Raw genomic sequence first — 72,089 nt, forward strand, 5'->3', positions numbered from 1 at the left:
TTAGTTTTGGATGCTTTGGACAAAATTTAAGGTCAATATTTGAAGAAAGGAAGGATTTTCATGGCTCAAGAAGGGAGACGGAGATAAATGACATAGATTCATTTATCTCCGTATCTCTCTATGTCAATTATTCAAGGATATGTATAAAAAATTTACCACAAAACTTTGTATCACTATCACAAAAAGTCTTAATAATTGTATATTCGCTTCGTGTAAGTTACTCTCTCAGATAAATAGGGCTTTTAAGAAGTCTCTTTCCTTGTCGATACGTTTAGCTGTGTGAACTTCACATTTGCATGCTGAGAGAGAGAAGAGAATATTAAGGTAATGTATACACATTTCTCACCCTCTTCTTTTTAATCGTTAATCTTTGGGATATGGTTGCCTCAAATCTTATCTGAGGCATGAAACGATAAGAAGATAATGTATAAGGCAGTAAAGTGGGCTGAGCAGCAGCAGTAGCAGCAGTAAGCCATGGTATGGCCATTCCCACTTGTCGATCTCATTCAAGGCTAATGCAAATAAGAAGATTATAAGATTCCCATAAAGTGGAGGGGTGATCCAAGATGCTCCCTTTATACCCTCCTCCTTTTGTGTTCTAAATTTGCTGAAGCTGCCACAGCCATCTTCATAGAAACCTGAATTGACTTCATACAAATTCATCTTTATAATTTATAGTTTAGTTTGTTTTCGTAGGGCATCGCTTTACGAAAATAAGCTTGACAAATATTTTGAGTTACAAAAGTATAAGTTGAGTGGCTACTACAATTAGGTCTCATTTCGTATAATAGTATAAAGGATTGAACGTACGGGAGAATAATTTTTTACTGTGAGAGGATTAGAAGGGGGTTGGACATGAAAAAACTTCTCCCTTCAAACCATTTCATGAGAATTGGAATGAATAAGTTTTCTTCTCGAAAAGTTCATCTCTTACTTCTAAGTTGGCAATTCTTTCTTCAACATATCTTAAAAATAGTGGTTTATAACAATCGAGGTCTCACAAAACACCCTAAACCCTTTTTTATACAAACGGGAAATGTTGCCCAACTGAATACACTAAAAATTCTCTCTAGCATGATCACCATGAAGTTTTCAATGCTTTTTTGGGCGGCTATCGTTTGCGGTGTCAACGTAATTTTTGCTCAGCATCATCCGTAATTTTTTCTCTTTTCTCCTCATTCACTATTCCATTTTAAAAAACAAAAATAATGTATACATGATTGTCTAGTTAAAAAGCGGAAAAAGTACAATAACAAGGTGAAATAAATAGGTGAAATTTGAAGAAACAAATCCTTTCGAGTATTGAGGTTGCACCCGTTAACAAGAGAAAGAAACCTACGTTTCAGATAAAGAGCATTCAGAACTTATTTAGAACCGCTTCTTAAAATTGCACTTCCACATGATGGGAATCAAGCAGCATCGCATGGTCACCATGTGACACACACAAAATATAGAAAAAGTACAACTAAATATAGATTCCAAGAAACTGATTAATTACACACATAAACAGAAATCTCCTGGGTCGTGCAAGGAAAAAATATTACCAGCAGACCGAAATAGAGAAATCATTACATATTACAGACTCATAATCCTAAGGACTAATATGAGTGAGCAAATCCTCTGCCAATATCAAAAATTCATTGCAGAAGCTGCACCCAACTCGACCTATAACGCTAAAACTCAAACTAAACACAAATATTACAGCATCACCACGGCTTTAGATAGCAGACCAATCAATCTCCACTGAAGGGTACTTCTCCAATCCAAAATTCTCAGCCTCGTCCCACTGAGAATCCGAGAAATCTAAGAAGGTAATGTCGGATTCCGGCGAAGATGACTCATCAGACCGAGAAGGCGAATATGACGACGAAGAAAAGGCCTCCGATTCGCTTTTCAATTCACTTTTGAATGAATCATCCATCTTAGCCTCTAAAGGAGCTGATACCACTGGCTTTGTCTCTGCCACAGGACAGGGCTCCCCTGTATTCCCCTGTTTCGTCGAATTAGCACCCAAGCTCTGGCATATTGCCTGGAGCTTCGCATCGACAGAGGAATGCAGGGGCTTGTAGTGGCCAAAGTCGCCGCAGACAAGGGCTCCCTGGTGCCTGAGATGGGGGAAATTGAGGCGAGCAAAGTCTCCCCTAAGCTTAAAAGCAGCTTTATCATAAGCCAAAGCAGCTTCTTCAGCGGTGTCAAATGTACCAAGCCAAAGCCGGGTTCGGTTCCTGGGAAGTCTAATCTCAGCAACCCATTTGCCCCAATGCCTCTGCCTCACTCCTCTGTAGAGCTTTGTGGGTTTGGAGGGAGTGCCAGCTTGCTTCATTGGAACTGCTTTTGGACGAAGCAGCTTAAGGGTGTGAGCAGGTGAGGAAGCAAAAGCAGAAATCTGTTGTTTTTGCTGGTGTTGTTGGAGGATCATTTGGGATTGGATTTGAAGAATTTGAGATGGGGTAAGTTGGTTAAGCCCTATAGCACCTGCTTGTGAAATCATAGGTGCTGAGCAGAAGTCAGGGTACAAGTTGAAGTTTTGGTTGTTCTGAGGAGGGTAAGTGTAAGAAGTGGAAGGGGATGTTGAAGAAGCACTTTTCATATAAGGCATAAGTGCTTTCATGAGCTGATCTTCCCTCGAGGGATCTGATAGATCTGATGTCATTGTGCTGCTGCTGTAAAGATCTATGGATGTTGCCATTTAGATCTAGTCACAAATGAAAAAAAATTCGGAAAACCCCAACTTGTTTCTTATCAAAATCACAGAACAGGCAGATTAATTCTACAAATCAACAAGGAAAAAAAAAAACAGAAAAACATATACAAGGTTGTTTAAAGAAATAAAGGCTTAAATAAACAGCCTCTGAGGGAACAAAACAAAAAAAGGAAGAAAAAAGCTTAGAACTTTATAAGCTAAAAACAACGAGAAAATCCTGGATCTCTAATCTGAATTACCTGCTTTCAGAAATACCCTTCTGGGTTTGCTCTCTCTCTCTCTCTCTCTCTCTGTGGTATTTGGCTCTCTTGTATTTCGTTGTTGAGCTGCTCTCTGTCTTATATAAGCCTCAAAGCCAACGAGTTTCTCTCTCTAAAGCCTCTGGTTTGCTTTCTCTAACCACGTTTTTCTTCCTTAATTAATCATTTCTGCCTCGTCAACTTCAAAGATGCCTTTGTTTGACACGAGAGTCCAATCATAATATGACACGTTTACATCGGTTATATTTAGTGGATCTGCACGTGTTTGCTTCGTATTTGTTACATTAAGTTGACTGCTATGTAAGCTCCCATCAGGCAATATTTCTATTTTACTGCGCTTTGTTGTTGAATCTGAACGACTTGCCGTTTCATTGCCACCTCCATGGGATTGAGCAGTGTTGGTGCTGGGCTACTGTCACATTTGGTGCTCTACACCATTAGAACGAACTATTGATGGACATTTATATCAAGGAATTTGATATCCGGATTTAACTTCGCTGCTGAAGAATTCAGCAACAGTTGCTGCTTATATCCAATTCCGACTAGATACGTGTTCAAGTTTTGATTAAAAAATCAAAACTTAGACCTTTGTCCAGTTGGAATTGGGTGTAAACAGTAGCTGCTGCTAAATTTGCAGCAGCCAAGTTCAGATCTTCATAACCTTACTCCGTTTCGCATATTTATTTTAGGTCAATTACACATAAGACAATTAACCCAAACTAGCAAAACTTTCAGAAAATCAATTGATTGTTTGGTGTACAATTTATTATACTGTCGTCTTATCAACCAAACTCTACTAGCGCTCTGAGAGATTTCTCTTTTAAACTTTAAATTCATTTTTCAAACAAATAACTTCCAACATGACATATTCAAGGTGATGACATGTTCCCATCAGCTCCACCTTAGGGTTTATATACCCCGTATATATATATATATATATATATATATATATATATATATATATATATATATATATATATATATATATATTAATTAGGATTATTCATGATTAATAACATGTGGATAAGCTTTTAAGTTGGTGCGGAGAAAATGAGACTAGTGATATAGCTCAGTTGTTTGCATTTGGCTTCATGGTTGATTAGGTTTGGATTGAATTGGACTGGATTGGACTATATAATTGGATTGGATGAAGGGCGCAATCAATAATTATGTAAGGGGTGACGACAGTTTGAGAGGGACAAGATATCACCAATTGCGGCGCAGGGTTCATGCATATGATGATATATTACAAGGAAAGAAAGGGATAGATGGATATGCGTGTGGAGTGGAATTTGGATTCTTGGAGTTGCCCAAAGGCCAATTTGGCTTCATCACGCAAAGCAATGAGCCATTCCAAGTTGGAATTTCCAACCTGCCCCTCTACTTCCATTCACCATTCAGCGTCCAAATGTAGGGGCATTTCACATTACATTGATGATAAATTAATTAATCGTTTTTTTTTTTTTTTGACAGTCCTAATACTACATGAGGCAACGTTTTTTTGCCTCTTAGAGGTAGCTTGGGGTTGTTGTGCTGTGAAAAAAAAATGTTATTTTTAGAAGCAGGGGTAGAGCTGCTTCTGCTTTCTGCTATTTTTTACCCATGATTTTAACAAAAATCACTTTTTTTTTTCATTTGCCAAACACAATTTTAACCCTAACTTTTTTTAAAAACTACTTTTAAAATCATTTCAGCAATGCTAAATCAGCCCTTAATCAAATGGTACGCCAAATTAGAAATTAGTGGCTTTAAAAAAAACATTAGTAGGAGCTCGAACCCGAGTTGAAGTTTCAGACGTTTGTAGCTCCATGCATTTATTGGTAGATAATAACCCTACATCTAGCAAGTGTATACATAATCTTGGCTCTCATAATAAGTACTAATCACATTGTCACATGAGACTTATGAGAGGATGAAAAGAAATGATATTACAATCGAGTAGAGATAAGTTTTTGTTGACAGCCGAGCAAAATTTGACTGCATTATTTAGGATAATTGTGTAATATATTGTGTACTAAACGTAACTGTAGTTAAGTTAAGCTTAATATGTCAACAAACAAATATCAAAAAAATGAGTACGGTGATTTTCACGTACTATTTTTATCACACATTTTTTTTATTTTTAATTGTTAAATTGAATAAATAAAATAAAAACGGCATACATAATTAAACAAAGCTGTATTAAGAGTTAAAATGTTGTGCGAGATTATAGTAAGATAAAAGAGTTGACTATATCATTTTCCTATGTATACTGTGACAGCGTCAAAGTGAAGTCCATCGCTTCTACAACACGTAATCTTTCTGAAAGAAAGATTACGTGTTGTAGAAGCGATGGACTCAGAAAGATTACGTGTTGTAGAAGCGATGGACTTCACTTTGACGCTGTCACACATCGTTTCATACGTGGACTTCACTTTGAAGCTAAAGATTACGTGTTGTAGAAGCGATGGACTTCACTTTGACGCTGTCACACATCGTTTCATACGTGGACTTCACTTTGAAGCTACACTCACAAATTCACTTCTAGTTTGTATTGGAATTTGGAAGTCCTCCAACATTTGCTTCCATCCCCAAACAACAAAAACTTAACCACAAGGTTCAAATAAAAATAAAATAAAAAACCCCATAATCACAACTCTCCAGACAAGAAATATAGAACCTTATTTTTCAAGTTAATACTATAATTTTGTGATACTTGTCTTTCAAAAATGCTATACTTACTACTTATTTTTACTATCTCTCTAATAGAGATGGGACCAACAGATACTGGCGGATCCTACCTTTATTAGAGAGATGGTACAACTAAGTGATAAGTATAACATTACTCCTTGTCTTTTCTTGTATGTAAGAAGTTTCAAGTTCAAATGGAGGTGAAACGATATTTGAAAGACGGCATTATAGCACTTCTGAAATAGAGATGTGACCCACTCGGATTAGTATGTCAATACCCGAATTTGGTACAATGTGAAGTATCAAACTGTGATTTTCCTAGGTTCACGCATTAAAGTATGAAATGAAAGGTGCATGAGCCATGTACAATGTAGTAGTACCAGGTGTATTAATCTGTACATTCATATTTGTAGACAAATCTAACTTCGTTTACTTTTGTATTGTTTGTATGTATGCTAACGTTTTTAGACAATCGTACCATTTTTTAAATTGGAACTTTAACGAAAAGTTTTCGGTACTGTTCATTTTAACGAAAAACCACATTTTTATACTAAAAAGTCAATCCTAATACTATTCACTTTACCCTTTATTTTGTCCTTTATCGTTAAAACTCAAAGTTTTCAAACATTTTTCATTACTTTTCATTTTTTTAATTTCTATCAAAATTGTTGGGTAGGGTTCCAGAGTTTGGCAGCGCTCACGTCTCATGTGTGTCTTGGACTTCGGGGGTGATGTGTTTTCCCTTAATTTGGTCGTGTCTTAGCATGCATCATTCGTCTTTCTCGACGGGCTTGTGTGTTTGTAAGATGTTTGTTTGGTATAGGGGATGGGGTCTATGCATGGCAGGGAGACGGTGCTTGAAAATTTTATGAGGCAATTTTATTGAAAATGAGATTTTGGATGCGGTTAATTTTTAGCCACCGCGGTATTTTGAGATCACGCCTTATTTGGTGGGTTTACTAGAATAGGCATTAGTGAGATAACGGTTTTAGTAAATGATGCAGAGAAGGATAGTGATATTGATTCATAAGAATCTTTTCAGTTTTTTTCTTCAAATCTCTAACCTTTAATATTAATAGGGTGAAGTACTAATTTAGTTCCTGAACTATCATCTTATTAAAAATTAGGTCCCTGAATTATTTTTTTGATAAAATAAGACCTAAATTCATTAAAATTGCTAATTTCATCCCTACCATTATATTCAAAACTATTTTATCCAATTTTTCGTCAACTTAAGCCACTGAACACACTTTAAAGTGTAATACCGTTATTTTTCGCCTATAAGCCCATAACATTTCATATAGGTTGTGAATTTAACGTCTAATTTACCCTCCGAAGTTAACTTACACAATTTCTTTTGAAAAACTACCAATTTACCCTTCAAAGTTAACTCCATACACTATTTCTTTATGAAAAACTACCAATCTACTCTCCAATGTGTATCACATGCAAGTAACATGACTTAAATTGACGGAAAATTGAATATAGTAGCTTCGAATATAATATTAGGGATGTAACTGGTAGATTTTTATAATAAAATGACTGATTTTTCTGGAAAAAAATAGTTTAGGTACCTAATTTTCATTGAGGTGATAAATTAAGGACCTAGTTTACCCATATTAATATATTAATGTATTTTGATATTAGTTATTTTCTTTTTGAACTTCAAATTGGTTTTGTAGTTGTCTATATTTATCATATTTTAAATAAAATACATGATTTGTAAGCTTGAAAATATTAAAACATAAAAAATTCAAAATTAATAGAGAAAATCATGTTTTGCCGTAAAAACAATATGTACATATAAAAATAAGAAACATATTGTATACATACACACATATACATACATACATATATATATATACATACATACATATATATATATATATAATCATATTGTTGGGGACTTTTAGGTCGAGATGAACTTGGGTTTTGAGAACGTCCTCTCATCTCCCATGGTTCAAATTCGTACCAAGTCCTAGAATATCTCAAAAGAGTTAGCTTATCTTAGAAAATACCCCGGTAAGATCAACAACTCAAAGATAGCATGATTGATCAGGATAATGACTCACTCAAGTGAAACGTGATGTGAAAGCTAGAAGATTACTGGTTAACATGAGAGAGAAAAAGGGTTTGCATGGTTGCATGGCATTCTTGGTTGGATGATTTGGGCTTCCCTAAGGGCAATCACAAGGCTTCTAATGGCCGGGATTTTTAGTGGAAGGTTGTGGGTAATACTAAGGTTGTATGGATGATGATTCTTGAGGCTTAAAGGATGTTTCTGGGCTAATGGGGTCTTCTGGATATGTTTCCTAGGTGGTGCTTCTTGGTTATGTCTCTCTATTCCTCCTCCCTTTTGATTAATCACTTCTCTCCCTTTTTTGTAAGTGAAAGGTTCTTCTTTAAGCTTCAAAGGGATCTCCTTTTGTGGCTTGGTCTTCTATTTCCTTTCTCCCTAGCTCTCCTACTATTTCTCTTTGGGTGTAAGGTAGCTGCACTATAGAAACCTACATTATGCTTCTTCCCGAGGTGGAACTTTCCCAGGCCAGCCTTCCGCAGGAGCTACTTCAGGTAGCGCGCCTCATGGCTTTCGCGTGTTGGTTATCTGTGCAAGCTAGGAAGGGAAAGTCAGCATTAAATGTCTGACTTGTTGGGTTTAGAGTGCATTTAATGTTGGAATCTAGTTTAGTTCTAAATAAGAGGGTTGGCTTGCTAGGGAAAAAGGCAAACTAAACTAGTTCTCTCTCAATGCTTGCCTGCGTGAAATGCAAAGGGTATGGGCTTAGATCCTTAGGCTCCCACGCAGCCCAAAATCTTTCATAACCTCGATTTGACATAGGCCTAGCAACCTTCCATAACCATCCACACCACAATAATAATAATAATAATAATAATAATAATAATAATAATAGACATTATGCTTAAAACATGATAAATTTCTTCAAATAAATTTTACATGGACACATTCTCAACTCAAACAAAAAAGAATGTACCTTACAAAGTAGGGTTTCTTAAATAGTAATTCATGGCTACACACTCGATATAGGTACCCTATAATGTACCACTATCATTAGTAATATATATGAGTATATAAGCATGAGATAGTAATTCATGGCTACTGTCACATCCCAGTTCCGGCTCCGTCGTAACACGATATTATTCGCTTTGGGCCCTGGCCACGTCCTCACAATTTTTGTTTCTAGGAACTCAGACAAGAACTTCCCAGTGGATCACCCATCCTGGAAATGCTCTCGCCCGAACACGCTTAACTTCGGAGTTCCAATGGAATTCAAAGCCAATGAGTCCCCAAAATACCTCGTGCTATATGGAGGTGGGCATGTACATATAAGACATATCATCCCCTTTCCGTTGGTCGATGTGGAATGTTACAGCTACAAACTTGATATATGTAACATGAGCAATAAAATAGGGAACGAATAATCTTTTGTAAAAGAAATTGAAATGAGATAATCTTGTTAATTAGCTAGGAATAAGTCGTTCAAAATATTTAATTTAAATTAAAAAAAAATCCCATTAACAATTTTCCAACAGCCAAGGCTATAAAATTGGGAATGAATAAATACTATTTTTAAATACCAAATAAAAATTGATGACATGTAAAATATTTGTCATAAAAATATGAAGTGAAAAAAGTCAAGACACTTTGATCAAAAACTATTTTCTCCTCTAAAAATTAAGAGAGCCTTACTTATAGAGACAAAAATATATATCATATTTCACACAACTCCACAACATTTAAAACATTTCAATGAGGGACAAAAAACCCACCAAGGCTATAAAATAGGGAATGAATAAATACTATTTTTAAATACCAAATAAAAATTGCTGACATGTAAAATATTTATCATAAAAATATGAAGTGAAAAAAGTCAAGACACTTTGATCATAAACTAATTTCTCCTCAAAAAATTAAGAGAGCCTTACTTATAGAGATAAAAATATATATCCATATTTCACACAACTCCACAACATTTAAATTTCAAGGAGGGACAAAAAACCCAATAACATAAACCCAAGCCCAACCCAATAAGAAACGGACCGACTAAATTATGGCCCGTGCGCCTCTCTATAACCATTAATAAACGGACACATTATCCACTACACAACAAAAAATCATAAAAACGAACCGGTTTCCCTTATTCATTACCGCGAACTAACGGTTTCATCTTCCCCAAACCTATCATTTCAAACGCTATCATGCAAAAAAATACTTTTCGTAGGAAAAAAAAAAACCTAAAATCTCCATAGATTCTGACTGTTTCAAGCTGGATTTTCAGTAAGTGAAATACACGTTCAGCCGGATTTCCAGAAGATCAGTGTTTCAAAGGTTTTTCTACCACTCAAAATCGTTCTTTTTACATGATTATATTTCAAACTCTGTAAAAAACGAATGCATTATCAAAGTTTTGGATGCATTATCAGGTGTTTTTGCACTTGTTTTTGCAAAAGACACTTTCGGAAAGTTGTCAAAATCACATGCATTATTAAGTGTTTTTGGCACTTGATTTTACAAAAAATTTAGTGTTCCAGTTCAAGAAAACATAATTTCAGTGTTTTAGATGTTTCAGTTTCGCTTTTTTAGTTTATATGTATATTGATTCTTCAACAACTTTTGGAAAAAAAATTAATATGCTTCTAAATTTTTTGAGTAAAACATTAACCGTCTAGCTTGACGTTGTACTTTGTATTGATGTTGCACTTTGTATTGACGCTGCACTTTGTAAATTAATTATGGTTCTACTTTCTATTTGTAAATTGGTTCTACACATAAATATGTTGTAGAAAAAGAAAAAAGGAATATGCATCAAGCTTGTTTTTAAAATAATTATGTATCTACATTGCGCGTTAACAACCAATTATGCATCTACCTTGTTCGCTAATTAATACTACATATAACTTGTGCGTTAAGTGATTCTGCATCTAGCTTGTGTGCTAAGCATCTGCCCTTTGCATCTAGTTTGTCATTTATACGACTTCATATTATTTGATTATTTATTATATTCATTATCATTTCACTTTTTTTATCAAGATGTCGCCAAAAGTAAAACATTTTGCAACAAAAAAGAAATCACCTCAAAAATCTCATGTCGTAAGGCGTCGGGCGACACATGATAACTATGTTCAAATAAGATTGAATCACATGGCCTTTGCAGAACTATTACAAGAGCTCAAGCCAAAACTTGATGAAAAACCAAAAGTCTTGGCATACATATATAAGTCACATTTTGGCAAACTTGTGAAAGCTTACTTAAAAGGTGAATTACAAATGAAGAAATCAGACTGAGATGTTATACATGTAGCGAACTGGTATGACACTAAAAAAGGGATGTTCAAATTCAAAAATGGATATTGCAAAGTAAATGATGATGATGTCCGACGCATATTTGGGATACCAAACCAAGGCAGAAAAGCCTTTTAGGGCTGGTTTGGTATTGCTGTGCTTTGAAAAAAAGCTGCTGTGAGAATAAGCGGCTGTGCTGTGAGAATAAGCGGCTGTGAAATAAAGCCAGTAGAGTGTTTGGTAAACTTTTTTGTGAAAGTGCTTTTGGAAAAAAAATCAGGATGATACTGTATCTTTTCATTAAAGGAGCACTGTAGCTCCGTGTGCTTTGAAAAAACTGGCTTTTTTTCAAAGCAGCAAATAGCAGCTTCAGCTTTTCCTTTGATTTTCAGCTTATTCTCACAGCAGCTTCCAAAATAAGCCCTTTTTTTCAGTTTACCAAACACAAAAATGACCCTCAGCTTTTTTTCACAGTGGCTTTTTTTAAAATCACCTCAATCCCAAACGGGGCCTTAGTCAACAAGAGACTCGAGAATCCCAAAGCCAAAATAAAATAAATTTGTTGATAAATACTTCTCATAAATGACAAGAATCGGTAGAAGAGAAATTGCACAAGCAATTCAAGTTGCAATTGATACTAGGATAACAGAAGGGAATCAAGATGCAGCATGCCTTATAATTCTATATTTGCTCAACACAAATCTGCTTGGGAGCTCAGCAAGTAAACTTCCTTAGAGTTTGGCCAAGAATTGTACATCCATCAATAACATAAATCAATACAACTAGGCCAAGAAAACAGTAAGATGCTTGATGAAATCAATTGATAGAACACATAAGAGGATAATAGGCAAACAACCAACCGTCAATGGTGATGTTGTGCTTTTACTGGTAATCAAACAAAAACTAATAAAAAAAACTTATATAAGTAATGATGCTAAAAACTTATATAAGTAATGATGCACACAAAAAAAATATAAAAGCAATGTTGCATACTAATTCTTGTATAACTAAAATAATAAATAATAAAATTTGATTCATATTCTTGATTCTCTTATAACTAATGCTGCATGATTACTCTGCTATAAACTGAAGCTTTGTGATTATAATCCATAACTAATGCTGCATACTAAATCTTTGTATAAGTAATAATTCATACTAATTCTTGATTTTGAATACTATCAGGAGGAAGATGGTGGAGAACAAAATGAAAAAGAATATCACTTTGACACACTAGTTGATAGTCAGAGTATCTTTGACACCCAAATTCCAAATGAGCAAGTCTAGGATGACCAAAATGTTGTACAAGATACTGCCTATCAAACTATTGAAAATGAAGAAAGAAATGCGAACATCATAGACATGGACGCAACTGAAATTGATAGAGTAATCAGTAATGTGATTAATTTCCATATAGAATATGTAGTACAAAAAGAGGCTAAATTCAGTAATCAGTAATGTGATTAATTGATAGTGCATATAAAGTGGTAAGTCTAAATTCAGTATCGCTTATATTTTCAATGATTTCCTAGTACATTTTTCAAATCTACACTTAATTTGTATACAGATCAAAATGATTGAAGAATAGTACAACAACAAAGACAACTTATTCCATTTGCCATTGAATGAAATGGATAGTTCAACAAATGACTACATCCGAAGGAGCCTTACAAATGCAACTTTTGAGATTGATGAAGATAAACAATGTCTAATCCAGCTTGGCTCATAAGTATAATTGTGTATTTTGATTGTTTTAATTAAATTACTATTCTTGGTTACATATTTATAGTTAAACTAATTTTTGCAATGAATAAAATGCTTGTACACCAATCATTAGATTCCATATAATAATAATGCTACATACTGAATGAGTCTACTATAACTGATGTTGCATACTGAAGCTATATATTCTTCCATAACTCAAGTTGTATATTGTCTGCTTTAACTTATTTTACAGAGATGATTGTAGTGTTTTTGTGTTGTACTACATCTAAACAATAGCAAAAGACGGAAAAATGAAAAAATCCTTAACCAAGCGGGAAGTCAACTGTCTGCGCCATGATATTTCATCTCAGATAATACATTATAGATTGAGCTGGAGCTTGAAGTTTGAGGAGCAAAAATAAGCAGCTAAAGTAAAGGACAAACAAAAAACATCTTGAACCGAAAAAAAATGAACTTCTAACATTTCAGTTGTTATGAACTTTAATGTTTAAAATTACATTGTTAGAACTCACTTTTGCAAAAAAAAATTACATATGTTTTTCGAATGTTACATTTCTTTTGTAATCTATCCATTTCAAATGTTACATAGATTTTTTCAATCTGTTTATTCATTTTCTCCATGATAGAAAATTTTCAAAATTGGGAATAACAAACTTATTCCAATAACTCCTTGTTAGTTATAAAATAAAAAATAAAAAACATGAACTCAATTGCTAAAATTGATTATTCATAAATTGAGGGACCAAAAATTGCAAAATACAAAAATTGATGCTGCATACAAAACGTATAACATGATTTTGCATAAAATCAAAAACTTATTCTACACGAAAAATAACAAAAAACTAATCTGATAACAAACTCCCAAATACAAAAAATCCAAAACTCAAAAAATAAAAATAAAGCCTGACATGTCTGCTTGTTGTGGTGAGAAGTCTGATGACAATGACTTCATTTTACACCTCTTGTCTTATTGTTAGACCTGTAACGATAAATACGTGGTCTATCACCTTGTCTCCTTGTAAGAGAGGGCTTAACATGAGCATTTAATAGATCAAAAATGGACTTGTTCAAGTCAGAACCTGGAACAATAGGAAACTAATAGCTTAGTTTATAAGAATAAACTTTCCAGTAATCATTCACAAAATCCTCAATGTCACGATGATCATGCAGAATAACTTGCAAAGCATGAGCACAAGGAAATCATTTATGCTTCCATTGAACACACACTAGTGTTGATCCAACATAACAACAAAAGAGTTCTTATCCCCCCGAACCTCAAACACATCATCAAATGAGCTACTAACAATCCAATGACTACATTCTTGAACAAAACCTTTAAGATCATCTTCTTTTTTGGGACATAACAAAGAAAACCACTTTTTTGAAACACGGCTCATGTCAGACATCATGACAATCAACCTCCCCATAATCAATTCAATCAAATCAAGAATAGGTATGCGACGCTCTTTAGAAATCATTGCGTTAAACGATTTTGCAGTTGCATTACTCATTTCACCTCACTGATTTCCCCGAAAATGTATAATAGAATAATGCTCTTTTGGGAAGATCATCTAAAAATGAATTGAAAATATATCTGTCAACACTTCTCATTTTCTCAATATTCCTATCAAAATCTTCAACATTACATGCATATGCACAATTTTTGAAATACTAACACAACTGATTATTCAAAAACTTATTACCAACACATCGCCTCTCTAAATTTTCCCTCAAATGTATAATGCAGAAATCATGAAGTAGTAGAGAAGTACTTTCGAATAGCATTCAAAAGACCATGATGTTGGTCGATAATGAACGTGATCTTCTTTCTTTGGTAATTTAATATCTGAGCCAAATGTTCAACAAACCACATCCAATTATCTTCATTTTCTATGTCAACAATACAATAATACACAAGAAAAATCTCTGTATAGAAAAAAAAAATAATTATATTAAATGGTGCATAAAAAGAATAAATTGAGTCATTAATCAGTTTGTAAAAAACTGATGCTGCACAAATGCTAATCAAAAGTTCAAATTCTTAGATATATATTGGTGGGATGGGGGCCAACCCCCCACCCATAACTTGATTCATAAAACATTTACTGCTTCCCAATCCATTCCACATTAATAAACAAATGATGCAATTTAATAAACAAATCTATACAAAAAGAATAACTTGATTCTCCAAAATATATAAGCATTAAAATTCAAAACAATATCACAAATCTGTAATTTATAACAATTAAAAAATAACTTACTATTATTTGCATTTTTAGCACAATAACCAAGAAGAGTACCAATATATCTTCCTTTCAAAAATGTACCATCAAGGAACAACTTTGGTCTACACCATCGGAATCCTTTTACACAAGCTCCAAAAGATATGAATAACCTTTCAAACCAATTACTATCATTATCAAGTTCTAGTGCACAAAGGAATCCATCATTGGCATGCATAAACTCATCAACGTACCAAGGCAAATATCCAAAAGAGAGAGCCTCATCACCATTAACCTCATTATATGCAATCTCTTTGCCACACCAAGTTACATGGTATTTAATATCAAGGCCATAACTCTCCTTCATTTCTCTCATAAGGATGGATTCAAACGAACATTGACAACCAACAAAGAGGACAAAACAGAAGGGCCAAACCTTTTATTCTCCTTTTGACGAATACGTCCAGTGCAAGTATGAATATTATTTAATTTTTAATGATAAAACAACTACTAGGCTCTTGCAAAATCGCATGAACACTCCATTAACACCTCTCCGACATTTTCTTTGAGTAAACAGCAATAACACACTTGCAATCATTCTAATGATCGTGACATCAAAACCAACCTCAATAGAGTATTGTGTAAGTTTTCTACGAAATTCAACTACACCATCTTCATAACTTTGTCACTCATTTGTTGTATAATGATGAGGTCCATAAGAGCCATACTTACTCAAATATTAGTTCTCATCTCCAATACTGACAAACATAGAAACCTAAAAGTTAATTACCCACACAAATTTTTATAACTAATATGCAGATAAAGCGGCACAACTACTGCATAATTTTCATATACACACTTCAACACTTTAACAACATACATGATCTACACAAAAAAAAAACATAAAGTTAAACTGATGCTGCACTTAAATAATTAGATATATATATATATATATATATATATATATATGCGTTTTAAAATATAAATATAATAATCAATAAAAACTAATGCTGCACAAAATCTTTCAAAAATGATGAAACTCTTAGAATATTTTGCAAAAATTGATGTTACACAAATGACAATAAAAAAAATGTATAAAAACTGATGCTGCACAAATATCTGTAACACAGTGCTACACAAAATACCAAAAATGATTAAATAATCCATTAACTGGTTGCTAATCAATTGTCCTTTCAATAAACCAATGCCAAGCGATTCTTTGTGATTATATAAAACTGATGTTACACAAGTATTACGTTGAAAATTATTAAATATTTATGGAGGGTTCCCCCTCCCCACCCCCAAAACTTATGTCAATTGATTCTGTAAGATTCTATGAGTTGATGTTGTACAAATATTGCGTTGAAAAATATTAAATGTTTATGAGGGGATCTCCCCCCCTCCCCCCAAAACTTATTACAATTGATTTTGCACAATTCTATAAGCTGATGTTGCATCAATATTAATAACTGTCACCAAATACTAAACTAACTCATACTACATTCCAATTCTAACAAATATACACGATAACTATACTACAAAAAACAAAAGAAACTTCAATGAAAACAACAGTAGTACAACGAAAATTCACCTTCGCCAAACACTCTGTCAAATAAAAACTGAATCAAAATCTTCAAAACTAAAAAATTGTGCCTGCAAAAGACAAAAACAATAAAATAAAATAATAATCAATGCGATCTATAAAAAAATGAAAAATAAGAAACTTGTTTCAAAATCTAAACCAAAATAAATTCAAAAACACATAGTACTTCAAAAAAACTAAATCAGAACAGATAAAATTCAGAAAGAGAAACTTGAGAGGTATGCTTACCTTTGAAGAAAACTTGAATGATTCAAATAGAAATTATGGCAAGAGATAATTGAGGGAGATGACGAGAGATAAATCAGAACAGAAAAACTTTAGAAAGAAAGAAAAATAGCTGAGAAACCAAAATAAAATTTGAATGATTCAAATAGAAGAGAGTAAATTCCGTCAATCACCGCCGATCGTGTTTAACAGAAAAAAGAAGGGCAAATACATAACTTCATTTCTTACTGAAAAACAAGACATAATGTCATCTTACGCACATTTAAAAAATGTCTTTCTTTGAAATGTTCAAAAATTGTGGTCTCAATATATAATTAAGTATTTAAAGTATACTCTAAGTGTAATTTTTCCAAAATTTTATTTATAAATAAATGGCTTCCCTATTAATAACACTGAGGCCTATTATAATAAAATTTAACACTTACTAAACTGTGTATGTGATTAAAATTTAGCAAGTGTTAAATTGACACTATATCGGCATGGTTACCAGTAGACCTGTAAATGGGTCGGGTTTACTGGGTTTGGGTCGGGTTGAACCCGACCCGTTAATTTAACGGGTCATTCGAACCCAACCCGTTAAGCTAATGGATCATCCGAACCCAACCCGTTAAGCTAACGGGTCAACCGTTTCAACCCGTTTCACCCGTTAACTTTTTTTTTTTTTTAATCCAATTGTCCTCTCGGAGACATTTCCACAAACACAAGCTGTGCAAAGTCTTTGGAATCGCTCTGCTCAGGTTCTTGAATTTTCTTGAACATTTTCTTCTGCCCAATTTATGGTTTTATACATCGATTCATAAATTACCAATCTTTTAACTTCTTGACGCCATGAATGCGAATTTTCAAGAAATTTTGCCCAGGATCGCCAGAACAATCCCTCCTCTCCGCAGCTCAACAATTTCAGAGATTTCTCCTACTCCTTCTGGTAATTGGTCCCAATTACTCCACGATTTTCTTGGATTTTTACCTTCAAAAATGTATTTATCATTTAATAATTATTATTAATTGTCTTTGAAGTGCATTTAGATTCAAGAGGGATGCGAAAGAAAAAGAAAGAGAAGAATTCAAGAGCGACAGGCTGCAAAGCAGAAACACTGCAATGCGAGACAGACTGCACAAAACTGCAAGTCTGCAATGCTTATAATTGACAACTGAAATTACACAAAAGCCCTTAATAACGGGTGTAACGGGTGGTTAACGGGTTTCGCAGGTTCACCCAAAATGACCCGTTATTTAACGGGTGCTTAACGGGTTAACCCGTTAATCACCCAACCCGTTAAACACTCACCCGAATACTCATTTAACGGGTCGGATCGGATCGGGTTAACGGGTCAGATTTGAAATGCCAGGTGTAGTTACCAGTCGCCCGTAGATCCGACGCTTAAATCTCCATGTTGCATGATACATAACATTCAACCATCTCAACCAATTTCTATTATTAGGCCCCCAAATACAAAAGAAAATACAGTTAACCCTACGATAGTTGACATTACGATTGTCAACGTTTACTTTATCACAACCTAACACTTGATCCTGTGGCTTTTTTCTCAACACCTCGAAGAGGACCCAATTTTGATGAAATAGAACCCAACACCTTTTCGAGTGGGACATGTAAATCTTAAATATACATGTTTAAATACTTGAAATCACTATTTAATACAACAGTCTGTTAATATTCTTCTTCACTTATAAGTAAAAAGTCTTAAATTCAAAACTCGTGAAAAATGAATTCAATACAAAATTAAATCATTAGTGTAAAATTTATCGATGTACTCAAAATAAATAAAAAATACTTGAAATCGGAGTGCAAAAGAATTAAAATGGGCAGGAATCGGGTTATGAAGGAATCGCTTTCCTTACGAATTACGAATGTAACACCTGCATTTGTGTAGGGCTCAAAGCAAAAACCTGAAATGGCAAGCAGCATGAAGTCAAGTTCGGCCAACCCAAATATCAATTCATTGGCCAAGGTTATCATTATCTTGAATACTAGATGATTCAAAGCTTTAAAATATTCCGAAACTAAACACTTTTGATTACTAATGTTTTAACACGTTCAATCACAAAGTCTCATCAACTCATTGTCACCAAAAGAGGCCTACAAAAGAAATGTATAAATTGAATTAGTATCCCATTTAGGAACACCGACACCAATTAGCATGAATCCAACAGAGGTAAGTGATCACAGAAGGTTTACATTGTACACTCAGTTACTAGAAATAAAAATGAAAAAAAAAAAAAAAAAAAAAAAAAAGCAGAGTACCAAGGAAACTATCTTGAATTACATAGCAGCTCAAGAAGATTTTGATTTCCTACAAGCAATAAGATCACACACACACACCTCTCTAATGGATTCATTTGCATAGAGGCAAAAACCAAGGAAACTATCTTAATAGCATTCATAAACAAATAAATCAATAATGAATCAGATAAGTATGAAATCATAAGGGTAAAACGCACCTTGAGGGGCAAGGAGAGAGAGCTGAGCGGCGTAGATGACAGAAGGGAAGGAGGAGATGAGAGAGAGGGCAACGAGGAGGGAGAGATGAGCGGGGGACAAGGCGTTTGAGACTCTGAGTCTGGCGGAGAGATTGAAAATTTAGGGTTTTTTATTTTTTATTTTATTTTTATTTTACATATATTAAATTAAATGGGTAAATGAATACCCGTTATAACCGCTCATTTAAATTTCATGGATAAACGATTATACCCATAACCGTTTGTTTGTCTAAACAGTTACTCATAACCGTGAACTTTAAATGGGCAGGTAACCGTGGTTACCCAAACTCATGAGTATTTTGCCCACCCCTAATAAGCACAAGTAAGAAAAAGTTACTTCAATCAATAAAAATGAAAGGCAGTGAATAAGAAAACTCACCGCCCGTAAATTCCTACAATCCATCCCCAAGGCTTGTTCAAATGAAAATTCTGTGCCAAATAAGGTTGAGTGTAGACAGATGGCAAAGTGATAATGCTTCGAGACAGGTTTGCCCAAGCAAGGAATAATCTAAATGAATATTACACGAATTTGATGAACGTTTACGGCTTATTAGGAAAAATGGTAAGACGAAGAAAACAGGCCTCCTGGGTTTTGAAATTGGGGAGGAAAACAGTCTTCAAACAACATTACATGAATCCATGGGTACACATGCACAAGTAGACACACTAAAGTGACAAACAATCTGACAATAACACAAGCACCGGAAAGTGGAAACAGGCTATTGTTTCTCGGAAGGCATTCCACTGGTAATTTCAAGTTCCGTCTTGCAGTTGTCCCTCAAATTTTTTAGTGCGACATAACAGTCTTCCTGCCAAACAGAAACCAGAGAATAAATCACATTAAGATCCCCAAAAGGAAAAGTCACTAGTTAGCAAAATAAATCTAATCTGTAATACAAAGATTTTACAAAATTAGGCTGACTACTAACACTGCTATACCACAAATTAATTAGTCGAATCCAGGTTTTCCTCCACTGCCTTATGGCCAGCAATAGGATGTGGGACTTCATGTTACAGACTAAAGTTTCATTAATTAAGGTTCATTGATCAAAAGGCTATGGATCATTAACATAAAACTGAAATAGAGGCAAATGTGAAAGATTTCTCCAAGATAGGTAAAATAAAAACGATAAGAAAGTTTCTTCCCAAAGAAAGTGCAAGCCAGGCCATCATAGTAAACAAAGTTATACTCACAAGATGGTTGCTTTCATGAACAAGCACATCCTTCATGTTAAGAAAGAGTGATCTCCACTGACTCGAGAGATCATATTCACTTTTTGACGCTTTGTTTGGGTGTAGTTGGCCCTTAGTATTAATCTCCTTCCCCCTGACACTTTTCTCAACCAATACGCTCGCTTCTTTTTTACTCCTCTTCAATGCTAAAGATAAAATGTAAAATTAACGAACAATAAACTATTTCAAAGTAAACGAAAAAAACAATGTCTACTCTACGTAAACTTACCGTCAAATGAAAGGCAAAAATCGAATTAATGAATAGTAAAAGTATTGCAGAAAGGAAAGAAAAAGCAACTTCAAAAAACAAGTTAAGATGTTTCACAATAGCATCATTTCCTACACATTCTGCACAAACTCACCAGCAATTCGACCCTTGATATCCTGGTATTGGAGATCCGACAAGATGTGAGCAGCTGATTGTCAGATTGCAAAAGAACCAAACTTATTTCAGTCAACATTTGAACTTCCACCTCACAAGCAAGCAGGTATAAAAACTAACATAACAAGGAGTTGTAAATTGTCATACCTTTCAAGCAAAACGAACAAGAGCAATCTTTGAGCAAGTCATCACCTACATTCAAATCAGCACTGCCACCACCTTTAAGAGTCGTGCATCTTTCCAACTTTTTGAATTCGTGGGATTTTGAGCAACTTTGCGACCTAGGCAACCTCGACCACTCATTAGAATCATATTTGGTTGTTGCCACTTTACCACCTCCAAGATCCTTTTCGTTATTACCGCGAACAACAGTGACTAATCCTTCATATAGAGGACCGCTTTGATTAACTTCTGAAATATGTCCGGGTTTATCATATTGACATTTCCCCCCACCACCACAACAGTCTTTCTTACTCATTCCTGAGCATTTTGAAATTGAAGCAATGGACGAGCAATTATCCATCAATGCATCACTGACTTCTAGAGCACTGCCCGCATTAGCTCCACTGTCACTGGACCTTTCCCCCATATCATTTGACATAGTCAAGGTAACAGAATCGCTGTTGTCATTCGACGAATCATCAATGTCACTATAAGTAGGCGAAAACACTGATTCCTGTGTGCCCTTAGGCGAAGACAAAGCTTCAGGGTTACAATCTGCTCCAGTTTTGGTCTTGCATTTCTCTCCTACTAAATCCTCAACCCCTAAAGACAATTGCTTTGCAAATTTCGAACTCCTATTTTCCAAATCAACAATTTTACCAAACTCATCTCGAGATTTAGCACCCGAAGCAGCTGAAACCATCGAAAACCCCCTTTTTATGGGCCGGTTGGTCAAATCACTGAGAACCCGTCGGGATTTGCAAGACCCATCGGTTGAATTATCACTACTCATAGTGCAATTCGGTTGCAAAAGGATAAACAAAATCGAAATATAATCAAGCCAATTAAGCATTCAACCTCAAAATCTTGAAACCCTAAAAACCCCAATTCTCCTGCACGCCAAAAACAATGGATTCTCCAACTTCTGATCCAAAGGAAACAAAAAAGGAAAATCCGAAAAGCAAATTAGTCAATTACAAAGAGGAAACACCATAAATTTGAAAGAAAAAAAAAAGCTGCATATTAGTGAAAAATTAGGAAATCCCAACTGGAGATTAAACACTAGATATGAAAAAACAAAATTGAAAGTAGAAAACGTGATTAGGGGATAAACAAATTACTGACCTTTCTTTAATCTGGGAAATGTTTGGTGATTGAGATGGAAGAAATCTGAGTGAGGATCTGGAAATGGACAAGTGTGGGCGGGTTTTAAATTAAAGAAGAGTAAGGGGAATTAAACTAAAACTCAAAATGTGTTGAGGCGGGAGTCGATTCAGCCTGACCCGGACCCGCCCTCCTAAGTTTGAAAACTTCAGCAAAGTGTCGCCCAACGCCACTACTAAATGGGGCATCTCTCTCTCCTCCCTTTTAAATTTTGAAAATTGAAAAAAAAAACAATCGATATGATATTATATATAATTCATCTTCTCACCTTGGAATGTCATTCTAACAACGTCAAGTTTTCCATCCAACAATATCATACAAGTTATTTCTAAAAATGAGTCATGTGATTATTGGACGACAAGCTTCATAATGTTAGAGTGAGTTGACAAATCATGATTTTGAATCAAGGTGATGTATGTGTGTCTCTAAGGTGACAAAATAAAGTTAGCGTATAAGTGACATATCAAACTATTGTTGGAATTAACCCTAATAGCTAATAGTAAACCCTAGAACACAACGCATCAAGATTAGTGAAACCTTACCTGAAGAGCCCACGAACACGATGTAAAGAGACTCTTCTACTCACTTGGAGACCTGTATATTCTTATGGTGATAGTCCCAAATGAAGAATAGTTTCTCTGTGAGCAGAGAATCCTTTTTTAAATAAAGCAAGGTTACCCACATTCCATCCATCGTAGAGGTTGGTTATAGAGCCGTTGCTTTTAGTTCCAATAGTGGAGGAAGTAGTTCTAATACATGCTTCAAAATGCAAAGCACAATGGATGTAACTCCTCAATTATAGGACATGGTTTTTGTGAACACGGAAAATTCCTGAAACGAAAGAGACAAGAACAACGTGCACAAAATAATATTTTGGTGTTAATGGATTTGTTGGGTTACGATCTCTTTTAACTTGATCCTCTGATTCGATCTCCGTAAGGTGTTGATTTGTGGATGTTTCGTTGATCCAAAGGGCCGTCGAGGCTTGATCTTGGATGAACTGTTGGAAGTTTCTTCAAGGGGCCGTGGGCTTGATCTTTGAAGGTGGATTTGAGCGGATCTTCAAGGAGTCGTTGGGGCTTGATCTTGAGGATGAGTGTTTCTTCAAGGGCCGTTAAGGCTTGATCTTGAATAACGGTAATGAACGGATCTTCAAGGGCTTTTAGGCTTGATCTTGAAGAACGGTTGGATGTGTTGATTTGTTGATGTTTGTTGATCCAAGGGCCGTCGGGGCTTGATCTTGGATGAACGGATGATGAACGATGGTGCTTTCTTCAAGGGCCGTCGGGGCTTGATCTTGAATTGGTGGAAGTTCTTCAAGGGCCTTTGGAATTGGTGGATTGTTGATCCAAGGGCCGTCGGGGCTTGATCTTGGAAGAACGATGAACGAAGAACACTTTCTTCGAGGGTCGTCGGGGCTTGATCTTGAAGAATAATGATGAACGGATCTTCAAGGGCTTTTGGGCTTGATCTTGAAGATGGATGATTGTTGATCCAAGGGCCGTCGGGGCTTGATCTTGGGATGAACAGTTGTGTGGATTTATTGATGTTGTTGATCCAAAGGGCCGTTGGGGCTTGATCTTAGGATGAACAGTTATGTGGATTTGGTGATGTTGTTGATCCAAAAGGGCCGTCGAGGCTTGATCTTAGGATGAACAGTTGTGTGGATTTGTTGATGTTATTGATCTAAAGGGCCGTTGGGGCTTGATCTTAGGATGAACAATTGTATGGATTTGTTGATGTTGTTGATCCAAAGGGCCGTTGGGGCTTGATCTTAGGATGAACAGTTATGTGGATTTGGTGATGTTGTTGATCCAAAAGGGCCGTCGGGGCTTGATCTTAGGATGAACAGTTGTATGGATTTGTTGAACACTTTCTTCAAGGGCCGTCGAGGCTTGATCTTGAATTGGTGGAAGTTCTTCAAGGGCCGTTGGGGCTTGATCTTTGAAGGAGAAATTTCTTCAAGGGCCGTTAGGGCTTGATCTTGAAGGAGGATTTGACGAAGAACGAAGAGGGCTTTCTTGATCCTTCGGGATTTGCTTGAATTTGGGAGGTTGGATGCTTGAAAGCTTTAGAGTTTCAAAGCTTCAAGGATTTTGGATGTGTGGGGAGTATTCTCTTCCATTTTGGGAGTAGAGAAATGTATTTGTGAATTGGTTCATGATACCTTGATGTAGAAGCCTATTTATAGGCTTTGAGAATGAATCACCACCACAAAATATTTTTTTCTTTTCCAAGCACCATTGCCTAATTTCCCACTTAATACAATTTTAAACTTGAAGTGGTAATTTTATGGCCTAATTTTCCACTTAATATCATTTTAAACTTGATATGTGCATGCTTTGTCATTGCCCAAAATGAGAAGAAAACCTTGTATTGATCTTCAATGGATTGAAATGTGCTTGCCTTGTCATTGCCCAAAATGAGAAGAAAAACTTGTGTAATCCTCCAAGGGTATTTCTTTTTATTTTGTTGAGTCACACACCATGTGTACAATTTGTATGACATGTGGCATATGCCATGTATGCCTTGACACGTCAAAATTTTAATGCGTTGGTGAACATTTATTTCACCGCAATTTCGATGTCTACAGTTTTACACGTATACAAAATCCTAACTGATTTATAATTTCAAACATGTTGACACACCTTTATCACTACTAGTTGAGTCCAATTATGATTCTTGCATTCTTCCACTTGGACGTTAACTAGTTGTGATTTGAAACAACATGTTCATAATAAATCATTCCTAAGTGATCACCATGAGTTTCACGCAATCCATATCCTATACACATCTACCAGTAACCATTTGAAAATCGAACTCCATAATACAATGCATGTATCAATACTGCATGCACCCATGAAATCACGATATTAAAAATCGCACTGTATGATGTCAATGACATATGCATATATGTACAATCCATACTTCATTAATCACTACAATTATCACACCTTTTCCTTACACACTCATCTATCCAGTGCACTTTAATCAGACTTATCTTTAGAGCTTTTCATCCTTAAACACTGGACTTCGAGTTGATTTTCTAGCTTCCTGCACAAAACAAACTTATCCAATATGTTCTTTGGAACAATCATTGGCCACATTAAGTGCTTTAAATAAGTTTGAATCAATAACCCTAGTGTCAATTGAATATAAGCTTGAATGAAACAACAAAACACAAACTCGCAGCAATACTAATACATAGTTATAATTCATGCAGTAGCACGTTTTACTCCCACATTCCTACATAATCAAAACTATCATGCACACCCATGTTTGCTACATGTTCTTTGAACACTCCCACTAATCTCGCATATCGAAACTAATAATAAAGATTTACGATAGTGGTACGTTTCTAGAAAATTGTATGCAACAAATCTTTCCAGAGACATATCAACTATTCCTTATGTGAATGTGCAATAGCCGTATAGATCCTTATTTGATTAGTCATAATCTCCATCCTTACATTCGCAAGTTGATCTCCTGTATCACTGTCAAACAGTCCTCCTTTTACTTTAAAAATTGAGGTCATGCACAAGTCCAAAAAACTTTCACAAAGTAGTACAATTAGCCATTATTCTAACTAGTTAGCCACTAAGTTTATTTATTGCACGGATTCTTTTAATCAAACCAGAAAGGATCCTTACGACGAAAGAGTACAATACAGAATAATTTGCAAGACGTAAGGCAAAACAAATATTATCACTCCTATTAATTTAAATAAGGAAAAATTAGTATCCGGTCTTTAGTTACTAATGTTTATTGAATAAAACCTTATTACTTTTCAGATTTTGATCCAAGTCCCTAGCATTAATGTAATGAATTTACATGTCAGTTACATAATGTTTTAAAATAAAAACTAATAATTGATTTAGGATTTTAATACTCACACCTTTATTAAACTCCTAACTAATTTTTAAGCCAAAACATTTCCAAAATAAATAAAAAATTAGAATAAGTTTGTACCCATTAGCTTTTTAGAAAATGTTTTCAAATTTTTAATCTTATATGTACCTATTCATGTAATTTTTTTCAAATTTTTAATCTTAAAATGTACCCATTCTTAAATATACCAATTTGTTAGATGTAAAATGTACCATTTTTTTGATATAAAATCTATTCAATTTTTTTTCTAATTCATTTTTAATCTTATATGGGTACATTCTTTTTCTTTGATTTGAGAATGTATTCATGTAAAATTTTCTCAAAGAAATTTACTAAAGTTATTAAGCCTAATATCTTCTTCTTTTTTTTTTGTCTGTGTGGTTTTGAAGAATGTACCCATGTTTTGGTACCATAATTTTTTTTGTTAATTTTGATGAATGCACCCATGTTTATATACACACACACACACACACACACACACAGATACATAGAATAGTATAATTTATATTTTAATATTTTTAATCCCACAAATTATGAGTTTTTATTTAAAATCTCATTAACATAAAGAACTATGAATTTTTATTTTTATTTTAAAAAATATATTAACATAAATTGACACACCCCAACTGGAGTCGAGAAGTGATGGCCGTCACGTAAGAGTGATATAGTCAAGTGCACAACAAAAGTGATACTAATAAAAGAGACGTGAATAATTCAAAACCAAAACTAATCTTATTTAACTAGAGATACCATGTAAGTGTGTGAAAATGATCAAATATAAGATACATGTATATCAGAGCATAGGTAAAATGAAAGTGCAGTCGAACTAACTAATTACTAATTATACAAACAGGGAGAAGATCCCTACTTTTATTTATGGAAATGTCAGAACCGCCGTGTAGTCCTCGTGAGCCACCAAAGACGAGCAGCTACCTAGAACCTGAAGGGGTGCAAAACAAAAAGGTGAGTGGGCAAAAACAAAGCTTTAGAAAAACACATTTATCTTTGTGAACATATAACCCCTCTCCATAAAACCCGTATAATTTCCAAGAAATAGTAATATGCACATATATAAAAACAATGTTCAAGAGCAGTGAAAACAGAATTATGCCATGTCATAACATTCAACACTAAAATATGTAAGTCAGGTGAAACATCGATATAAATTAGCATGCCAGCCGGAGTCACCTAACATAACCTATACGACTGAACCTATAACTCATCAACATATGTCTGCACACGAGTCGGAGTCAGCTAATGTGACTTGTACGACAGGCTGGGTGTAAATAAGTACGCTCAAGTGCTACGATCATGTGAAAGCTGTGCAATAAATCGCGGGTCACCTACGAGTCGGAACCACCTATTATGGTATGTATGACATGCCATCACCAAAACTTGGGTCCAAGGTGAGCGTGCGGTGCGGGAGGTGAACAATCACGTGAAAGTTGTGCCCTGGCCTCGGGCGGGAGGACTAACACCAAGGTGCAGCATAATAAGCTCTAAATGCATAAATGCATAGCAATATGCATTGAAATAAGATCAATCACATGACAACTCACCTGAAGCTTACCTGAACCTTCGCAACATCAAATAGTATAATTCACAATTCATACTAATGCAACAGTATAGTAGTAAGTGGAATAGACATGGCATACAAGGCATAAATTCATTTAAAAATGTTTTTGGAAATCGAAAAGTAGTTATATATATAGAAAGAGAAAACAAATGCCCACTCATTGATTAGTAGTAGGATTGTAGCCCCTAGCCTCGCTTGTCCACGCTCGTCTTCGGGGTACGTCTCACCTTCTTCTTCTCCGGTCACTCGCCAGTTTCTATTAGAAGTCCAAAATCAAATAGAAAATGGTCAGAAAGTCCCTGGACAGCTTCGGCCAAAACTGGAGTTCCTAGAAACCGTGTGATCCGACGTCAACGCAACCTTAAACCTACTCTAGAGTGCTAGGGAAGTTAGCGTGGGAACCTTTCCAAATCCTAAAACCTCTTAATCTTATCGGGATCACGTCGGAGAAACTTTGCTCCATGTCGGATCTCACGAGTTAACGGGTTACAACTCACCAACTCGAAAACTAAGGGTACCACTAGGTTCGTGAAGTCGAAAGGATAATGATGATGGTGATTTCTAGTTCGATCCGTGTTGATTCGAGGTGTAAGTCAGCGGGGGTGTCTCGAGTGCAAGAAGAAGAAGAAAGAGGAAGTCTCAAGAAGGAGAGAGAGAAGGGAGAGTGTGGGTGTGTATGTTCTGATTGGGTAGAAGAAAGAGATATATTTTAATTGGTCCAAATGAAATAAAAGCCCAAATAGCTAATGGAGGCCAAGGAAATAGGAATTAATATGATTGGTTCTTTATTTTGACCCGTTACGCACTCTATATATATTCGTAACTATTTCATTATGCTTCCCATTCAAGTCTAACTCGCGTCATCACACCCGTGACGTTTGGTACGATTTAATTACAATGATAGAAATAATAATTTAGAACTGCATATGTACGTCCACGTCACTTAGCCAACGAGGGCATATTCATCATTTTACACACTCGAGGAGAAAATATATATAATAATTTAGGGCGGGTCGTCATAGTCTACCCCCATAAGAAAATTTCGTGCCCGAAATTCCTACACATAAACAACACATCAATAACCATAAAATAGACATGGATACAAGTCTCGCATACGCTCTTCAGTTTCCCAGGTGTCCTCATTGACTAAATGGTTCCTTCACAAAATTTTCACCATACGAACGGTATTGTTCCGAAGAACCTTATCTTTCCATTCTAAGATTGTCACCGGTTCCTCTCGTAGGTCAAATCCAAGTTAATCTCCAATGGCTGAGGAGGAATTACATGCGATGGATCATAGACATAGTGACGAACCATAGACACATGGAAAACGTCATGTACCTTTGATAACTCTAGAGGTAGCTCAAGCCTGTAGGAAACTTCACCAACTCACTCGGTGATCTAATACGGTCCAATATACCGAGGACTTAATTTACCTTTCTTACCAAACCGTACCACACCATTCCACGCAAATTCTGTCAATGGCATGTTTATCGGTGATACTCTTCTGTTGATCCTGGGATGCTTTCAGGCTAGCTTTAATCACTTGAATATTCTGCGTGGTCTCATCCACAATCTCAGGGCCCACTAGCACTCTCTCACCAACTTCAGACCAACATAACAGGGTATGACATGGTTTACCATAAAGCGCCTGAAAATGTGACATGCCAATGCTAGAATGATAACTGTTATTATAAGAAAACTCAATCAAAGCTAAAAGCTTATGCCAAGCATTGCCTGCAAAACTGAGGATCTCAACATATCTTCTGGTGTCTGAATGGTTCTCTTAGATTGTCCATCCGTCTATAGGTGATAAGCCGTGCTGTAGAGCAATCTCGAACTAAGGGCTTCTTGGAAAGCTACCCAAAATTTAGAAGTGAACCTGGGATCCCGATCATAAATGATACTCACTGGAACACCATGATATTTGACAATTTTTGAAATGAACCATTTTGCCAACTGACTCAACGAGTAATTTTCTTGAACGGGTATGAAGTATGCTGACTTGGTGAGTCGATCAACTATCACCCAAATACCATCATAACCATTCCACGTACGAGGTAACTTGTACACGAAATCCATGGTAATATCTTCCCATTTCCACTGAGGTACATGAAGTGGCTGTAATAACCCAAAAGGTTTCTTCCTCTTTGCCTTGACTTGTTGACAAACTGCACAACGACTCACATACTTAGCAATCTCTCTTTTCATACCAGGCCAATAATAGAAAGGTCGAATGGTGTGATACATCTTGGTACTCCCAGGATGCATTGCATATGCCGAAATATGTGCTTCATCAAGTATATCTTTCTTTAATTCTGCTATGTCTGGTACATACATCCGATCACCCTGCATAACCATACCATCAGGTCTCCGAATCCTGAGGTCTTTCTTTTTCCCTCTAGACACTGCTTGTATTAACTCCTGAGATTCAGGATCATTCGCCTGAACTTTGAGTACACGATCCAGCAAAATTGGCCTAACTTGAAAATTAGCAAGTAGAGCTCATTGGTAATCTTCCCGTAATGTGACTCTAATAGATTGCAACTCCGTCAAGAGTGGAACATTGTGTGCATAAAGTGTGTTGAGTCGACCCTGGGATTTCCTGCTTGAAGCATCTGTTACAGAATTTGCATAACCAGAATGATACTCAATCATAATCACTGAGCAACTCAACCCATCTTTGTTGCCTGAGATTAAGATCTTTCTGAGTAAAAATATATTTAAGACTTTTATTGTCGATGAAGATCAGACATGTTTCCCCGTACAAATAATGCCTCTAGATTTTCAATGCAAAGATAATAGCGACTAACTCGAGATCATGAGTGGGATAATTCATTTCGTGGGGCTTTAATTGTCACAAGGCATACACGATCACTCTACCATGCTATCTTAGTACACAACCCAAGCCATTCAAAGAACCATCGCTATAAATCTCAAGTTCCCACTGTCATCTAGAAGCGCCAACATAGGTGCATAAGTGAGACAATACTTCAGTTGCTGAAGACTTCGCTCACAATCATCACTCCACTCAAATTTAACTCCCTTCCGAGTTAACCTCGTCAATGGCAGAGTAATAACTGAGAAATCCTTCACAAAAAGTCGATAATAGTCGGTTAGACCAAGAAAACTCAGTACTTCTGTGGCAGTACAAGGATGTTCCCAATTCTCTACTGCAGCTACCTCCTAAGGGTCTATAAGAATACCCTGGGTTGATATCACATGTCCTAAGAACGACACTTGATCCATCCAAAATTGACATTTACTAAATTTTGCATATAGTTGATTTCCCTTAACTTCTTCAAAACTAGAGTGAGATGTTTAGTATGCTCCGCCTTAGATTTAGAATATACCAAAATATCATCAAGGAAGATAATAACGAAGCTGTCGAGATACAATCGAAATACCTGATTCATTAGGTCTATAAAGGCTGCTGGAGCGTTAGTTAACCCGAATGGCATCACCAGAAACTCGTAATGACCATAACGAGTTTGAAATATTGTCTTCAAGACATTCTCACTCCTGATCTTCAGCTGATAATACCCATATCTCATATCAATCTTTGAAACCACATATGCACCCTGAAACTGGTAAAAAAGATCATCAATACGAAGTAACGGATAATGGTTTTTAATCGTTACCCGGTTCAACTATCAATAATCAATACATAAGATTAGAGTCCCGTCGATCTTGAGTCCCAATAACCATAATCAATTGTCTTCGATCCCGGATGCACCACCACCACGTCGTCTCCCTGATCGCGTCAACCGAGGTATTCCTAAACTTACTTATGAAGCCAACCTTAGATGCAAAACTAGGTATCCGATGAGTAAGCCCAACCCTGAGTCTAATGTGTTATACCCGTTAAGTAATTATGTGTCTACCAGTCACCTGTCAGAATCAAATAAGTCGTTTGTGCATCAATTATCTACTGTATCTATTCCTAACAGTGTGCATGAGGCTTTAACTGATCCACGTTGGCAAGTAGCAATGAATGAAGAGTTGAAGTCTTTGAAGAAGAATGCTACCTGGGAGATCATAGATTTGCCAACTGGCAAGAAACCTGTGGGATGCAAATGGGTCTATACTGTGAAATACAAAGCAGATGGGACGGTGGATCGTTTCAAGGCAAGACTGGTAGCAAAAGGATACACTCAAAAATATGGAATCGACTACACAGATACATTTGCACCTGTAGCCAAGATCAACACAGTTCGTGTTTTGTTGTCCTTGGCTGCAAATCTTAATTGGCCCTTACAACAGTTTGATGTGAAGAATGCCTTCTTGCATGGAGACTTGACAGAAGAGATTTATATGGATCTTCCACCGGGATGTAATGCTCCAGATAAATATAAAAGAAAAGTGTGCAGGTTGAAGAAATCCTTGTATGGCTTGAAGCAGTCCCTTCGAGCATGGTTCGGAAGATTCACAAAATCTGTGAGAGCATTTGGTTATAAACAAAGTAACTCTGATCATACTTTGTTCCTGAAAAGACAGAATGGGAAACTTACTGCACTTATTGTGTATGTAGACGATATGGTGGTAACAGGTAATGATCTGGAAAAACGTGCGGCCTTGCAAAGATACCTGGCTACAGAATTTGAAATGAATGACCTTGGATCCCTGAAATATTTTTTAGGGATTGAGGTGTCAAGAAGCAGTTCTGGAATTTTTTTGTCTCAGAGGAAGTATATTATTGATTTGTTGCACGAAACTGGCATGTCAGCTTGTCAGCCAATAGCTACACCATTAGAAGAAGGATTGAAGCTTAATGTTGATCCTAATCAAGTACCAGTTGACAAAGGAAGATACCAAAGGTTAGTAAGCCGTTTGATGTATTTGGCACACACAAGACCGGACCTTACTTATGCCTTGAGTGTAGTGAGTCAATACATGCATGATCCTGAAGAACAACATATGAATGTCGTGATGAGAATATTGCGATATTTGAAGGGAAGTCCGGGCAAAGGAATTTTGTTTAAGAAGAATAATCACTTTAGTGTTGAAGGTTATACTGATGCAGACTGGGCAGGTTCCATTGATGATAGACGTTCAACATCAGGTTACTTTACGTTTGTTGGGGGTAACTTGGTTACATGGAGAAGTAAGAAACAGAATGTGGTTGCCCGTTCTAGTGCAGAAGCATAATACAGAGGTATGGCTTTGGGGATTTGTGAAATTTTGTGGATTAAGCTTCTGTTAAGTGATTTGGGTATACAACATGATTAGCCCATGAAATTATTTTGTGATAATAAAGCTGCTTGTGACATTGCACATAATCCGGTACAACATGATAGAACAAAGCGTGTTGAAGTTGATCGGTTCTTCATCAAAGAAAAATTGGAAGGGAAAATAATTGAAGTACCGGCGATAAGAACAGAAGATCAGTTGGCAGATATCCTCACAAAAGCTGTTTCGAGTCACAAGTTTTCAAGTTTCTTAACAAGTTGGGCATGAGCGACATATATGCACTAACTTGAGGGGGAGTGTTGACTTTTGTATTTTAGGTAGGATCCCTAATTGATATGTAATCCCATGTAATCACTTGTAATTAGTTTTCTTTCCTTTTATGTTAGGGTTGTGCACCTATAAGTTCCTCTTATAGAGAAGAATATATCATCATTCAAAGCATTCTCTTCTTAAAATACATAACCAATGATCACGAAAATGTGCATTGTAAGAGAAGACACATGTACATACTATATATCAAAAAATCAAGCATTTTCGCGGTCCATATATGTGCCATTGATTAAGCTTTATTCAAGACATAATTTGCCAATCAATTTATGTGCATCGACATCTCTCATGAAGAGCAAAATATATAACAACATGATTTTCCCACGCTTAAAAAAAAAAAAAAAAATTCTATGACATGGCAAAAAACAATTTCTATCTCATGCTTTCATAAAATTGGTCCCTTACATACCTATAATGAGGCTCATAGCAGAAGCATTCGTAAATAAAAACAAAGAACTTTACCTCTTGATCACGCATTACATAGGTTACCTCATGAAAAACTTTCAACACCCTTGGGCAAAACTTTCACAAACTTTAATGAAATAAATTCATACAATGCCATCCTAATTGAACCAAAAATAATGATCTACACCTTTGGACAAGGAGATCATCGATCCCTTTTTTATAATTAAGATGCAAGTTTGATCAAAGAACCTTGAAATCACTAGTCCTAATATCAACCAATGTCAATGTGTCAATATATATATATATATATATATATATATATATATATATATATATATATATCAACATGTATAATAGTGTAGTCAAGAAGACATTACCTATATGCAAAGAGTGTACCAACAAACAACATATTGGAAGTGTAAAATGATGAATGATTACCTACCTGGAGAAGTCATTGATGAAACCAACGAATAGCTTATACTCCGCAAACCCTGATGTGAAACAACTTCAAATATTAAACACAGATTTATGTTACACCATTGGGCAAGAAAAATAAACTGTCAAATATGCATTATGCATCCTTATTTGTATAGCTATTTCACAAAATTCACATTCCAACATGAATCACATCTTTGGACAAAAGATTAAAGTTGCCTTATGGAATCATGAAATACTATACACTGAGTCACAATTTGAATCAATCATTTTTTCTTTCTTTGGAAAGATTAGTCTCATGTTATAAACTGTTAGTCACAAATTTATGTAAAAATTACCCTGAACAAAATTTGTTCAAGAATACTTTATCATGGTTATTGCTCCTGCAAAAAGCCTTTGGTTTCAATAACCTTGGAGATGAGTTATCTTTATCATGATGCCTTTCAACCAGTGTCTTAAAAACTTTATACACATGAACCATTAATAATGACAACCATAAACCACAATTAAGTTTTTGTCATATAAAATTCCTGATAATCCCACTTTTTCGTGAAGATTATTTGTTTGGAGTTTTTAACAAGATGAATCAAAACTGTTAGCAACATAACACTATAGCTTTGCAATTGTCCAATTCATTAGCAAGCCATTAATTACCTATACATATATGTTGTTTTGGAAGGAGAGTTTAATAACAAGTTTACTTGTATATGAAACTTGCCAGCAACACCACAAGATTAAAAGTACGTAAATACTACCTGAAGAAGCTATGGATGACCACACAAGAGAGAACTTCTACTCCCACTAATTAACTCAGTTTACCTTTATTGATCAAGATTGAATGATCTATTTTCAATCACTAGACTCCAATATTTCAAGCTACCTTCATGTCAGACTTAACCAATATATTCTTGCAAGATAAGAATTAGCCATTTAAATCAATCAAACACATATAACAAGTTTGAAGGACAACAAGTTCTAATGCTACCATTTAACAACTTCAAATGGCAAGAAACACAGGCTTGAAATAGCATACATATATGTCAATATACATTCCAGTTTCATTAAGTTTGGAAAAATAAAGAATTATATATATTAGGTTTTCCCAGCAAATATGAATCTAATCATTATCAGAGTGATTGGAAATAATGCATTGGATCTAGGGCCTGTTAGATGGCTTTGATACCAAATATTGGAATTAACCCTAAAAGCTAAGGGTAAACCCTAGAACACAATGCAACAAGATTAGTGAAACCTTACCTGAAGAGGCCACAAACACGATGCAAAGAGACTCTTCTACTCATTTGAAGACCTGTATATTCTTATGGTGATAGTCCCAAATGAAGAATAGTTTCTCTATGAGCAGGGAATCCTTTTTTTAAATAAAGCAAGGTTACGCAACTTCCATCTATCGTGGAGGTTGTTATAGAGTCGTTGCTTTCAGTTCCAATACTGGATGAAGTAGTTCTAAAACGTGCTTCAAAATGCAAAGCACGATGGATGTAACTCCTCAATTATAGGACATGGTTTTACACACCCTAATTGATTTATAATTTCAAACATGTTGACACACCTTTATCACTACTAGTTGAGTCCAATCTTACACCAATTTCCTTAAAATTGAAAATGAAACTCTATAAAATAATTGCTTTCGGTTAGATCCAATCGTTGTATTTGATTTGGTCTTGAACCCATTAAGTGTTTTTTTGTTAGGCTTGCCTCTTTATGCCCGTTTGATAGGTTGGTTGCGACAGGTTATATTCAATTAAAATGGCTATGAGTCCAGTCTATTTTTTGTTGTGTCAACATGTGAGATGGTCAAGACTGGATAATATGGGTTATGAATCTAAAATAAGGCGGGTTATGTAACCCCCCTTACACACGGGTTACAAGTCCAATCTGTCGCGGACGATGCAAGATGCCTCCTCCATTTAGTCATCATCTTTCCTCTACTGTCAGTCTCATTGTCTCTTTCCATCATCGAGCGGTCATCGAAGCAGTGTTGCGGTGTCGTCCCAAGCATTGTTGCGTTGTCATCCCAAACGTCGTTATAGAGTCATCACAAGTATCGTTGTAAGGTTGTTGTTGCGTTAGAGGATCTTTTTTTCTCAAATTCTCATATCTGATTGCAGGTGAAAATCGCACACTTCTTTTCTCATAATCTCAATTGCAAATGGAAGTCGCGGGTTTGTGAGCGGCGTTGTGGATGATGGTGGGTTGGTGGGTTGCGATTTTTTAGCGTCGATCTAAATGCGTGAAGAGGTTGTGGGTCGTGAACTTCATTAGGGTTGATCGTCGATGGATGGGTGGCGTCGCGAGTTGGTGAGTGGGCAGGTGGTGTCGCGAGTTGGTGGGTGGGCGATTGCTCGAGTTTGTGAGTGGGCGGCGTCGTATACAGTCATCGATCTTCGTTGTGGTCATGACTTGTTTAAGTGCTATTTCACGTTTCATTCTAATCCCAATCCAATGGAGTTAGACTACACCAAATAGTAGACAAAAAGCTCACCCTATCCAATCCAATCTCAACCTAACCGATCCAAAATACGAAATCCTATCATGTTTGGTCCACCAAACATGCCCTTAGTACTTGAGCTCAAGCTAAATTCAATTGACCCACAAGAATCCCCTTGTTCATATCGAAGAACTAACCCCCACCCTCTATGTGCACCCTCCCTTCGCATTGCCCCATCATCATTAATTTTGTAACATTCATCTGGAGGAGGCCGCCAATGAACCACCTCACAATTCAGCATATCCCACCTTCATCGTAGAACAAACTTCATAGAATCTATCAAAATTAATTATAACTTTATCAAACTCTATAGTTTTGAAATCCCTTAAATTCGTCCAAAATCTCATTTGAATACACCATTCCCCTCCCTTTTAATTGAATTTCAGAGATTTCAAGTATATTTTTAGTGGAATCCCTCAAAGTTTCAGTGGGAAAGGTGAAATTCATGAATTTTTTGAAGTACACATCCACTTAGTACTATGGTCTAGTGGTATTCCTCTTCACTTGTAAGTGAGAGGTCTGAGGTTTGATTCTTGCCGAAGACGAAATTGAATCACATTACTAAGTTTTCATTTCCGACTTCTAAAAGTTTTAGACAAGATGACAAGTTGACAACAAAATGTTCCTTTCACTCAATTACTGAATGTGAATATAATAAATAAATATACAACTACAAATACATACAAACAAGTACATATGTGTATTCGATGTCCTAAATACTAATCATATTACTATATTTACCCGTTTAACTTGCTGTTTGTAAGAATCAACAACAAACTTTAATGCTTTTTCACAAGATGAAGGAGTTTGGAAACTAATCAAAACTTTCTTTTGTAGATTTTTAGCAAAATGGATAATTAGAGGTGTGCACATGTGGAAAAAATGGAAGTATATTATTTCTGTTGTAGATCTTTTGCTAAAAAGAAAAATTGGAGATGCGGAGACCACCCATGATATGTTGGCGTTGTGCAACATGAAGAAAAATTGGGAAAATGTCTCTCTTTTTTTTGGCAAATTTTGTGCAATATAGAAATTTGAATTGGAGGTTGTGCACTATTTTCTTTTTTAATTGTACTATCTTAATGTTATTGGAAAAACATGGTGAAGGTTCATTATTTACTATTGTTTCATTTTCCTTTTTGTTGTAATACAGAATGACAAACAAACATAGCATAAGAATAAAAACAATAAAATGCGATGGATTTCCTTATAAAAAAAGGAAGATGGCTTTGCTAGAGAAGACAATGAGCGAGTTATTTTCTCTACAAAATAAGCAAGGAGTGAAGGATACTAGTAAGTGAGGGTATTTTAGTATTTTAGATAGGTATTTTTCATATTGAACAATTTTTAGAAAACAAAAAAAGGTAAATTCATATTAACTATCAAGTTGGGCATATGTTGGGAGAAAACAATACCATATTTAAAGAAAAATATCATGCCCAACTAAGTATTTTAGGAAAAATATCGTCCCAATGAATTGTGACTAAATGTGAGTAAATATTATCCTCAAACTTATTTCTTTTAGAGTTTTATAAAGTTTTTTTTAGAGCTCAGGGTTGACTTTGAAGGTTTAGGTTCGTTAATGTTTGGGGTTGATGATTTCAGGTTTAGAATTTTAAGGCTTTTTAATCAAAACAGTCCCTAAGATTTGCATAACTCTTCACTTTAATCCTTGAGATTTGAAATAGATAGAATTGGTCCTTGAGTTTGTCTACAATCAATCATTTTGGTCATTCCATGAAAGATCTCCATGAAATAAGAATAAAATGACAAAAATACCCTCAATTTTGGTCATATCATTTTGGCTTATTGTTTATTAAATTGAGGTCATCCATGTCGAAATTTTGCTCTGCTAACGATGTTCGGTGGAGCAAAATCAATCTCACATATTGACTACTAGAATGGTACTCCTCAACAACATTGGTAAGGGCACGAACAGGTGCATAACCAATGATCTATTCCATCAAGACGGGAGTAGATTCTTGCAAGGTTGAGGTTCGAGAATATTATCCCTTATTTTTGAAGTTTTAGGTCTTATGTACCAAGGATCATGCTTCGGGCATGATGCCACACCTTGGCAGGCCCTGATTATACAATATGTTTGTGAACACAAACTCGAAATTGTATTGTGAAAGAATATGCCATTCAATGTATCCCTGCCGAAGCAGTGCATCTCCATCAAGACGGGAGTAGATTCTTGCAAGGTTGAGGTTCGAGAATATTATCCCTTATTTTTGAAGTTTTAGGTCTTATGTACCAAGGATCATGCTTCGGGCATGATGCCACACCTTGGCAGGCCCTGATTATACAATATGTTTGTGAACACAAACTCGAAATTGTATTGTGAAAGAATATGCCATTCAATGTATCCCTGCCGAAGCAGTGCATCACCATTTGGTTTGGTTTTGACCGAACTGGGTCGAGCCATTCGGTAGACTCCAGCCGAACTGGGTCCATACCTTTCTCTCATGTTTGTGGTAGTAATCAGATTCGAGAATTTGATAAACTTCCGCTATCTACACTGTTGCTTCAAGGGCGAGTTAGAAACAAGGAAGGACGAGAAAAGTATTCTCCAGTCAAAATTCGATCGGATTTATAAACTTCAGAATTGTACTCATTCATGGACGTAATCATGGTTTGCTTTGGGCAATATCTTTCATGATTAGACGGTCCGTAGAAGCGAGTCAAAGAGCCATGGAATCCTCGTTCGGGAGGTACTTCCATTTGTAATGCTTTGAGCATAAGTCTTCGAATGAAGATCATGGCAAGGGCTTATTCAGCTCTTCCATGCCATTGTTGGCTTCAATGATTTCTCAGCTTCTTAATAGTCATGTGGAGATTCACATCTTGTACCCTACATAAAGTGGTTTCTATTAGAAACGTCCAAATCAGGAAAATCAAACTTGTGACTGGTCTTATGGGAATGAATCATCCATAAGTATCAAAGTTAGAAAATTCGAGTTCTAAGACATGGTTTTCATGAAAAACGTCGGGTTTTCATGGGTGTATTGTTTTATGAAAACTTCTGGTTTCAAAGGCACTAAATTCGAAACTACAAGTTTGATTTAGTTTATGAACATTTAGTTCATAAAAGAGAGGTTCCTGCAAGAAACTCATAATGCAATATACTAACTTAGTGTAGTGGATTTGAGTTGTCTTCGGGAACTCAAGTGTGAGAGCTTCGTTACTACGAAAGTATATGACGGTTCAAAGAAGAGAAATAAATTATTGAATCGTTAATGTCCAAAAGTGATCTTCAGGTCAATAATTTTGGATTCATTATCAGATTAATGGACTGCAGGTCACTTTTAATTAATTCAATAAATCGGGTCATACAGGGTCGATTGTAGAAGCTAAATAATATTAACATACGGTTAAATTATTTTAGAATGCTAGAATAATAGCTTGTGGGCTGAAAAATGCCCCAAAATAATTTGGCCATGGGTGCTGTGAAAAAAAAAAAGGAAGGCACAGGGTGCCTTGAGTAAAAATGGCAAGGCCCAAAAGGGCCTCGGGGTATGGCTGCAGGCTACCGGGGAGGGAACGAAACCCCAGCCGTAGTTGGGTATCGGTTTTGGGCTGTGGGGAGTTCACGGGCAGGTTCAGCTCATGCTGGCCTGTGGGTTGTCATGGGGATCCCAGCGAAGGCTGGCTGCGTGAAAGCAGCCTCATAATGACTGCAGGTCACGAGCTTGGGTATGGGTGGCTCAAGGACAAGCCCAGCATATGCTGGCTATATGTATGCGGGCCAGAGCAACAAAACCCAGCAACCAAAAAGGTTGCAGCGTGTGTATGGGAGGACAACCCAGACAATTGGGCAGGTTGGATGGCTGCGGGCCAAGGCCAGTGTGCATAGGCTCAGGGCTACAGGCCTTACCGAGGTAAAATCCAAGCATAGGCCTGGTGATTATTTGCACAATGATGGTGCGGTGGTGTGTTGCACCATGTCCTGATTCCCTCATTTTTTTTTTCAAATCCTTTAGGGTTTAGGAAAACCCTAATATGCTTCTAATTTCTTTCGATTCTTTGACTCACAAATTCCACATAGCAATTATTGCGTAATGCATGAAACAAATATATATATATTGACAAATATATGAAACATATACAATATATATATATATATATATATATATATATATATATATATCGGAAGGTAAATATAAATGTAGGGGGTTCATGCATCATGGGGAATATTTTCATGTTTCATGGGCCGTTTCAAATATCTTCCCTTATTTTAAGTGTACATGAGTAGCAGAAAACGAATAAGTCTTTGAATTTGTAGAAGATCCTTCTCCGAAAGCCGAAATTGCATCTCCAATTCGTTGTATCACGTTCAACATAGAAAAATTAAATTGAATCAATAGCATGTAGATCAATTCAATAAAATAATTAAATTAATCATGAAAAGAATGATTAAAGACATAATACTCCCCATATTGAAGATCAAACTCTCTTGTCAGCGCAGCGTCAAGAGCGTACTGATAACGTGTTGTAGGCATAATTTACTGAACAATTATGGAGGCTTTAGAGAGAGAGGGGGTGCGGCAATAGAGAGAAGAATAGAGAGATGTGTAATTGTGGGTGTGTGTTATCTCACCCCATTGTGCCTTTATTTATAGTAGTAGGAAGGGTAAAACCTTTCCCTTTAGGATTACAACATTTAATAGGTAATCTAATCCTAATAGGAATATAAGATACATTCCCATATTTCCTAGGATTTACACAATCACATTCCTATTCTAAATAGGACTGCAACAAAATTCATATTAAATATCAAGTTGGGCATATGTTTGGAGAAAACAATACCATATTTAAAGAAAAACATCATGCCCAACTAAGTATTTTAGGAAAAATATCGTCCCAATGAATTGTGACTAAATGTGAGTAAATATTATCCTCAAACTTATTTCTTTAAGAGTTTTATAAAGTTCCTTTAGAGTTTTATAAAGTTTTTTTTTAGAGCTCAGGGTTGACTTTGAAGGTTTAGGTTTGTTAATGTTTGGGGTTGATGATTTCAGGTTTAGAATTTTAAGGCTTTTTAACCAAAATAGTCATTGAGATTTGCATAACTCCTCACTTTAATCCTTGAGATTTGAAATAGATAGAATTGGTCTCTGATTTTGTCCATAATCAATCATTCTGGTCATTCCATGAAAGATCTCCATAAAATAAGAATAAAATAATAAAAATACCCTCAATTTTGATCATATCATTTTGGCTTATTGTTTATTAAATTTAAGGTTATTTTATTATTTTGATCCTTATTTAACATAATTTTTCGATCAAAATGATTGATCGTGGACAATCTCAATAACCATTTTAGCTAAAAAGTCGAATTTTAAAGTATCTCTAGGAGGAATTTGAAGCATAGGATATAGGCCTCGGATTTTGGACGTAATGCACAATTCATGAATTAGGCGCCACGCTCTAAGCGATTAATATAGCGAGATTTTTTTTGCCTCTAAAAAACAAATATCACGGATGCAAAGTTATTTACAATTTATTGGAATGATTTATGACATATATGGCGTTATGATGGTTGGGTTAGACATTATTACCAGTTCAACTAGCAAATTAGTTTAGCATGTCAACAAGTGCGTAAATTTTGTTGGAAAAAAAAACAAATAAGTACTTAGTTCAAAAAAAAAAAAAAAAAATATATATATATATATTTATATTTATATATTTGAAATGCGGGCCAATACCAACCGCCAACTTTCCGTACAAGTAACCTTTCTCCACGTCATCACCTATTGCCGTATTAGTAAACGAACCAGCCAACCTCCTCCTCCTAATTTCTCCGTCTCCGAAATCAATAAAAAAAAAAGAAAAAGATGCAGAGTCCACAACCAGATCCAACGGCGGAGGACGAATCCCAGGCCGTCAGCCGCCGCATCCAACGGCTGTCTTTACACCTGACACCTAATCACCGATATCTCCAAAACGACACCGCTCAGCAGCTTAGGCTGGTGGAGTGCGCCAAGGCGGCGAAGCTGACGGTGGACACGAGCAGCCTCTCAAACTACATGAGAGGAAAACACCGGGAAATCCAGGACAGAGTGTTGGATTACTTCAACAAGCGGCCGGAGCTTCAGACGCCGGTGGAGATTTTGAAGGACGACCATCGGGAGCTTTGTATGAAGCAGCTCGTTGGGTTGGTGAGAGAGGCCGGGATCAGGCCTTTCAGGTACGTCGTTGATGAACCGGCTAAGTACTTCGCTATTTTGGAGGCCGTTGGCAGCGTCGACATGTCTCTCGGGATTAAGATGGGGGTGCAGTACAGGTGATTGATTACCACTACTACAGTACTACTCTCATCTTTTTTCATTGATTTTTGTGGCATTTTTGGCTGCTGATCGCTTTGTGTATTAAGTTTGGGTGGGAATTTTGGGGAATTGAGGGTGTTTTTGACGCTGGTTTTGTGTTGTTTGATTGTTTGATTTCACGAAATCATTTAACCCTTGAATCGAATGGCTTTGGTTCTTTGTAGATTATATCATTATATATGGTGTATATGTGTTGTAAATTGTAATTGCTTATGATTTGATTGATACTGCACTAATTAATATGTTACCGCTCCGTAAGACGGGCCTTAAATATGTGCATACAGACGCATTCACACTGCGGTAGAAAGATATGAGCATTAGAGATGTAAATAGATACAGAATTGTTGCTGTGTAGATGTTCATGTTTCGGTGTACTCTTACAATTGTATACGCACCACTGACGAATGCAGTTACATCATGAAAATTTTAGTATAAAGGGCACCGAATTTGTATGATCGGTAACCCCATTCGTTGCCCCTTGTTAGGTGTTGTGTTTAGTTAATGGCTTGTCACCAAATGTGAAATCCCTTTAAATTGATGGTTCCAACAAAAGGAGGAAGAGGTTGACAAGGATTTCGACCAATAAATTGGAGTTGGATGAGTTAGTTTGTTATTTTGAAGTGCTATGCCATGTCTATGAACAAAACTGTTGGACTAAAACGAGAGTGTTGGACCACACTAAAAATTCTTATAATTTGGGGCCGTGATTACCCAACAAAAATTTTCATGCTGGGGAGAGGAAGTCTGGTGCTCAAATTTTCCTATTGCTCTGTCTTTCCCTATTTATTACATATAGTTCACATGTTGGATGCCCTTTCTGAGGGAGGGTGCTTAAAATATAAGTTAATAGAACGGGCTTAAGGTGGACTGAGTCAAGATTGGGAATATAACAGAAAAATAAAATTTAAAGAACAATTTGAAACCATACAGAAAGATCGTGAACAAGGGGCAATTGTGCAATTATAACGTTCTGAGATGGGGAAGGTTACAGAAAAATTGGAAGGTAGAAATTCTATTATAATTTTGGCTTTGAATACGAGAACTGCAATGGATTTTGAAAGGCAGAAAGTTCCATTAAAGTGGAAGGCCCGCAGAGTTCGCCATTGTTCAAAGATCACATGCTTTATTGCTGATATTTGGTGCTTGGATTCAAATGATGTGATTACATGGCTCTTAAATTGACAAGGACTTGTTATGGGGCCTCTTTTCTCCAGTGCTTGTATGCCTGAAACGCAGCATGATGCCTAATTGCACTAGCTTTACATCATGTATCTTGGCGTGACTGATTTTTTTATTAATTTTGCAGCCTTTGGGGAGGTTCTGTACTTAACTTAGGAACTAAAAAGCACAAGGATATGTATTTTGATGGTATCGACAATCTGGAGTATCCAGGTTGTTTTGCTATGACTGAACTGCATCATGGTGAGCTATTCTGCTACTCCCATTCTTTTACTTGTTTCCTTCCTTTTGCCTAAGCTGATATTACAGCGATGCTTAATGCTGGGACATTATAAGTTTATCCATACATTCATTGTGTGATTTTGTGGAATGGTTGGTGTGCCCCACACACATATATATAGACATTTAAAAGCATCTACTTTTTACAGTTTTTATTTTCGTGAAACCACAGATTGTAATTCTTAATTAGTAGTATTATCATGAGAAGGTCGAATCATGTTCAATAAACCATCCAATGAGAAAACTTTTATTAGGCATGATTATGAAGATAGTTTTCCAAGATTTATCTTGATAACTTTTTAGTTACTTTGTTTGGAGTGTTAGAGTTGATATAGACAGGGTGCTAAAATATTTATAACAACCAACGCCCATCCACTTTTGAATCTTTGATTTATTGGTGATAGTTATCCATTTTAATTTGGGTGGTGCACCGGTGCTACCCGCACAACCTTTTTTTACCTCCCACACATCCCCTGTAAATTTTTGCCCCTTGATCCTCTTCAATTCATTCAATCTGATGGCCGAAAATTGAGAGGTGTGTGTGAAAGGTAAAAAGGGGTGTGCAGAGTTGTAAAAACAAGCCTTGAGGCGTGCCTAGGCAGCGCAGTGAAGAAAATGCCTCTGCCCAGTGGGAGTAGGCTTAAACTTGCCTAGGTGTGGTCAAGGCGTTAGCTGGGGCTTTTTTCATTTAAGGTTAAGGTTTCTCACCTGCAGTGAAGAAATTATTTTATTGATTGTTGTTTTTTCCTCTATAATGTTTGATTTTGACTCTATTGTTGATTAGATTATATATAATATTAATATATGTATATATTAATAATTTTAGGTCCCATGAGGTGGCGCCTTAAGCCTCAAGGCATTTGACTAGGTGGGACTATCCATCAAACGCCTTGGCTTCGTCATTGCATTTTATAACATTGGTGGATACCACTACCCTTTAACTTTTTTAAGAAGAGACTGGTTCATTGTGATTCTCTATCATCTTTTGATTCAGATTTTCTTTGTTGTTTTTCATTTTATGCTTTTTATTTCTCAGGTACTGTTGTGTATTACTAAATCTAGAATTCATATCTTAACTGTTTTCATTATTCCTTTTTCTGTGCCTAAGGCTCAAATGTTCAAGGTCTTCAAACAGTGGCAACTTTTGATCCAATCACAGATGAATTTATAATCGACACACCCAATGATGGGGCAATCAAATGGTGGATTGGCAATGCTGCCGTTCATGGAAAGTTTGCTACTGTTTTTGCTAAGCTGATGTTGCCGACTCATGACACAAAAGGTTTTACTGATATGGGTGTCCATGGCTTCATTGTGCCAATAAGAGATTTCAAGACCCACCAAACTCTTCCAGGGATTGAGATACAGGATTGTGGCCACAAGGTGGGTCTGAATGGGGTAGACAATGGAGCATTAAGATTCCGGTCAGTGAGAATCCCTCGTGATAATCTTCTTAATCGATTCGGAGATGTCTCCCGGGATGGGAAATACACAAGTAGCTTACCATCTATAAATAAAAGATTTGCTGCCACTCTAGGGGAACTTGTAGGTGGGAGGGTCGGTCTTGCATATTCTTCAGTTAGTGTCCTCAAGGTCGCCGCCACAATTGCAATCCGATACTCTCTACTGCGACAGCAGTTTGGTCCTTCCAAGCAACCTGAAGTCAGTATTCTTGATTATCAGTCCCAACAACACAAGTTAATGCCAATGCTGGCTTCAACTTATGCATTGCATTTTGCCACGTTGCATTTGGTGGAGAAATATTCAGAGATGAAAAAGTCTCATGATGAACAATTGGTGGGTGACGTCCATTCCCTTTCAGCAGGGCTCAAGGCTTATGTGACGGCATATACAGCAAAGTCATTGAGTATCTGCAGGGAAGCTTGTGGAGGCCATGGGTATGCTTCTGTCAACCGCTTTGGTAGCTTGAGGAATGACCATGACATTTTTCAGACGTTTGAAGGGGACAATACAGTGCTCCTACAACAGGTTCTGAACAAATCACATTCTTTACACCCTCGCTTGGAATTTTCTATTTTATTTTATGATCTGGAATTTTTCATAGGATAGAACATTATGGGTGCCCAAACCATTTGAGCATGAAGTGTTAGAACAAGAGATGACATACATTTTCCATAAGCAATTACACACTAGTTTTCACTGGTGACACAGGTTGCTGGTGATCTGTTGAAGCAATATAAGGAGAAATTTCAAGGCGGGACACTCACAGTCACATGGAGCTACCTCAGAGAGTCCATGAACTCATATCTGTCCCAGCCAAATCCAGTGACTGCTCGATGGGAAAGTGAAGACCATTTGCGAGATCCTAAGTTCCAGTTGGATGCTTTCAGAGTGAGTTTTTACTTGGTTTTATGATCAAAATCCTGTCTTAGTGTATATAACAAAACTGAAACTCTTGTCACATAATTGTCCTCTGGCAGTACCGAACTTCTCGATTACTTCAAAGTGTTGCAGTAAGACTGCGCAAGCATTCCAAAACTCTTGGCAGTTTTGGTGCATGGAATAGATGCTTAAATCACCTTTTGACTCTTGCAGAGTCCCACATTGAGTCTGTCATCCTTGCCAAGTTTGTTGAAGCTGTCCAGAAGTAATTCTTAGATCTCTGTTACTTTCATTCGTTTCTTTCCATTATGATTTTGAGTTTCTAAAATGGGTTATTTATTTGCCAGGTGTCCAGATCCAAGTTCTCGAGCTGCTCTGAAACTCGTCTGTGATCTTTATGCCTTGGAGCGCATTTGGAAAGACATAGGAACCTATCGTAATGTTGATTATGTCGCACCAAACAAAGCTAAGGTATTCCTATGAAGCATGAAAAGAAGAAATATTTCCTGTAATTCTACGGTTTATGCTATCACTTTGATGCAGGATTATGGAAAATGTATTTAAGCCCGAATACGACAGAAGTAACATTGAATGCATCCTACATGTCTTTGAGGAAATGCCGTAAAAATTCAAATTCGACTGAATTCTTGTTTCTGTTTGCGCAGGCAATTCACAAACTGATGGAGTACCTGAGTTTTCAGGTGAGAAATATAGCAAAGGAACTTGTAGACGCATTTGACATTCCAGATTATGTTACAAGAGCCCCGATTGCAATGCAGTCAGATGCCTACTCACACTACACACACTATGTCGGATTTTGATTCCCACCGATTTTGTTCCTTTTTAAGAAAAAAGAAAGCAGGAAAGGGAGTTCATGTTTTTCTTACTGTAAGTTTCGAAAATAATATTTGCTTTAAAAAAAAATCGTATTTAGGCAGAACCGAGCGCAATGTCGTTGATTCGTATAGCTGACCCTCTTAGTGGGATAAGGTTTTTTTGTTGTTATGCGAGTTGGTAGGGAAAAAGGTGGATGATAGCTCTCACAATGCAGGTATATAATGTTGTAGTAGTTTTGTAAAATTATCAAACAGCATGTCTTATTCAAAAGGCAATTGGTTCTTGATGTAAATATTATGCCGTCTCTGTGTGCTAAAATATGTCCTGTAAATCGTGAATTCATTAACTTGCGAAGTAGCCCCTTTTGCAAACCCACTCTTTTTTGGCAAAAATATTCTCAAAGTTAATATATTATCGACACGACACAGTATTAATACATTTTCAACACGATATTGATAGATTATTTGATACATTATTGACACAATATTAATACATTACTGACACTATTTTTTAGTAAGAGATTTTAAACTTGAGGGTATTTTCATCAAAGAGGGCTAATAGGGATTGCGTTATGAGAGCATGACTAATTTTGGTTGGTGTATTTGTAAAACGGCTAGTAATCCCAATTTCCCATAACTTCAGCAAAAGAACTCACTCAACAGTTTTTCCCTTTTCGGGTTCTTTTGGATTTGGCTGTGGTTTTTGATACCCCATAAAGAGGTCCAAAATGACAAAAATGCTCTCTTGATCACATAGCGACCAAGAAATTCATGTTCTCTTGGATTTGAGATCAAGGGTAAAGAATGAGTGAATGTACTTTAATGTTTAAATCACACCCCTTGACATAAAATTCAAGGTTGAGCGACCATGAATCGAGATTCTTAAGTCACCTAGTGATCAAGAGAATGGGACTCCAAAAAATTTAAGTATCATCAGAGACTAGATGGTATACTAATAAAACCAATCGCCGAGAAAAACATACTAGTTAAATATTGGCTGAAAACTCGTGCTAATTCAGTTGTAAAATTGAACGCACTGCCCAAAAACTTGTACTTTTTCCTCCCCAAAGCTATTTGCAACAATTCAACTTTACAAACCTGTATCCAGTCACAAATTCAAGAGATGATTATATGTTTATAATTACATAAACTCAGTATCTAACAGGCCTGAAGTTGAGATATGCAATTCGAGCTGCTTCGCTTTTGTATCTGATATCTTCATACATCTTCAGCGATGCCTCCGAAAATTTGGTGAGTCCATCGAGAACCCTTGCCAAGCTTGCATGCATGCAGCTCAAGTTTGGAGATGATTCTTCGCTGTTTTCTGCTTTGTTCTCTGCTTCTCCGTTGTTTGCATCAGCTGTCCCCTGGTTTTTCTGTGTGACTGCTTGTTTTTCCATCAAATGACGCAGATCTGATAAGAAGGTTCTGATTGCATCAGTAAGTTCGTTAGAAGGCAATGCTCTGATCCCAGCTGCCCAGTCTCGAAAGAGAACAAATATAGGTGGGGCTACAGCTCGACGAGGGGAAAATGGCCTTCTGCTTTTGGTACGCTCCCGTGGTTGCATGATGCAGTTTTGCAGCCAACCATTGAGAGCTTCCACATATGACGTATGGCTGTTGATCCAATTTGCAAAGCTTAGGCCGAAACATTCAATCTCATCCAAAAGTTGAGCCATTATCTGCCTACGGGAATCTCCTTGGGACGACGTTGAGCTCTTTGAATGATATGCCAGTGAGATGGTTATATATTGCGCATGATGGCATTCAAGCATGGCCTTCCACATTCCTGTCAATCTACACAAAAACACCGTTCATCAATCCAAGGTTAGTGATGCTTTGAAACAAATAATATGAATTTCAAGAGTTGGAAGATAATCTTGTGGTTATTGGAGTTTTTTTTTTCCAACGTCTCAGTTACGAGAACAACATGATCCTACTTACCCCTGAGTAAGTTCCAAGAGTTGTGGATACAATTCTTCATCTCTCATTTTCTCAATCCGCTTCGATATTGAATCAACAGCATGAATTGCCACTCTTATTCGTGAATGTAGATCCTTCACTATCGCCCGGGTTTTATCAATAACTTGACTGCTACAATCCTTTGCAAATTGATTCCTAAGCTGATCACACTTTCGGTCATACACCTTCCTGATAGATTCACTTGCCTACAAGAACCAAAATAAAAATGATGAGATGATTCAACAAAAACGCTATAAAACCAAATGCATAATACACAAACTTTATCACTATCTTTTCTCCTGTACTTAATGTTAGAGAGAAATACGGTTCACAAAATACAATTACAAATTGATGTTTCCCGCAATACCTACTCCATATCCCCATGACTAGAAGCTTGCAGTTTATATTCATGGTTTTATAACTACGAGGTTATAGGTCAAATTCATGAGCATTCAAAGGCACATAAGAAGATTATCTGATGCTTGAATAAGGGTAAGCAGATCACAAGGAAGTTTGTCTAAAAGAATGCGACAATAGATTATAGAAATCAATAGATACAAGAAAACATGTATCTATACAAAAAAAAAAAAAAAAAAAAAACTGCAGGGCATCAACAAAAGTACCTTTACTTCGTCATAGAGTTTTCTTTCCCAGGCATATAGTCTCTCCAGAGTGGAGGAATGACTTCCGGCAATCATACAAAACTCTTCAATAAAATCACTGCCACTGTCGTCAGCATCATCTTTTGATGCTGTGGCAAGAGGATTCCTTGATGAGGATGACTTCGAAGATGTTGACCGCTTCCAAGTAATAATTTTTGTTCCATGTTGAGCAGCATCTACAAAACATTACGATCACAGATCTTATGGTCAGAAAGGGAGATTCTAATCAATCTGGGAAAGAGTAGTACTCAGTTGAGTGCGGCTTCATTTGTGATGCAAACGATGCATGTAACTAAAGTGAGCCAGCTGATTACACAATAAATGCCACAGAACAAATTTGAATGCTTTCACACAGAATACATATATCACAAAATTAAATGGATGAACTGTGTTTATCTGATCATTGTGCTAGAGATACAACTTCTAGCCTTAACATAAAAGACGTTCGACCGATCAAAGGATTACTAGGACTCAACAAAACCAAAAAGTGACGAGTCAAGGGAAAAGACCTTAGCCTACAAAGTTACATAAGTCAGTATAGGAAAAAGGAAATTCCTGCAATTGTTAAAGATGTATCCATGTCCAAAACCTAAATTACTTACTGGACTGGTAATTAGGTTGCGATTCACCAATTGCAACAACTTACCATGAGAAACAAGTGCAGTCTTTCCCGGGCAGAAAACGAGCTGGAAAGCCACGAAAAAAGCCGAAGCAGATGATGTGCCTACAATACAACAATCAATAGTCATAGAGTTTATCAAGCACAAACAAGAAAAAAAATGGGACAACTAAAATTATCAATAGACATGCAACATTCTTCAACCAACATAAAAAAGTTTACCTTTCGCCTCCGAATACCCAACCCTTATTTTGTTTGACTCAAGCATCCTGGAGACCTCTCTTCCTGATTCTGCAGCTCTAAAAAAGCGGTGCTCGATATCCTTTATGCTCGAAAGAAAATCTTTAGCTCTGTGAGTAATAAACTCTGAAGGGTCCTCTCTTTCTGCACAAAAGTTCTTCTCCCTCTTTGAACCAGACGGTCCAGACTGTTCAACTCCAACTTTGCCTGTCAAACTTCTAGCTCCGCCGTTGGCATTACGTCCCTCGACTGACCGTCTCCCTTCACCATTGCCTGTTTGCAGAGACCCATCAACTCCCGAGTTTAGCGAATTCGCGTTACCATCCACACTACTATCGTTTCGATTCACTGAATTACCAGAAACTTCATAATGTTCATTACTTCCATCTATTCCAACCTTTGCCCATCTACCCCTCTCCTCCACACTATGACTAGCTTCTTCACTCCTCCCCTGTCTCCACCCTTTGATATCATCAAAATTCACATCCACTCCACTATTTCCCACAAACCTAAAGCTCTCACTCTCATCAACAGGATCAAAATAATCCCAAGACGAATCTTCATCCGGCAGAGGAGGAGGAGGCGGCGGCAATGAAATATCCTCATCCACATAACTACTGCTAACCGGATTGAACCTTACAGTCACAGCTGCACCACCCCCTGACGTCATATAGCTCAACCTCACCGCAGGAGGCAAAACCAGCATCTCATTGCGCATAGGTGAGTCCGAAGCGTCGGCCAAAGGCGAAGGCGAGGGAGAGGGGTAGGAGGAGTGCGAAGGGGTCTTGTCTGAGGTGGAGAGGGACGACTCTATCAACACCTCAGCCTCGGCGTGACGGCGGAGGGCAATGCCAATGTTTCTAAGAGAGTTAGTGTAAGATACATGAGAAGCTGCTAATGCATACCTCGAATCGATTGCTTGCTTGATGAATCTCTTACGCTCTCTGCACAGCCGCAGAGCTTCGTCCTTCTCGATTTTAGAGTTGGTAGCACCCATTTTTGACGGAAAATTTGGCGACCCAGTTCACGAAAGAACGCTCATTTTCTCAGCAACCAAACAAGACCTTTTAAAAGGAAAGAGAACCCATTACACCGGAAGCACAAAGAGCTCAACTTTTCAATAAAATCTGTGAATAAACAGAGAAAAACCCTCCCTTTAAACCCCAAAACCCAAAAGAAAATGTGGGTTTTGCAGTAAATGAAAAACCCAGTTGGGGAAAATCGCTGAGAGTAAAAAGCGCAGAGAGGTGTCAGAGGAGGAGAGGAGTAGTTATTTTCTTACAAGGAAAGGAAAGGAAGGAAGAGAGCAGCGGCAACGTGTTCGAGTGATTGGGGGTCATCAAAGAGAAGCCATTAACGGAAAACTTCAAACCCCAACTGCTTGAATGCAATGAATGCCAAAGGCTCACTCCTCCACACATATACACACAGAAATTAAGAAAAAAATAAAGGAAAAATAGAAACTGCACGTCTCAGAGGGCTTTTACGGGTGGAGGGTCCTCTGAACGAATGGACAAAGGTCAAGAAAATGTGAAAAGGTAAAGCAGAGAGAGAGAGAGAGAGAGAGAGAGAGAGAGAGGGGAATCTGGCGACTGGTGCAGTACAGTGTAGTTGGCCACAGAGGAGAAGAGGTGAGCAAGCTAGCAAAGGCCCTCGTAGTGTGTGTCTGATTTCTTGTAACCTATGGGAAAAACCCTCCCAACTTTTTCTGTTTTTTTTTTTTTTTTTTTTTTTTTTTTTTTTTTTTTTTTTTAGCATTTTTCTTATTACTGTTGTATGCTCTCTCTATAGAGAAAGTTTCTAGTATGACTAAAACACGAGTAATACATTACGTGTTTTTATATAAGTGATGAAAAATTTTATTTTTTGAGTTATTAATTTTTTAACACACATATATCACCATTTGTATAATAATACATGGTTTACCATTATATTTCAGTCACACTCAAAAATCTCTCATTTCCATGCACCTAATCATCTGTCACATGTTCTTTTATCTAACTTTAGTTAACTTTCACATTAAATGTTACTTTCTCAATTTAAAAAAAAAATTAACTAAAGTTAAGTGAAATGACACGTAACAAATTATTAAGTGTATGGTAAGCATACATTAAAATTCAACTGTCTGAATCCCAAACTAAGTGGATTTAGTGGAAAGGGATCCCTTTCCATAGAAATGGTGGTTTAGATGCTTAAAATCCGCTTATCGGGAAAATTACGTTCTTTTTCTTTCTGCATACAAAAAAGAAAAAACATATGTGAGGAAATTATGGATACTTTTATTTATGAGTTAACTACATTTTACAATCGTTAAATTTTGAATAAATATTATATTACATTTTAAGGTATTGGAATTTTTTTTAGCACACGATATATTTTACACTAGAGTGAGGGAAGAGTTCGGCTAAGCCACACAATGAGCAACCTAATTTGGTATCAAATTAGTTATCCACGAGATTCGAACCTAAAACTTCTTACTTACAAGTAAAGATGAATACTAGTATTGAATGGCAAAGTATTAGAATTGTATCAACTAATATCTACAGTTTAATTAATTGCTTGATAATTCATTAAATGGATGATATGGTGAGCTTGAGGTCCTTGTATGGGCTAATGTGTAAGCCATATTTAAATTCATACGACCTAAAAATCTCATAGATGAGAAAATTAAAACCACATTAACCATTTTAAAAATCAGCTCAAACTTAAAAGGCGTAAATGGAATAAGCCTTTTATTTATTTATAGGCCAAATCGGATAAATGATTCATGTGGTCATAAGGTATTCGAAAGATAGCCCCTGTGCAAAAAAAACTCGGGTTTAAATCCCTGTGATGTACTCCGTTGGCAAATTTAGTCCAAAAGTGATTTTTTCCGTTAACTATACGTTAAAAATGATTTTTCAGGCGCTCTCTCTCCTAAAAAAGTAAAGAGAGAGAAGGGAACGGACTCATAGCTCAACCTCTTCTCTTTCCCTTGTTCTTTTTGTGCAATGACCAAAGCTTTTCTTCTCTTCTTCTCCAAAGAAGATGGTTCTACAAGAAGAACCCCAAGAGCTCCAAAACCCTCCAATGGAGTTCGATCCTTTATTATTCTGCGAAGAAGGATTTGAGGAAGATTTGGGAGACATCATTTGATTTTCCTGGAAAGTGATATGTTCTAGGAAAATGATGAACTTTCCTCTCTAATCTCCAAAGAGGAACAAACCCATTTGTGTTTCAATGGAGAAATCTCATATGGGTCTTTGATGGCAGCTTGGAAGGAGGTGGTTGAGTGGATTCTGAGTGTAAGGGCACACTATGGCTTCTCCTTTTTGACCGCCATTCTGGCTGTGAACTACTTTGATAGGTTCATTGCCAGCCGGCCGTTTCAAAGAGGCAAGCAGTGGATGAGTCAACTCGTCGCCATCGCCTGCATCTTGTTGGCCGCCAAAGTGGAGGAGACTCATGTGCCCCTTTTCTTAGATTTGCAAGTACGTGTAAATTTTCATTTGTAATTTGAGTGTTTGTGAAATTGTTAGACTATTGTGTTTATTGGATTTCTCGTGATTGTGATTAGGTGGAGGAAACAAAGTATGTTTTCGGAATGGAGCTTTTGGTGCTATTGACTTTCAGGTGGCGAATGAATCCAGTGACCCCATATTAAATTTGCTAACGGAGTACATCAAAGGGGTTTAAATCCAAGTTTTTTTAGCATAGAGGCTATCTTCCAAATATCTTATGTTGATGCACAAAATCAATGAGGACTTTGGTACAACAGAAAGTGTTAAGTTTGTGACTTTCGCTAGATTGCTCCAGCACTAGTGTGGATAAGTATGTAAATGGATAGAGACAGGGAAGCAAACACAAGATGTACGTGGTTCACTCAGATTGGCTATGTCCATGGAGTAGAGGAGTTCTCATTAATTGTGAAGGGTTTACACAAGTACATAGGTTTAAGCTCTCCTTTTGTGAGTACTAGTGAATGATTTAGTACAAATGACATTCAGAAATATTGTGAGAGAATGATCTCAATTTATAGAAGAGAGTTTCTAGTTTCATTCTAACATTGACACGTGTCATGTTGTGATTGGCTTCCGATGTTGACACGTGTTGCGTTATGATTAGCTTCTGATGTCGACATGTGTCACGCTATGATTGGCCTCCTGGTTGGAGGGAAACTCTTATAGGTCCTTGATGGTATAACGTTGACCGGTGCTCAGTAGTTTCGAGATTGGTCAAGTATGGTACAAACAGTGCTCCCCTAAGTTCCCGAGTGAGGGAAGCTCCCCGGTTGGGGACTTGCAAAATCCAAGCTATTGAGTAATCACGAAACTTCTAAGTACCGAAGTGTGGTATCATTTTCACTTGCCTTATCTGTCTCATGTAGATGTGTCATCTTCTCTGGAAGTACTTTTCCTCCATCCATGGGTGGTATCTTTAACCGATGAAGATGCACAAGGTAATGTATCAATTTCACTTGAAGCTTACTTGTAGTTTCGGGCATGGTCAAGTGCGATACAAATCCTATAGTAGGAGTCCCCCAAGTTGTCGAGCTAGGAGATTTGCCTAATAAGGTAACAGACAAGGTAAGCAATCAGACTTCCAAGCAAGCAACCTGGATTTGAGGTTCGACTTCGGCTTCCGGTTGATTGTTCTCATTCTTCTTGTGTCGTAAACAGCAACAAGGATAAGGAGAAGCAAATGGAGAAGAGATGATATGAGATACTTTTGCTTTTGAATAAGTAACTTTCCACAGGCTTATTCTTGAACTGGGCTGGAGGGTTTTCTGGTTTCCTCCAGAGTATAAGGCCGACTCAAGCATAAGATGTTGAAGAGGCAGTCAGTTCCTAACTGGAAGTTTAATTCCAAGTGCTGACTGATTACTCTCTTTCTCATTGTCTTGCAGGAAAGAACAAGGCCAAAGGAAAAGACAAGGAAAAAGCATGATATGGGATACTCTTGCTCTGGTGTGGCTTGTTTGCAGACGTATTATGAGGAGGAAAAGAAGCTGAGTATTTCGAGAGACTCTATTGAGAGTGCCCTCTCGGATGTGAAGAAAAGTTGAGCATTTTTTTTTATTTGCAAGTCTGCCTGGCTGTGAAGGATGAAGGTCGACATATATAGGAGTCTCCCTAACAACAAGTAGTATTGTTATTCCTTTACCCTTCTTGGTCATAGCAATGTAGTGGGAGCTGCAAGCTTCACGTGTTTTAACTTTGTCAGAGCACTTTGAAAAAATGGTATGTGGTATCTGGAAAGCTGATGTTGCGTGTGAAGATTGCAGACAAGCTTTATCCAAGGAAAGCTGGCTCTCGAAGTTCGGAGAGTGGTGCCTCTTCGGTTTTCGAGCAAGCAATCTTGTCAGGGATCTGCCTCTCGAGATTCAGAGAACGGTGCCTCTTCGATTTTTGAGAAAGCAATCCTGTTGGGAGTTTGACTCTTGAGATTCAGAGAGTAGTGTCTCTTTGATTTTTGAGAAAGTAATCATGTTAAGAGTCTGGCTCTCGAGATTTGGATGACGGTGCCTCTTCGATTTTTGAGCAAGTAATCCTATTGGAAGTTTGGCTCTCGGGATTCGAAGAGCGGTGCCTCTTCGATTTTTCAGAATGCAATCCTGTTGGGAGTTTGACTCTTGAGATTCGGATAGTAGTGTCTATTCGATTTTTGAGAAAGTAATCCTGTTGGGAGTCTGACTCTTGAGATTCAGAGAGCAGTGTCTCTTCGATTTTTGAGAAAGTAATCATGTTGGGAATTTGGCTCTCGAGATTCGGAGGGCGGTGCCTCTTCAATTTTTGAGCATGTAATCCTGTTGGGAGTCTGGCTCTTGAGATTCGGAGAGCTGTGCCTCTTCGATTTTTGAGCAAGCAAACTTGTTGGAAGTGTTTTCTCAAATGTGAGTAAAGGTTGGGGATTTTTGCCAGTTTGCCTTGCCATAGAGCACGGAGGTTGACACACATTGGGACTTTCTAGTTATCAAGCAGTGGTGTTGTTCCTTTACCCTTGTGGGTAATAGTAGGGTAGCTGGACCTTCAAAATTTATGTGTCTAACCTTTGTCTAAGATCTTTGGCAAAGTTATCTGTGGTACCTGAGGAGCTGATGTTGCATGTGGAAAGTGGTGCCTCTTCGGAATCCGGAGAGTGGTGCCTCTTCGATTTTTTAACCAACGGCCCTGTTGCCCATTCTTTTATAAGGGCACCAATTGTGTGCAAGAAGTACATTCAGAGAGTTATTGCAAGAAGTACATTCAGAGAGTTATTGCTTGTAGGAATTTTCCCCTTACTTCATAGATTTATTGCACCTCATTTCTCCTTCATCATTTCTGAGAATGTCTGGCCCATCCGACCGTCGTTTTGACTTGAACTTTGGTGAAGAGGTAGCCATGCCTTCTTAAGACAACATATGGCGCCCATCATTCTTATCCCATACTGGTCCTCTTACCATTGGAGACTCTGTGATGAAGAATGATATGATCGCTACGGTGGTGGCCAGGAACCTTCTCACTCCCAAAGATAACAGACTACTTTCCAAACGGTCTGACGAGTTGGCTGTTAAGGATTCTCTGGCTCTCAGTGTTCAGTGTGCAGGTTTTGTGTCTAATATGGCCCAACGCCTATTTGCTCAAACCTGCCAAGTTGAATCATTGGTGGCTGAAGTGATAAGTCTCAAATAGGAGATTAGAGGGCTCAAGCATTAGAATAAACAGTTGCATAGGCTCGCACATGACTATACTACAAACATGAAGAGGAAGCTCGATCAGCTGTAGAAATCTGATGGTCAGATTTTACTTGATCATTAGAGGTTTGTGGGTTTGTTCCAAAGGCATTTATTGCCTTCGTCTTCTGGGGCTGTATCGCGTAATGAAGCTCCAAATGATCAACCTTCGGTGCCTCTTTCTTCTGAGGTTCTGCCTAATATTGAGGCTCCGAATAATCAGCCTCTGGTGCCTCCTCTTTTTGGAGCTCTGCCGACTGCTGAGATTTCTCCTGAGCAACCTTTGTGAAGGCTCCCTCTTGTTTGTTTATTTTAATTCATGTATATGTACATATTTGTAACTTATCAGAGATATCAATAAACAAGCTTTGCTTCATTTCCACATATTGTGTTAAATACACCAAGGCATTCTTCACTAAGTTCTTTGAATTTTTCCTTTTGTTGAAGGTTGTATGTTGAAGCTTTGTGAGTGAAGCATGTAGGTTGAGGTAGTGCTCCCTTAATTTCCCGAGTGAGGAAAACTTCTCGTTTGGAGGCTTGAAAAATCCAAGTCACTAAGTGGTCGTGAGACTTCCGAGTATCAAGGTGCAGTAGCATATGGTAGAAGTCCCCCAAGTCTATGGTCGAGGGAGTTGACGAATGAGGCATTTCCTTTCTAAATGGTAGCCCAAAACTCCTTCTTCATACATATTTGATATGAAAGTTGTTAGGCCCAAAGAAGAGGAGGCCTAGGCAATTTTTTTTCGATTTTTTTTTTTCGACATTTTTTTTTTCGATTTTTTTTTTTTCGAATTTTCGAATTTTTGAATTTCCGAATTTTTGAATTTTCGAATTTCCGAAAATATATATATATATATATATATATTTTAAAGCTTTGTAGGTGAAGCTTTGATGTTGAAGCTTTGTAGGTGAAGCTTTAAGGTTGAAGCTTTGTTGGGTACCATGAATTGATTTTGTTTCACACTATCTTGATCAAGATAGTGTGAAGCTTTTGTAGGTGAAGCTTTTGTGTTGAAGTGTTGTAGGTAAAGCTTTTATGTTGAAGCTTTGTAGGTGAAGCTTTGTGTTGAAACTTTGTAGGTGAAGCTTTTGTGGGTGAAGCTTTTGTGGTGGGTGAAGCTTTTATGGGTGAAGCTTTTGTGGGTGAAGCTTTTGTGGTGTGGAAGCTTTTGTGGGTGAAGCTTTTGTTGGTGAAACTTTTATGGGTGAAGCTTTTATGGGTGAAGCTTTTGTAGGTGAAGCTTTTGTAGGTGAAGCTTTTGTGGTGAGTGAAGCTTTTGTGGGTGAAGCTTTTGTGGGTGAAGCTTTTGTTGGTAAGCTTTTGTTGGTGAAGCTTTGTAGGTGAAGCTATTGTGGGGGAAGCTTTTGTAGGTAAAGCTTTTATGTTGAAGCTTTGTAGGTGAAGCTTTATGTTGAAACTTTGTAGGTGAAAATTTTGTGGGTGAAGCTTTTATGGTGGGTGAAGCTTTTGTTGGTGAAGCTTTTATGGGTTAAGCTTTTGTGGGTGAAGCTTTTGTGGTGGGGGAAGCTTTTGTGGGTGAAGCTTTTATGGTGGGGAAGCTTTTGTGGTGAGGGAAGCTTTTATGGGTGAAGCTTTTGTTGGTGAAGCTTTTGTTGGTGAAGCTTTTATGGGTGAAGCTTTTGTAAGTGAAGTTTTTGTGGTTGGTGAAGCTTTTGTGGGTGAAGCTTTTGTGGGTGAAGCTTTTGCTGGTGAAGCTTTTATGGGTGAAGCTTTTATGGGTGAAGCTTTTGTAGGTGAAGCTTTTGTGGTTGGTGAAGCTTTTGTGGGTGAAGCTTTTGTTGGTGAGCTTTTGTTGGTGAAGCTTTTATGGGTGAAGCTTTTGTAGTTGAAGCTTTTGTAGTTGAAGCTATTGTGGGGGAAGCTTTTGTGGGTGAAGCTTTTATGGGTGAAGCTTGTAGTTGAAGCTATTGTGGGTGAAGCTTTTATGGGTGAAGCTTTTATGGGTGAAACTTTTGTGATGGGTGAAGCTTTTATGGGTGAAACTTTTGTGATGGGTGAAGCTTTTGTGGGTGAAGCTTTTGTTGGTGAAGCTTTCAAGGGTGAAGCTTTTGTGGGTAAAGCTATTGTGGGTGAAGCTTTTGTAGGTGAAGCTTTGGAGTTGAAGCTTTTGTTGGGTACCATGAATTGATTTTGCTTCACACTATCTTGATCAAGATAGTGTAAAGCTTTTGAGAATTTGTAGTTGTGCTCCATTGATGAAGATTTTGTTGGTGAAGCTTTGGAGTTGAAGCTTTTGTTGGGTATCATGAATTGATTTTGCTTCACACTATCTTGATCAAGATAGTGTGAAACTTTTTAGAATTTGTAGTTGTCCTCCATTGATGAAGCTTTTGTTGGTGAAGCTTTTGTGGCGAAGCTTTGTTGGGTACTACAAATTGATTTTGCTTCACATTATCTTGATCAATATAGTGTGAAGCTTTTGAGAATTTGTAGTTGTCCTCCATTGATGAAGCTTTGTTGAATTTCCCTTTTTTTTTTTTTTTGGGAAACTAGAAATTCTAAAATGTGGGAGAGACAACTTATACAAATTTTGCTTCCACACTGTTGAGCAAGAGATTGTGATGCAAGTCACACCTTGTAGTAGTCGAAGGTTTGAATAAACCATATAAATTGAATTTGCTTCGAACAGTCTTGAATTTGCTTCGAAGGTTTGAGAATTCTAATTGCCCTCCATTGATGAAGCTTTTGTTGGCACCATAAATTGGTTTTGCTTCACACTATCTTAATCAAGAGTGTGTGAAGCTTTAGAGAATTGTGGTTGAACTCTTTTGATGAAGCTTTTGTTGGCACCATAAATTGGTTTTGCTTCACACTGTCTTGATCAAAAGTGTGTGAAGCTTTTGAGAATTGTGGTTAAACTCCTTTGATGAACCTCTTTTTGGCACCATAAATTGGTTTTGCTTCACACTGTCTTGATCAAGAGTGTGTGAAGCTTTCGAGAATTGTGGTTGCCCTCCATTGATGAAGGAAAGTACGGGTTGTACATTTCATCACCTGGTTGGTGGCATGAAGATGAGTTCCTTCTTCACATTTCATCACCTGGTTGGTGAGAATAAGGGCAAAGTGTCTAGGCACATTGTAGCAAGTGTCGAATGACACAAAGTATGTTGAACCCTTTCAAAGCACAATTGGCTTATGTATGAATGTGTTGGAATGTATGATTAAACGAATATACTGTGAAGCTGTTCATTTATTTGTATAGTCTTGTTGACATATACTTAGACTTTGTTTCATGTTGGAAGCATTCATGTTGAAGCTTTGAACCTGAGTGTTTCATAGCTAGGAATGTAAGAGGATTATGACCGAGTTGTCTAAATCACTTCTTTATTGAATTCATGCTAAATAGTCTTCGTTACATAGGATGCCGAACAGCTGAAGCTTAACACTTGTACAATGTGAGTTTACTTGTAATAGTACTTCAAGTGATCAGCGTTTCATGGATAGTTAAGGGTCTTGCCATTGGAGCTTCTAAGCCTGTAGGAGCCAGGGCGACTGATGCTAACAACTTCAAACGGTCCATCCCAGTTTGGACTAAGTGTTCCTTCACTCGGGACTCTGTCGCAGAGTAATCTTTTGTTCAATACCCAGTCCCCCACTTTGAAAGAACGAGGTTTGACCCTTGAGTCATAGTAGTTGGAGATGCGCTGCTTGTAGGCGACATTCCTCAAGTGAGCTTGGTTTCTGTGTTCCTCGACTAGATCTAAGTTGAGGGTAAGTTGTTTGTCATTTTCACTTTGCATATAGTTCTGGACTTAGAACGTTGCTTACTCAAGCTCAACTGGGACAACTGCCTCTGTACTAAAGGCAAGTGAGAATGGGGTTTCTCCTGTTGATGTCCGATACGAAGTGCGGTATAACCAAAGAACTTGGGGTAGAAATTCTGGCCAACAACCTTTTGGCTTGTCCAAGCTGGTTTTCAAAGTTCGCTTGATTATTTTGTTGATGGCTTCAACTTGTCCATTAGACTAGGGATGAGCTGGGGAGGCAAAACATAAGTTGATGTTGAACTTAGAGCTGAACATCCTGAACTTATTGTTGTCGAACTATCGCCCGTTGTCAGTGACTATCGCATTGGGAATACTGAATCTGTAAAGGATGTTCTTCCATACGAAGTCTTCTATTTTTGCCTCAGTAATGGTTGCCAAGGGTTCTACTTTGGCCCACTATGTGAAGTAGTCAATTGTAATGATTGCATAGCAAACCTTGCCCTTCCCTGCAGGCATTGGGCCGATCAAATCAAGTCATCATTGGGCGAAGGGCCAAGGGCTGATCATAGGAGTGAGCGGCTCGGGAGGGGAATGAGGAATAGTTGTGTAGCGTTGACACTTATCACATGAGTGGGATATTATGATGGCATCTTGGTGGAGTGTTGGCCAGTAATATCCTTGGCAAAAAGCCTTGTGTGCTAGGGATCTAGATCCAGCATGATCTCTGCAGACTCATTCATGTATTTCCTGAAGGACAGTTTCCGCCTCTGCGGGCGTAAGGAATCTTAGGTATGGTAGGTTAAAACCCCGCTTGTAGAGTTGGTCATTAATGATCAAGTAACGGGTAGCCTTGTAACGAATCTACTTAGCTTGGACTTTGTCATTTGGAAGGGTATCATAAGCAAGGAATCTATAAATCGGGGTAATCCAACTATCCTCCTGTTGTAAGTTGTACACTTCCGTAGCCATGGTGCTTGGTGCTTCCAACATGAATAGAAAGGGTTTGTCTGGTCCTCTTCCAAGTTGGCTTCGTCTGGGCTGGTCTTTATGACTTGGTCATGTATCGAAAGGGTTTCCTTGGGCATAGGCAGGTGTTGTTGCTTGACCGAAGTGTTGTAACATGATCGTGCACTAAGTTGAGCTCCTCTGAAGTAACCACTTCTATAGGGGGTTGGAAATTTCATCAACAACATATGTGTGGATACCATGGCCTTGAGATCATTGATGCATGTGCGTCCGAAGATGACATTATATGTCGTTGAGCAATCAACCACTAGAAAGTTAGTGGTAATGGTAGCTGTGTAAGGGCCTGTACCAATCGTGAAAGGTATGTGTATGCTCCCCAAATGTTGCACGTTATCACCGGAGAAGCTTATCAAAAGGGAAATCGAACGATCGAGCAAGTGGTCAACTACATTAAGTGCCCTGAAAGCTTCAGCAAACATGATATTGACCGAAGCCCCCGTGTCTACCAGGATTCATCGTATTTCAAAGTTGGCTATGTGAGCTTTCACGATCAGTGGGTCATTGTGAGGGTAGATGATACCTCTTTCTTCCTCATGGTAGAAACATATTGGATCCCAATTAAGCTTTTGATACTTACCTCCCCTGATGTCTTCCACGTGAAACACTTGGTGGCCAGACTTTAAAGCTCGTTCACTATTTTTCATGGCCCTGTTGGAAGATTTAGATATGGGTGTGCCACCACTTATGGAATATATCACATTTACCTGGCGTTGGTTACGGTTACCCCATGGAGGGTGAAGGAGGAATTGATCAATTTTTCCTTCACGTGCCAAAGCTTTAATATGATCACGAAGGATGATACACTTCTCGCCGTCTCATGGCTGTTATGCTCGTGGTAGCTGCAAAACGTGCCCGTGTTCTTCGTGGGCTTGTAATCCGGGTGCCTCGGTTTTGGCTTCGGTATCAAGTGTGCTATGCTGGGGTAAATGGCCACGCATGTGGCGTTCAAAGGTGTGTATACCTCATACATCGGGGTAGGGGCTGTCTTGACACGTGTTTGACACACTGTGTTGACTGCCTGGGGTCGAAGATTATCATGGCCATACCCTTGGTTATCGCGGTAGTGTCCCTTACTCCTTTTACTAAAATGAGACTGGTAAGGATGGAAATTTTTCCTTTTGCCCTGAGATTGATATGTCTGTTGACTTGGCAAAGTATTAAGTAAGGCAGGGGGAGGCACCGTTGCCGTTTGGAAGGTCAAGGTCTTCTCATTTGGTTGGATCTGGCTTCCACTCCCTACTTGCTGATAAGGGATGGCTGTGGGGGTTTTCCCTTGATATGTTCTTGCCTCGGCGGAGGCATGGTTGTAAGCATGTGCCATCACCTCAGAGTAAGTTTTCCAAGTGTTGGCATTGATCATGTACTTGAAGAAACAGTCACGTAAACCTACCGTGAAGGCTTTGAGGGCAGTTTTGTCATCTACCTCAGCACAACGGGAATACTCATGGCTGAAGCGGCCAACATACATACGTAATGACTCGTCTGGCTTCTGGCGAATAGTGTACAAGTCATCCAGCAGAGTGCAAGCAATCAGTCTGGAAAATGTGTTGAGAAACAAACAGTTTCCTCAATTCCTCAAATGAGTCTACCGTCTCAGGTGGAAGACGACAATACCAGTTTAGAGCTCCACCAGAGAGGGTAGAGGGGAAAAGAAGACATCGCTCTTCGTCGGTGTGCATCCGGTATGCCATGGTAGACTAAAAAAGGTTAAGATGTTCAATCGGGTCCTCCTTTCCAGTATAGAGTTGCAAGCCAAGCTTCTGATTTGTCTTTGCTTGGAGGGGCTGTCGAGGATCCTCCTTGTAAGAGGGCCAGGCCTAGGTTGGTTCTAATCAAGTATCTCAGCTTGTCGTTCGGCCTTCAACTTGTTTACTTCATTAAGAAGTTGTAGGACAAGAGGGTCCTGAGTGGAGTCATGTACCATTAGAGCTTTCTTTCGTAAATCTCCATCTTGTCTTGGAAATATGAAGGTTTGATCAAGAGCATGTGATTTTTCCCTGGACTCGTCGTACTGACTTCCAAGGTATGTCTGTCGGAACATCTCTAAGTCCCTATACCTTCGCGTTTCTCTAGGACTTGTTGCCCCTTCCTCAAATTAGTAGCCGGCCTGGGACATAGAAGGGGACCGAGTCTTTCAGAGACCCTTGGGTCATTGATATTCGAGTTTACATGGATGGGATTGTCTCGACGTTGCTTTAGCAAATCTCGACAGTCGCGAAAGACGGCTTTCGATCCTTCCACTCCTTCTGTAAGGATGTGTCTTCCTCCATTTCTCTTACTTTGGTTCGAAGCAGCTAGGTTGAGAGAAGTCTTATGTTGATCAATGTTTTGATGATTAGCTCGCTCCTTATCAGGGATACCCATGTAGAAGGAAGGCGACCCTCCGTGTTGGGGGGCACCCAGATAATGGTTGATGTCCACAGGGGTAACGAGCTCGTGTGTTTGAGTACGCCTAGTTTCGTGGAGCGTCTCAAAGAGCTTCTCATACTGCTCATGGAAGACCTCATTCTTCATTGCTATCTTATTGTTCTGAGCTTCTAGCTCATCGACTTTAGCTTGAAGTGCAACCCTCTTTCCTTCCTTCTTTCGTTACCTCGCACCAAGTGCAAGAGGGGTGTCATTCTGCGTGCTGTGGTTTCCTTCGCTTCCTATGTTGGAGAGGGATTCCTGGTCAAAAGAGAGTGTACGAATGGTGGAAACCAGCTTAACAAAGCTGAAGATAGTGGGAATAAGTGTCATTCCCACAGACGGCGCCAAATGTTGATGCACAAAATCAGTAAGGATTTTGGTACAACAGAAAGTGTTAAGTTTGTAACCTTCGCTAGATTGCTCCAGTCACTAGTGTGGATAAGTATGTAAATGGATAGAGACATGGAAGTAAACACAAGATGTACTTGGTTCACCCAGATTGGCTACGTCCACGAAGTAGAGGAGTTCTCATTAATTGTGAAGGGTTTACACAAGTACATAGGTTCAAGCTCTCCTTTTGTGAGTACTAGTGAATGATTTAGTACAAATGACATTCAGAAATATTGTGAGAGAATGATCTCTATTTATAGAAAAGAGTTTCTAGTTTCATTCTGACATTGACACGTATCGTGTTGTTATTGGCTTCTGATGTTAACACGTGTCGCGCTATGATTGGCTTCTGTGTGATTGGCCTCCTGGTTGGAGGGAAACTCTTCTGGGTCCTTGACGGTATAACGTTGACCGGTGCTCAGTAATTTCGGGATTGGTCAAATATGGTACAAACACCTTATAACCACATAGATCATTTATCCGATTTGGCCTTATTTATATTTCTCAAAATTAAAGTTTGTGTGTATAAAAATCTATGGAGTTGGAGGAGGGAGGAATGTAAAGAGCTCGAAGGAGAACATGCAAGGGCACTCAGTGGAATATTCTTTATCTTCTTTATCTCTTTTTTGTGTTCTGACTAGGCATGCCATGGATATTCATGGATGAATTTATGAAATATTCCAGCATATACAAAATCTATAAAGTAATTAAATATTAATCTTTCAAAAGGGTATGATATTGAATACTAATCTATTTATTTATTTATTTTTATATGTAGTAAATATATTTATTATTCTTTATGAATATTGAATAGTAATCTGTTTATAGTGAATTGTCTTGTTAAAAGGGCATGATAGCTGTAGTGGTACTTTAGCATGCCCAAAGATACAAAGTGGACATAATTTGCATGAAAATGTGCATCGCCAGTGTTCATACCAGAAGCCAGAAGCCAGAAACAGATCAAAGGTGATAATGGGGTTATTTTTATTTAACCCTTGAAGATAAGGTAGGGTTGTTTGACAATTTTGGATAAGGATTTATATGGTATGGAGCACACCTTCATCATCATGTTTCGTGTTAATAATATAACGACATATGTAAGTTTCTTTTCCCATAATATTGTATTAACTTGAATTAACCGTGTATCTATGCCATGAAAACTGGAATTAACTTGACTCTTTTATGGTTTTGGAGGAGTTCCTCCTTAATAGTGATTGATTTACGGAACTTTATGCTTATGATTAAAATCATTCATATTATAAACACTTTGTAAAGATTATCTCTACAAAAAAAAAAAAAAATCAACAAAGTATAAGATCGTTTAGTGATTAAATGATATAAAATAAAATGGATGGATTCGATAAACGTATTAAGAACTGTTTATCTATCTGCTAAAGTTGCTGGTGTAAATTACTATCCTTTTTGTTGGCTAAAATATCCAGCTGTTTACAGATGAGTCTATTTTGAGGTACATAGTACAACGAGGCCCTTCATGCAGTCCTCACTCATGGCGCTTTAGTCTTTGAACAAAGATAAAGGCAAAAAGAAAAAATAAAAAGAAGCAAAGTTTAGCAAAAATGTTCTTGTTTGTTTAGTAAACACTACAATGTAGATGCCAAAGCATTCTTTCCATCTTTAAGAAATTAGAAAATAACAATTGGTACATTTTGCAACTGCTTTTAATTCCTTTATAATCTTTTCATGGCAACCTTTTGACGTCACTCTATACTTGGCGCCTGTATTATTAAAAGCTTTTATTGCAATCTGTCTTCGCTTTCCATTGCTTACAGATGCGATTTTTCTTATATATAGATAATGGATGTGCCATAATTGGCCCAAGATTGACAATGATTTCTAGAATGTGAGAACACTGAAAGGAATATTATGCACGAGTAAATGCTATATTGATGGTTTTTTTAGTTAAAATGGTCATTCAAATGACATAACTCTTAACATTGGTTCTTAAAATTTGAAATTAATAAAAATGGTCTCTGAATTTATCCATCATCAATCATTTTAGTTATTCCGTGAAAATTTTGTTAAATAAAGACTAAAATGACAAAAACTCCTTAATTTAATAAACGATGAGTCAAAATGATTTGTAAAAAAATAAGGGTAATTTTATTGCTAGTGCATGTTCTTAATGCTTATTTTTCTTGCTAGTGCCAGGGTATTTTTCTTGCACGAATGAAGCCAAGACCCTCACTCGGTGCATGTTTCTTTCCAGTGGCATCCAATCTGGTTTATCGAATCTTAGTGAATAATGCTACCAATAAGCGATTTGTTTCCTTATGAGTCTGCTTTAACCCTCGTGGTATTGATTTGTTGTATCTTGTTTGAGACTAAGGGCTGGTTTGGTGTTATTATGCTATGAAAAAAAGCTGCTTCTACTGTGCTGTGAGAATAAGCAGCTGTGAAATAAAATAGTAGAGTGTTTGGTAATTTTTTTTGTAAAAGTGCTTTTGGAAAAAAAAAAAAAAAGCAGTATGATAGTGTTTAGTAAACTTTTATGTAAAACAACTGTGATTGTGTGAAATGACCTTTTATAATACTAGATGTGTTATGATAAGCCACAACGTTGTTCGTTTTTTCATCACACCACCGTGAAACCCTCACAACTTCCACCATGAATATGCCGAAACCTAAGAACCAAACACCTAATGCAACTCAAACAATAAGATGACGACGATGACGCGAATAGCGACTCTGAACCTATTGCTGCTGCGTACAATTTCGTTCCTCTGTGCGCGAGTCCACCACCTACTCATGGGCCTTGGGCTTGCGGTCCAGAGCGACAGGGCATGGTGTAGTTAGGCGAGTGAGTCAACTCAACCGGAGAGTCCATTGTCTTCGGTGGAGAGGTCCCCGCTGAGAGGCTGTGCGTGAAGAAGCCGCCGAAGTACCCTCGCTGGGACGACCCTGACTACTGCAAGTGGAAGGATAAGGAACGAGAGATTTTAAACAACATTGAGCTCGCTTTTTAGTTGGCCAAGGAGATTCTGCACTCTGATAGGTATATGGATGGTGAGCAGCTAACGGAGGAAGATGAAAAGATTATGGTGGAAAGGCTTCTTGCTTATCATTCATACTTTGAGGATAAAATTGGCTGCAGAATTGATTCTATCATGCTCAATGATTGCACTTGTGGACCACCAGTCTTTCCTTCAGTAAGTTGCTCCCGACAGCTTTACCACCAATGGAATTGGGGGACTCGGACTCAACCCGAGCGACATCGGCGCTACATGCTTGCCGGAGGCAGCTCCTCTGAAATTTCTGGCCACGCCGTACATGTCGTCTGGCCACGACGTTATTCTTCCTCCTAAGAGGAATTAGGAGAAATAAGAAAGGAGAAAGGAGGGCAATATTGGCAACTTCCACAATAAGCCATTTTTTGAAGCTGTTTTTTGCAGCTTCCACTTTTTAGCTTTTTTTTCATCTGAAACTTTGAAAAAAAACTAATTTAGGGTGTTTACCAAACACCAAAAACTCTCCCAGCTGTTTTTAAAACACCTCAACCCCAAACCATACCTAAGTAGACCAAGCTCACGTTCCAATGTAAGTTCAAGATGTCTGGTGTGTTCGGCGAGCCTAGGCCGAATAAAGGTTTTAGGAAGTACATTCGAGGCCTCATTTTCCTCATTGTTGTCTTCCTTGACCATCCCTTCTGGAGGTCCAAAATTGGTACGCTTAGTAGTCATTGCGATAGCTGTCGCAGTTAATTTCTGGTTGCCAAGATTTATTTTCACCTTTTGGCATGCCGCAAATCTAGCGTGACGGAAGCAGGAAGATTATGTGCTAGTTCTACGCTATATGGCACATTTCCAGGTTGTAGATGTCTGATTTGTTGATGTTTTCCCCGTCATTGTTTTCTTCTTGATAGAGCGGGTTTCATGGTCATGGACTTCGTCATTTTTTAGCACTTGATCCCACTAGCGTGTCAAAATGATGATCTTAGAAATTATAAAGCCTGCGTAGTGTGCATGTCGAGTAACTACTGAGCTAACTACGTCGTTTGATTTATGTGGATGTTCTAACTCGTTACTGAGCTCGGTCAAGGCAACAAGATAAGTGTGGTGGTGTGGTGGCGAAACGTGCTGTTGACTTCTCCACCAAGCAATTGCGACCGAGGAAGGAACATTTTTAGGCTAGTATTTTAGAACATGAAGACAAGGTTATGCAATTCATTACTAAGTTCAAGATCTTCTACACCAGGTTTGGCAACTTCTACTGTATTTGTGAAAATATATGTACACCGAATCATTATGAGGTTGTAGGGAGAAAAATACTAAAAGAAAATAAGTGTATTCATTGTGAATGTTGTTCGGCCTATTAATGTCGAAATCTGAAGTGCACATGGCAGTAACCAATTATAGAACACCTCACTTTGCTAGAAAGTTGATGAAGTGAGCTTGTTCGGTGAAAAAATCAAATACCCTTTGCGAGTAACCAACCAAACTTGAAGTAGTGTTGTTAATCCAAACAAACGATACTTCTCAACCAACTGATTCTACACATCCAATGATGTTAATCCAAACTGATGTCACTAGTTACCAACACAATGCTATTTATCCAAAATGAATGTATGTTGACATGGGGCTATGACCATTAGTATTTTTCTCAAGGTATGATAAGGTTTCATGTAGAGCGAGGGTTTCGCGTAAAGCGTTAAGTTGAAGGTTCTCTGTACATTGCAGAACTACTTCTATTTATAAGGGTGAATTTTATGATGACCAAACTTGCTGAAGTAGAGTCCTGTTAGGGCTATGCCTCATCGGCAACTACCTAGATATCCTTGATGTTATTTCATCAATCCACTTGTACCGAAACGAAGTCTCTTTCTAGTCTCGGTCTCTTTGGCTTAAACTAGGATTATGAACCTAGTCTGTTTATGCATTTAATTCACTCCCCATCTGACCAACCATAAGTTTGGATTCTTGGAATGATTTGAATCTTATAAAAAACGTATCCTGACCTTAACAATTTCACTTCATTCAAGACTCAACCAAGCCACTGCTAAGTTTGATCCCTTAGTAATCCCAATTCCATTAGAACTCAATCAAATTGTCCATTCCTGTGCTGATAAAGTCACTTGACCTAAAAGATCACCATTGGGCCAAAAGTGCGTCCCTCCATTTTGATTTATTTCTTCTTGGCCCAAATCTAACATTTCAAGCCCCAAATAGCCACACAATGAACTAGTGATAGTACTGGGGTATTGAACTTGTCACACAAGTAAATCCAAATTAAAACCTCCCCTCACAAGTTAAAGAAAAAAAAAAGACCACTAGAGTCTACACTGTAGTGTTGGTAAAAGGGAAAAGGTACAAAGGAAAGGAGGGGCGCCCGGCCCTCCCCTCATTGGAAATAAGTCCAGGAGCGGCCATTCCGCCCCACTGGTTCCATTGGAAGTGATGCAAACCCGACTGGTTCTCCGGCTTCTCTGCTGCTGCGTAGGTTCTAATTTTTTTTTGAAATATCTAGGCCAAAACAACGTCGTGTTAATCTTGGTAAAAAAAATTAAAATAATTTAATATTCCCTGTCAACATGTAAACGTTAATGAATTGAAATGATTTCACATTCCACATAAAACAAACGAACCCAACCCAATAGGCCCAACAGAAGTCCTACATGTGTGGTTTTGATATTCGAACGGAACAGTCCCGGGTCCACAACACTGAAGAAAAACCCCCCAATCAAACGGCGACACCAATCAAAATCGAGCGCCAACGACCCGAATCATCTTCTTCCCAAAATGTAAGTAACGCAGGTCCACCAATTCAGACATAAATTATGAGTTGTTTTTGTTTTTGTTTTTTTTTTGTTGGGCTTTGTTTTTTTTTTTTTCTTCAAGTACAACCCTAGTTTATAATTTGATTTTTTTAATGTTATTTCGTAGCGTAGTCGATTTAGCTGAATGTGTGTGTGGAATTCTATGAAGGGTTACTAAAAGGATTAATCAAGTATTGGGCAAACGAGGGATCGGTTTGTGCTGCGCCAGACCACTTATCTGGGTCCAATCCAACTTCATCTTCGATTGGGCTTCACAAACCCTTCACTCATGGAGAATAGCGAAGTTCGACATGTGGACGAGATTCAAATACACAACATGCCCAACGAGGTGATAATCCATGACTAAAAGAGAAGTCTCGTTTCTTTATCATTGTTACTATTTAATTTTCAATTATCGTAGTTTATATTTTATTACAAGATTGTTGCTTGTATTTATTAGTTTTGACAATATAAGTATTGTGGATTCGGAATTGCTATTGGAATTCTTATCGATGTACCAAGAGTGGCAGGAGGATGATGCCCACAAGATGAGCAAAAGACAGGTTTGTTTTCACAAGATTACTACTGTCTTTGTTGAATATTGAATTTGTTATAAGAAACAACTCAAGTTTTTTAGGGTTCATATTTGCACTAACGATTTGTTTTTTTATTGTCATACAATTTATGACTTCGCCACTGCTTTTACTCATTTAATTTTCGCCTCTCCCTCTGTCAATTTCTGGCTTCGCCACTTGTGTTGTTTATACATACAACAAACATTTGGTCGCGCACCTTGGTCCCAAAACCTTGCGTGATGAACCATTCGTAAGTACACAGTAAATATAATGACTTCAATGTGCACAGACCATTTCAAATTCTTTTTGCATGACGAAAATCTTTACATGGGAAATTTTTTGTTGCGCGATGATTTGGCGCCAAAAAACTTCTTACCCGCGTTTACTTGAAGGACTTTGCGCGACAAAGGGTTTGATTCGTTGAGTAAAGATACCTTGTGCGAAAAAATCCTTCATTGCGTAAAGTTTTCAACATTTGCACGACGAATTCCTAATTTTGTTGCACGAACATACTTCAAGCGACAAAATTTTCGTCGTCGCGCAAAATATCATCTCGCAAGCTGTTTTTCCTA

At 37.5% G+C, this 72,089-nt stretch overlaps 4 protein-coding genes across 5 annotated transcripts; 1 reads left to right on the top strand and 3 right to left on the bottom strand.

The window, feature by feature from the left end:
• Window positions 1-1,451: 1,451 nt before the first annotated feature.
• LOC126604248 (ethylene-responsive transcription factor ERF060-like) lies at window positions 1,452-3,025 on the bottom strand. Its single transcript, XM_050271425.1, has one exon. The coding sequence runs from the start codon at window positions 2,687-2,689 to the stop codon at window positions 1,718-1,720; it is 972 nt and encodes a 323-aa protein (XP_050127382.1). The 5' UTR covers window positions 2,690-3,025; the 3' UTR covers window positions 1,452-1,717.
• A 16,649-nt stretch (window positions 3,026-19,674) lies between these two features.
• LOC126604247 (uncharacterized) lies at window positions 19,675-22,340 on the bottom strand. Its single transcript, XM_050271423.1, has 5 exons — window positions 22,110-22,340; window positions 20,970-21,909; window positions 20,803-20,856; window positions 20,402-20,586; window positions 19,675-20,016 (listed from the first exon to the last, which is right to left on the bottom strand). The coding sequence occupies exons 2-5, from the start codon at window positions 21,835-21,837 to the stop codon at window positions 19,927-19,929; spliced, it is 1,197 nt and encodes a 398-aa protein (XP_050127380.1). The 5' UTR covers window positions 21,838-21,909; window positions 22,110-22,340; the 3' UTR covers window positions 19,675-19,926.
• Window positions 22,341-42,249: 19,909 nt separating this feature from the next.
• On the top strand, window positions 42,250-47,763 carry LOC126604241 (acyl-coenzyme A oxidase 2, peroxisomal-like). 2 transcript variants are annotated; one of them, XR_007616529.1, is made up of 7 exons: window positions 42,250-42,764; window positions 44,114-44,229; window positions 45,374-46,254; window positions 46,438-46,617; window positions 46,822-46,873; window positions 46,956-47,079; window positions 47,274-47,445. XR_007616529.1 is itself a non-coding variant. In XM_050271400.1 (7 exons), the coding sequence occupies exons 1-7, from the start codon at window positions 42,316-42,318 to the stop codon at window positions 47,427-47,429; spliced, it is 2,073 nt and encodes a 690-aa protein (XP_050127357.1). In that variant the 5' UTR covers window positions 42,254-42,315; the 3' UTR covers window positions 47,430-47,763. The 2 variants fall into 2 exon arrangements, 1 of the variants encoding a protein (XP_050127357.1); XM_050271400.1 differs by having other exon boundaries at window positions 42,254-42,764; window positions 46,707-46,873; window positions 47,274-47,763.
• A 718-nt stretch (window positions 47,764-48,481) lies between these two features.
• Window positions 48,482-52,587, bottom strand: LOC126604240 (protein ALTERED PHOSPHATE STARVATION RESPONSE 1-like). The gene is made up of 6 exons (XM_050271399.1): window positions 52,210-52,587; window positions 50,910-51,991; window positions 50,715-50,792; window positions 50,030-50,244; window positions 49,389-49,612; window positions 48,482-49,241 (listed from the first exon to the last, which is right to left on the bottom strand). The coding sequence occupies exons 2-6, from the start codon at window positions 51,922-51,924 to the stop codon at window positions 48,596-48,598; spliced, it is 2,178 nt and encodes a 725-aa protein (XP_050127356.1). The 5' UTR covers window positions 51,925-51,991; window positions 52,210-52,587; the 3' UTR covers window positions 48,482-48,595.
• Between the last annotated feature and the right edge of the window lie 19,502 nt (window positions 52,588-72,089).

The sequence above is a fragment of the Malus sylvestris genome, chromosome 15 (assembly GCF_916048215.2).
Source record: "Malus sylvestris chromosome 15, drMalSylv7.2, whole genome shotgun sequence".
Taxonomy (NCBI): Eukaryota; Viridiplantae; Streptophyta; class Magnoliopsida; order Rosales; family Rosaceae; genus Malus; species Malus sylvestris.

What these genes read in the sequence shown, in the direction of transcription:
- LOC126604248 (XM_050271425.1), bottom strand. Translation starts at nt 2,689, where the DNA reads ATGGCAACATCCATAGATCTTTACAGCAGCAGCACAATGACATCAGAT.
- LOC126604247 (XM_050271423.1), bottom strand. Translation starts at nt 21,837, where the DNA reads ATGCTTAATTGGCTTGATTATATTTCGATTTTGTTTATCCTTTTGCAA. An exon ending in TTGTTCGTTTTGCTTGAAAG is followed by an intron (nt 20,857 to 20,969) that starts GTATGACAATTT and finishes TCTGACAATCAG; the next exon opens with CTGCTCACATCTTGTCGGAT. An exon ending in TATCAAGGGTCGAATTGCTG is followed by an intron (nt 20,587 to 20,802) that starts GTGAGTTTGTGC and finishes TTTTATCTTTAG; the next exon opens with CATTGAAGAGGAGTAAAAAA.
- LOC126604241 (XM_050271400.1), top strand. Translation starts at nt 42,316, where the DNA reads ATGCAGAGTCCACAACCAGATCCAACGGCGGAGGACGAATCCCAGGCC. An exon ending in TATGACTGAACTGCATCATG is followed by an intron (nt 44,230 to 45,373) that starts GTGAGCTATTCT and finishes TCTGTGCCTAAG; the next exon opens with GCTCAAATGTTCAAGGTCTT. An exon ending in TTTGTTGAAGCTGTCCAGAA is followed by an intron (nt 46,874 to 46,955) that starts GTAATTCTTAGA and finishes TTTATTTGCCAG; the next exon opens with GTGTCCAGATCCAAGTTCTC.
- LOC126604240 (XM_050271399.1), bottom strand. Translation starts at nt 51,924, where the DNA reads ATGGGTGCTACCAACTCTAAAATCGAGAAGGACGAAGCTCTGCGGCTG. An exon ending in GACTGCACTTGTTTCTCATG is followed by an intron (nt 50,245 to 50,714) that starts GTAAGTTGTTGC and finishes AATGTTTTGTAG; the next exon opens with ATGCTGCTCAACATGGAACA. An exon ending in AACTCTATGACGAAGTAAAG is followed by an intron (nt 49,613 to 50,029) that starts GTACTTTTGTTG and finishes TGGTTCTTGTAG; the next exon opens with GCAAGTGAATCTATCAGGAA.